The following is a 60,779-nucleotide window of genomic DNA, read 5'->3' on the forward strand; positions in this document are numbered from 1 at the left end:
TGGTTTACAGCCTGGTCATAAGGATTTCGTTTTTCTTTTGTCCGTTTTGTGGTGTTGTATTTCATTTCCATCTGCCCGGCTTCACGCGGCGAGGTTGTTTCTATTTGACAGGAGCAGAAAGTTACTCGTCCACACAAAAGCAATTTCACAATCAAAATTCCAGAGTGACGAATAGGGAGAAGCTTTTGTCTTGTTGCGTTTCTTTGTGCCTTGAACTAAAACAGGGCCATGGGTGCACATTTTCTCACAACACGTCAGGTTTGCGACTGATTTATATTCCAGTTGATGGAAAGCCTGCTGTCGACTTTGCGCATGACTTATCAGATGTAAAAACGAATTAACACAACACAACTATTGCGCCTTGGGAACCGTCAAAGCATTTAGAGGCCAAGTCCTAAGACGATAACATATGTCTGACAGCGTTGTTACACCTTCACTGCTACATGTTACTCGTAAAATCGCCAGGCTATACCACCTTACTTGGTCGTCACGGCGCGTTTGAGTAGCAGTGTATTATCTCGTAAGTAATGCAAACAGTTGACCCGTGTAGCAGCAGCCCGAGAATGTAGTAAAAACTTGCTGTTGTGTTATGAATCGCTGGCTGTGTGAATTCTACGAGAGGCTGTAACATGTCCGTGCTTGCTCGTGTTGAATTACGCCTTTCGTGTTTACGTAAGTGTACTTTCCGCGATAGCTAACCGCGTCATACTTAAACGCACATACTCTTGTATTAAGATTTACGATCGTGTAGTAAAATCGAAGTAAGGCCATCCTAATGCATTATTCCTGTACAACGTTTGGCCATGTAATTATGTTTCGAATACACCTCACAAAAATGTTATCTGAAAATGAACGGTTTTACGCAGGTAAATTTCTTATGGGCATCGCTTGAATACATTGCTGGTTGATTGCGCGTGAAGTATGTGGCGTTCCTTTTTTGTCAACAGCAGATGTAGATCGGCAGCAACAGACTAAAGATTTTTTTTCGCTTCCTGGTATAACGTGTTTGACATTAGTGTTACATATGTGACGTTATTTGATATCTACGCTCAAACGCCAGTTGTTAATAACTTAAACGTTCTCTCAAGCTAATGTCGCGGCTATATCGGTGTCGAATTATAAAACCCTGGGCGTTGGCTGGTCTATAAAATGTGTTTGTATTAGGCTTCTCACTATCGACACCGTCAACCAGGCTTTGTGCGTCCAGTTATTAGTTCCTGGTGGTTCGATCGAGTTACTTTCCAAAGAAAAGACGCCAGTTGAAAGCCTGGTTGGCCCGAAACTTTCTTTTGACAAATTTACACTAACTTTAAAGAGCCGTCATCTTATAATGACCCCAATCGCCGCAACTTCAATTGGCCAGATCTTTTTTGTCCGCTTATCAATCCAGAATCGTAAACTTCTTGGGTTTGTTTATTTTTTTAAAAGAAAGCTCCATAATACCGCGCCTCATATCTATCCGCATAATATTGTTGGCCAATGCAAACGTTTTAAACGTTTATGGCTTTGTGCTGGAGTGTTTGTTTGGCCTGCTTTTCCGTCACTATAAAGCACAAGTAGAGTTACACAAAATCACCAAATCGGTTGACGCCTATATATGAGGCACAATACGCAAACCATCACATCAAAACGGAGATGAAGGATATGTGTGCAAGGTGGCCACAAACATTTCGTTCTAAAAGCGCACCTGCTATGCATCTCTTTCTTAAACCTAGAACATTTGGTTTGAATCATACAGGATTTTCAGTTTCCTGTGCTAAGCATTGATCAAAGATAGAAAATATGCGTGAGACAATTGTTTTTCCTGATATCTTATTACAAAATTTAACGTCTGTTTTACTACGGCTCATGTTTACCTATAAGGCGCAGTTAATAATGATGAAAGCTTATAAGTTGGTTGCGTGTTGATGCCCGTATCATTTGGTTTATCTGCGAAACCGTAAAAGAGCAAACGCCTTAAACTAAAATGGTGTTGAGGAATTTTTGTTCACCACTGGTTTCATGTGACGTAATTTGATTTCATTTCGTGAAGGAAAGAACGCGGAAAACCAGATGATGCAAAAAGAGATTTTATTGTGACCTTTTCGTAGCGCCGTAAACGAGTAGGAGACACTCTGCGATAGTTCACAGCACTTATTTCTTTGGCTAATTTCTTACGCGCATCTCAACCCATTTATCGCAAAGCTGCAAAAGACGTCATGACGACGCTTTATGAGTGGGCGATGGTTTCGCAAACGTTTACGTAGGTATTCTAACACTACTGTAATGTGTGGTATTACGCACGCTACAGTGTTCTTCTGAATGTTAGAAAGTTTCAATTATTTCATGACACGATTTTTGGCGTAACAGGGTATACCCGCGCTTATTCGGTGACGTAATGGCAAGATTCCAGTTACCATCGCACGCAAGCTTAAAAAAAACAAGTTATGTTGTTGTTAGACGGTGTTATGAAAATGTACGTTGTAGCTGTTCAACGTGAATGAAAACCTTAGTAAAAATGACCGCCGTCTGTTGTTTGTATAATATGGAGAACAGTTTGCCCGGTAAATATACTTTTTACTTTAGTAATGGATCAAAACGTTTAGATTTAAACGACGAGATTCTGCGACGCGTTCAATGTTTCCTGTCAATTGTTAAACTATTAATGTTGTTAATATTCGTTAAACTTCAGAATTATTTTGTGGGTTTGATGGCCATGCTAACTTATCATCTAATAGCACAACTCCATTATTGCTATCTTGCATGTTTTAAGCCCTTTGGCTTTGCCACTGTTTCCTGCTCGTTAATTGTCCGTGAGCATGTGTTTTGTTGAGCAGCTATAACTACAACGGTTAGCATCCTCACTTTCGTTCCGTACAGTTAATGGTGAAAAATAAACAATACAATCAAATCAGCCACCCGCGCTGCAATTTTAACCGGGTTCGGTAATATAGTGTCATTGTAGCATAACATTTTCCTGTTACGTGGACTCGCTTGGAGAAGCAGGTTTTACTTGCTTTGAAACCTCTTCTTAGTGGGAAGCTTTCGGCTGTGATAAAATTAAAGACCAAACGGTTGCTCGTTGCGAAGTATGTTATTATAACTGTAACACCGATAAAGAAACCATTCGGGAACAAATACCATCAGCGTGTTTGATATTTTTCTCGTATCGCAACACGATGCAAGTTATTCTTGCAAATTTGTAAATTGAAACTTTGACTTTCAGTCACTGGGGACAGAAACAGACAAATATTGAGTTGTTATGGGTTAAAGCGCGCTTTTGAGCGATTACGAAACAAAAGTCCACGACTTCACGTGCTTTCGTGATAAAGAACCGAACTTCATCAGCAGTCAAATTACGTTGGCACGACTCTGGGGAATTGTGGATGAAAATGATGGCACGTTGATGGAATGGAATTCATTCACTGAACGAAACAGGAACCTCATCGTTTGTTATCAGTAGCCGATGATATGTTTGCTATAAAATTTTCCTTTCTTAGAAGCTGGTAGAACATTGCAGCAATCCCCCAGTAGTTGATCTAAACTTCTGAAGGAACTGGCAGGCGTAGTGACGCTTGCCGGTTTCACTGTAAACAATTCCTGAATATACTTCATGCTTCACTCAAACCACATACTCCACTACAGAACACGCCACACGACACGAATGTGCGTTAATGAGTGGTGCTTTATGACAGCTCTCTTGACCGCCGAGAGCTTGGTAGGTGAAAGTAATAAAATAGCAAGAGATTTTGTCCCTCTTTGTAACGTTTTACGACATTCGCGAATAGGTACGGCGATTGATTAGTTGGTTGAGAGCGCAAGATCAGTTATTCGAAACCTTGGCTCAACTTTTTCGGCCACGTTGGTTACTCTCTCTCTGTGTCAGGGGAGTAATGCAAGATACATCTCAATGAAATCTAACACCCTTGGGGTCACTGGTATTTGAAGAAAATTGATATGTCATTTATCACGGAAGGATATTATTGAATTATTTATAGGAAAGTAGCTGCGGTTAAGCTGCAGGCCGGAGCACTTAAACCGAAATGGTGATAGTTAACCCGCTCGATTTGTGTGTTTGTTCGGAGTTTTTGTAGCCATCAAATCGTGGTTCAACTTTCAAGGAGCGAGACTTCAATTCTCACCCCAGGAAGTCTTTTTGTTTGTAAGTCGATGGCGATTACGATTGCTTAAATGCCGACAGCCTTTAAAGGAAGTGTTCATTAAGCCGAAAATTTTAGTGCGATCTCACCCCGGGCTAGGCATTGTAGTTCGTTCAGCACTGGCCTAAGTAGCACTTAGCAGGATGTGAGATCATTGATTTGTGCCGAAATTCAATAGGCTTGACATTGTCGTCGTCGAAAAGAACTGGGCTCGATCTTAACTCTGCCGTAAATAAACGAGGCCCTCATCTTGTTGTAGTAATCGGCTCTTGTTTCGTTGTAAAATCCCAGTTATTTTGAAATTACCCTTAAATAGGCACTTGTAGAGAAGCAGTAACAAGGCCCTGCTGGGCCCGATCGTATCAGAAGGTCGTTTTAGAGAGCTCTAAATTTTATTTACGATTTTAGAGCGATTTTATTTACTTAAATTGTCAAAACTTTGACACGACAAACTGCTTTGCTGCTTCGTCGTTGTTTATTTACAAGAATTTCAAATGGTCCGGAATTTCTTCACACAGCTTTACAATGACGATATTGTTTATGTTATTGTTATGATATCATCACGGGCCAAATTACTATATAGTAATAATTAAAATTTCCGTTTTGAACGCGGTAACAATAGTAGTAATTTGTTAAGATTTGATTGCGTCTATTTCAGTGTTACAAAAATGCTGTAAACGTCTGCATCACTGGCGCCGATGGTAACCCTGATCCAATTTTCAAATCGGTAAATCACTTTAATATTTTATAAATTATCACATGAGTCTGTACTTTTCACTACACAGCGGGAGGTTCGCTTAATTTCTCGGCAGAAAGATAACGGAGTATGTGCTATAGTGTTTAGCTTTTCCTCTTAAATTGTATTTCCGTCCACCTTGGGTGGTGTCGACTTCCCTTGTCCACACTTGGCTCATTGGCGGGAGATGTGCGGTCGAGCGGAAAACGTTTGCACACTGGCCACCGCTCGCCATATCTGAAGGACGCTACGTGTGGGAAAAGTTGTTTTGTCTTGAAAGCTCGGCTTTGTAGAGGACAATCTTGGTCAACTGTTAAAATGTGAAAACTTTTTTACTACGCCCCAAATTTTTGCTTCTCCTGAGTTTCCTTACGCCACGACTGAGGCAATTGACACAACCCAAAAAGAACTATCATGGTTTTACCTATGCTTACATTTAGCTGGTTAATTGTTTGTAGTTGTGGGTTTACAATGATTTAAGCAGATTGGAAAATAGTACTGGAAATACGCTACGTTAATAATGCCAGATTTCGATTGCAATACCTTGAACTTATTTTGTTGAAGTGACTGAACATTTGAAAACAAGCATTTATCTCCTACAAAGATGTTCCCCATCTTAATCTAAAACCTGTTGAGAAGTTCTCAGAAACCAAAAGGAAGCGCTGAACTAACAACAATAAGAAACCGTCGATGGAAGTACTAGAAGAAATCGCTTGCCACTATTGAAAAGGGCTTGGCTTTTTTTATAATGGTCGTCAAGACACTAGAGCCATGTGTGATATTTGTAACAGCCTACTGCGAGTGTTTTATGGTCGCCTATACAATGGTATTTGCTTTAAGGCATTCTATTTTCGCCGGTGCTAAGTGTTTGTTAAATGGACCTTGTTATTTTGGACTGCCCAGGTCCAAGAACCCCTACCAGTATTCCTCAACAATTACCGTCTTCGCCTTAACCAACGCATGTAACGGACATCTGTCCTTAGTCACGTGACCTAATCGTGATTGGTACGTTTCCTGCCCCGGAACCGCGTGCCCGCTTGGGCGATCTTTGGCGAACAAGCAAACATAACTGGCTTGTTAAAATAACAAGATTGGCTATAATTTGTAGCTTAGTTAAACTATCAGAGCGTTTTTTTAAATTAACGATAAATAATTAATCCATCACCCTTGGTGAAAATATACGAACGTGCGGGTCGTACACTTTCTGATACCAACTTGCGCAAGGTATTCAAATTTAGTTAATATTTCTTATCCCGCATCATAAATTTGTTTAATGGTGGTCAAACACATTATCAAGCGTTGGTATTTTAAGCACATCATATTTTTATATTTCCCTATCGAAAGGTACTTTCCGTCGTTTTCCTCACCGTTATTATGTGGATTCGCACGGAAGTTAACTGTAATTGAATGGTGCGAGATGTTCACCAAACATAACCCGAAGAGAGGTTTGGGTGAAGTACCTGAGTGATATAAGCCGTAAAACATTAAAGAAAAATGTTTCATGGTTATATCGCGGCAAAAGTGCTTTTTTAATAATAATTCACAGCTCATATGAAACTGCTTATTCACCCTAACGGTGAAATCTTTTATTATAAAAAGGTGAATTGCTCTAAAGACTAAGTAAAAGGGAACGCAATTTTCAGTTTGTTCACGTGTTTGAGGTGCGAATTTGCGGATATTTGCTTTTTTATTCCCATTCAACTTTGTAAGACGTATCACACATCGGACTTTATTGCTTTCAATGTTGTGTGCTATCACTACAACCATTTCATTCCAAATTACACGATTGGCCTTTTGTTCAATGTTAACTTAATGCCAGCGGGATCTGGCGCAAGATGTCTTTACGATACTATCTTCCATTGACTGCCTTTAACCCCATCTTTTGTTCCTTTTATTTTGCCCGAAATGCTTCGGTGACTCCCACTACGCTTTGTTGTTTTTTTAATCGCTATCGACACACAATACTGCTTATTTTGGCTCAAATGGCTTAAAGCCGGCACTTCTCAACAACGATTGGTTGACAGAACGGTGACGTAAATTTTTGGCGTGTTTATAGTGAGATTTCTGAGCCCATTCCACCCATTACAAAAATATTTAGTCAAACAACAAAACCTCGTAATTGTTCCTTATCTCGTTCCCAACAAGTTAACCGCTTTGCCCAAGCGAACGTTATAAAGCAAAGCCGCATACATTGTATTAGGCACCGTCTCGTGTTTGCTTCTGAAACTTTTTGTTGTCTGATCGGATGATGAAATGAAGATGGTTTGAATTAAAACTCTCGCTAGACAACTGCTTCTCCCGTCGAGCAAATATTAACACTTTTCTTTTGACGGCTTAATCTTTTGTACAACCAAGATAAATTCCGGGCGCCGTGTCACAGGCATGTCGGTTACACATAACTTCCCGATAAAACTATATTTACAATTGTCATAAAAAGAACGTAAGGTTACGATTAATTGGTTAGATTAAGTAAGCATGCAGCCTTGATTTGGCGCATACCCGAGGCCCACTTTGCATGATGAGTTTGATATTAAATCGAGGGGTTAGTGAAATATCAACAGTTTTAATAATGTTTTCCAGGTAAGTGCCCACCGTTATTTCGGCGAAACGAAATGTTATTCTCTAATAGCGCTACTTGGATATGGGCACGTTAAAAATAAAACTTGTTCAGCTAATTGACTTCTAAACTTAAACACATCAATTGAATTTTCCACAGTTTATATTTTAGATGTAACCTTTTTACAGAGCCATTTGCAAGTCATGCCCTAATAAATTCAGCCTAAATAACTTGATTTTAAAGATGAAACCTAAATCCCTTGTTTTTCTGTTTTGGAATTAGTAGCTGTGCTATAATTTTCATCAGCAACTCAATATCATCATCATTTTTATGAACGTTTTAAGCCTTCTAGTCATTTTTTCCCAAGCGTTAGCGCACATTAATAACAACTAGTACCGTTTTGTCTTCTCAGCATGAAAATTTCGCTTCCACCGCGCCAATAACAAAACCAAAAGGAATGAACTAAACATTCATTTGACGTCATATCAACCAATTAATTATTTGATAAACTACTCAAATAACACAGTCACACACTCTGTTTTAGAAGAATGTTCAGTGTTAACAATGCTTTTTTATTGATCATAATTTACTGTAAAATTGGAATTTACAACATGACAGGAGCAAGGACATGCAGAGCAATTATATTATCGATCGATAAATTACGAAGTAAGCACAACGGTAAGTCAGGAATTTAGGTTGTAGGTGATGCACTTATGGCGCCAACCTGCGGTTAAAAAATTTCAAATTGTTTTGCTTCGGAAAACGTACAGCCAATAACTACGAAAGCTTTCCAATCTTGAACTTTCTTTAGAAACTGGTTCGTATATATTGCACCGCGAGCAATTTCATATAGAGTTCCTGGTAAGCTACTGATTTTTTCAATCTCATATGATCCCAAAAAGACAGACTGACCAACTCATGGTGATAATTGTGCAAACTACAAACAGGCATCTGCCTGGCAAAATGATCAGAGCAAAACGAAGTTACAACATTATTGCTTGAGTTTCGTTCAAAGGTGAGCTTACTTGTTGAAGAACGCACAGTAGGGTTACTTCGTTCTTGTAAACCACCTGTAGACAAGTATGCTTTCTCCAACCAGTAAAAATCTTTAACTCTTCGCCGAAAAAATCGCGTTTTACACCGAAAATCTCCACGGCAAAAGTCGTCAAAATAATCTGGATGAATCGACCAGTAATTTCCTCTTCCATTCTCACATCTGCAAAGCTTCACAAAGCACTGATTGAGCGATAAATTATGACGAACGCTATTCTTCCATCGGTCGTTTTTGCCACGAAAATAGGGAAAAGTGTTTTCAAAATAATCATAAATCTGACTCAAGCTTTGACGCTTATCTGGCGCCCGAAGAATAGCTTCCGCAATTAACTGTAAATACGAGCGGCTTGGCTTTGTCAGCTCTTTTTCCGACATTGAAATTTATTGCTTTGAATTATCCGTTATTCCGCCGTTTGAGTGGTAACATAGGGTTCTGGCAGTTTCTTATAACTGGTTCTGACTCTCTCTGTTGGTCTGAGTAGCATATATGCCGTTCTATTCGTTTAGGTAAATTTCCAAACACTCTTGTGTGAAACACTTTCGACGTAACATAATTAATTGCATATTAAAGAGATTGTGTTTGTGCCAACGATAAGGTTCTTGTTTACAGGCTTTAAACATTTTAATTTATCAGGACTTTAACGCACCAAACATACACCTCCAAGTTTGATGTTCAACTAATTTCTCATCAAGTTTGAAGGGTGTGCCTAACTTTGTTACTCCCCTTAGGTCCTAATCAAAAGCGACTCTTCAGCAAACTGGTCCGAAAGCGGAGTAAACCTTTCTACCTATATTAAATTCCAATTAATTTAACCACGAAATTGACAGCTTTCAAACAAACACTATTAGAAACCTGCGCAGCTTGAAAGGCTTATGCAGATACTTGCTCACGGAAGTATGTTTTGGAGTTGATGCATTACTTATAGCTAACGCCAATATAAAATATGTTTTTGCGGTAGATTCATATTTATGTATATTCAATAAAATTGAAGTCGTAAATCTGGTATATACACAAGCTCAGTTTATATTTGATAAAAATAATATGTATTTTATTCACGTTTATCGTGCTAGAAACTTGTTTCCGTATTTTAAAAACGTATACTTGCTCAGGCCGAATAAATTGTGGGTAGTATGGTGAAAACAGGGGTCTCCTCAAATCCCGTTATTTAACTCCTACTAAGTCCCTATACTCTCAAGGTGACCCTACAAACCCCACCAAACATATTTAAACACGTGTAGGTTACCAAAAGCTGCACCAATGCTAAGCCTGTTAACACAGGCAAGTAGCGCGGTTTTCGGGTTTGAAGGAAATCGGGAAAAATGGTTCAATGGCTGCCCATTTTTAATTCGAATTTTATGGTGATGCGTATCGCATGGATAGTCATCATAATGTATGCTGGATAAAGTGGAGGTGATTTGTAGTGGATAACAGAGTGGGTTTCATGTGGCCAAACAAAGTGGCGACCTTGTGCTAGTTCACCGTACACAACAGACCGTGGGAGGCAGGTTAGGCACGGTAGACGATAGCCGAGTGAATAGAAAGCTCGGATTGCAATAATGAAGCCCGTGTTCCATACCCAATGGAGCTATCATTGTAGTGACCTGTCTCACTAGTGCAGGCTAAAAATGTAGGTATGTTTTGCAGAATCGTTCCATCTATCGAATGTGATGACATTACGATGGTGGTGCAGGTGTTGAAATTGGGGTTTCGAAAACAGTCATCAATCCGCGCGCAATAGGTTCCGTGTTCGGTTACTGTGGCCAGGTTTTGCCTTCGGCTTTTCGGTAAAAGTTTATAACTGGTAGATTATAACCGGTGGTTTATAACCGACTTACCTTGTTCATTACCATTCTATTGTGAGTTAGAGTCTTTCCAGACGAGCAACCCGCCAACCTTTGGCTTTAAGTATAATCCAATTTTGCAAATGAGTGATATTGGTATAAATCATCTGTCATGATGTCATCACCAGTGACACAAGTGAGAGTATGGTAGTTTGTACTTCAGACAAATAGGCAACGAATTGACTTTCATTCAAATGCAATAATTGGCCGTCAAACTACCAGACATCCAAGTTTATAATGTAACCTGTTTCAGGTCATTAGCTACGTTCCTAGCTGCTAGAAGGTACAAAAATCCGATCGAAATAATATGGACATGCAACGTTTTTAGCTGTGAAAGGATTGGAAATATAGTTTAGCGGAGGAAATGAAGACTATAAGTCCAATTATCCTAAATGGTATATCATAGTCTTGGAAGGGAGAATAATTGAATGAAATATTAGGTAAAAAACGATGCGTAAGAGAAAGATTGTAAAGAAAGTGTCAAAGAAGGATTGGCAGTTGAGAGAAACCAAGACAATGAAAACCGGAGAACTAGAACAAGCACATTTGCCGAAATTTGTCGTAAAAAAGTAAATTATCCGTAACATTTTTCGATTTTCTTAACAATAATTAGTAGGCTATTATATTGCAAAGGTGACACGAAAAATAAGCGTGCAATACAAATTCAACAATCAACATGCATTTTTACATGGCACAAAATATTAAGTTACTCAATGATTTTGCTACATGTAACTCTCAGTTTGAAATCACGGTTTTCAATTTTCACAAACACTATCCCTACTCTGACCTCGATTTAACAGTAACGCTGCGGTCAGAGGAGGCGGAACGCAAAATCTCTCTTGACCGATTTAGACAAAATAGATTTAAAAAAAGTAAAATCAACCACGCTAAAAATCACTATCATATGGTCATAGTTTTAATGATCTCTACAAAACTTTAGAAGTAGAATGATTTAAACCATAGTATGTACAATTCTACGAATTTACGAAGACAAGATTAGAAGTTTGATATGCAAGGGATGAGGCAGCACAAGTAACACACAGTATCTGCATCACCGCAAACCGTTAGAAGAATGGGTGTACATGCAAAAAACTGATTTAATCTGTTATTGAAAAATGCAGTAGTTTTAAATATACGTATACAATATACGTATATAATAGTACAAAACTTTCTAATTTCAAAAATTAATAGCCAGGTGTTTCTGTATTCTTTTGGTGGTTTTAACTAACCAGCAAACTGATCAAAACACACAAGAATAATATTGCTGTTCAGTACCAAACTTAAATTCATACACCCACAGTTACATTATCATCCATACCAAGACGGTGAGAGAAAATCCCACACTATAACTAATCGAATAGTTCTGATTACGCAATAAGCGCGCATGCAACTAAACTTTGTAATCCGGAGGCGGGTAAAACAAATTTGATCAGCCAAGTTCTTTGGAAAAATATGTTTAAATAGTTAACAAAATATACACCTGGATCCATTAGCGTAAGTAAAAGTATCAAAAAGCTTAAATGTAGGCCTGCTGGGTTTAGTGACGGACTGACGGTATATTTAATAGCAATTTTTTTGACTTAAGTGCATCAAGGACCTAAGTACGTTGAGTTACTGATGTTCATGCGACCACCGAGAACGGTCGCTGAGGCGACACCATGTACCTCGACCAGAGAAGAACTCTGAAATCTTGAATGTGTTTGCTGATAAAAACTATTCCAGAAGTTGGACGACAAAGCAAGGAAAATGTGGGGTGTTTGTCATAAAATTATCGTCTGAAAATCCAGTTAATATGAAAACAAGATATTTTGAAGAGAATGCTGGTTTTACGTTTAGTCGCAACATGAATTATCCATTTTACTTGAAGTACAATAAAACCTTAAACGCCAAAAAATATCAAACGTATGTTTTTGAAACTTACCTTCAATACAAGAGTTGTAAGATGACCTTGACACACAGACGTCAAAGAATGTGCCAGCGCTTTTAAATGCAACTGATGCCAGAAACCATCAGATAGAAAAGACATGGGGTTATCAAGTAACGCGTGACGTCACCTGCGTTCCAGCAGGCAATGTATTTCAAATTAAAGCGCTTTTCGAGCAGTAATCAAACGTTTTCGTCGTGATAACGATTAATCAGCATCTTGAAGTATTTTGTTTCAGGTCAAATGACGTTCTAGGAAAGAAATAGTGTTTTAAAAGGAATATGAACCAAACATTGAACTGCAATGTACTTTGGAGCATGTTATTTTTAAAAATTTCTCATGAAAATGCGCCTTTGCTTCATCTGTGAAATGACCTGAACGCTAAAAGTAACATACAACAGAAAAAATATTTCAGCGCTTTAGAAGCATATAACGTAAAATACTAACTTACTTCACCGTAAGTTCTTGGAAAACTAGAAAATACAGTAATTAGTTATAATCCAGAGATTGAATTTTCGAATATGTTTTTTCAATGCTGTCGTTCTTTATAGTTCTCCGTGAACGTCAAATCAAATAAAAAAGCATAGGTACGTAGCTTTAATTTTATTCTTGATTAAACACGACTAATTAAACGATTCAGTACATAAAAATAGAGTTAAGGTCACACTTAATGCGACGAGGTTTGCAATATTCCAAGAAATTGCACAGCATACACACAGTGAAGTTTTAATTTTAAAATTCTCTATTTTTATCTTCCAAACTCTAATGTTGTGACTCGACTGGTTTGCGTAAAAACGTTACGTTGCACATAAAAACGTTATGTTGTTGGTTTTCAATATCAAGTACTCAAATTGTGGAAAAAATACTCTAGGAGTAAACAAGTGATAAGACAACATGGACGCTAAAAAACGAGAAACGTTTTCGCAAAAACTCGTTACCTTGAGCAAAGCAACCAACACTGCCACAAAAAATAAAAAAAATAGTAACGACATACGCTTCGGCAAAATTCCTTGAAATTGGGCAAATGTTAATGCATTTAAGATTAATTACGGAAAATGACAGCGGACGGTATACGGCAAAAATAAAACTGGACATGTGTGGCAAAACGCAATGCCTATACAGAAAAAGGAACACTGGGTGTCAGTTTTAACTACAATATACTATACGGATATCGACTACCATCTAACAATGCTAAATGGGTTAAAAATGTACGTGCGTCAAGTACGCAGTTATATGGCGAGCTCTGAAGACAGTGATAAGAAAAGTTGAAGATATGAAAGATCACAATTCTGAGTACAAACATCGAAGATTGGAGAATCAAACAAGATCAAAAATATAATACAACACTTATTTTCAAGAATGTCATGATACTAACAAGGCGAACATTAGTACTTCGAGAAAATTTTTTTAACAAAATCAACCAATGAGAATTTGAACTTAGTACGGATAAGCAAAAGTTCTCAACATTTTTTAGAGCTTAATAGAATAGAATAGGTTAATACCGTGACAAAATTTAGACAAAATGAACAAATCTAGTGCATGACAAACATGTGTGGCATAAAATCGAAAATGAACTTATGTAACATTGCACTGAAAGTTTATTAATATTAGCTGTAACAAAACAAAAGCTTAAACAAAGGCAGGGTTTGATTTCCAAAGTTTGGGTCGCCAACCGGAAATAAAACGCGAGATCTTCAAGCGATAAAGCTTAGATAACCCCATGTCGTTTTCTAGGATGTCATCAGTGAGGTCAAGCAGCATCGCCCCGTCGATCCTCTCGTTGTAGAAACTGGTCACGACATCTTCGCTTAGACCGATGTACCTGTGTTGAAACGTACATGAGAATGGGCACTCGATGGACAAGAGCATTTGAAAATCTTTCCGTGGTTTCACGAATAGAGAATCTTACTGGTATAACGGAGAAGCTTTGATTCCTTAATCTACTGAGCAAGTTTACTTCCAAGCAAATATAGTTAAAGTATACTATAAGTTACGAATGAGGGCAAAAAAAATTGAGAAACCTGAAAGAGTTGGCAACTTCTTCAACAGTGAAGGTGGAAACGTCATCAGCAGGTGTCCACTCTATCGGCGGCTGCAAAGTAAGTTATGCACTCGCATGTCAATTACTAGAAATATGGTACTCAATATTCCATTTTCACAAATCGCACTTACTGTCACGTACTGCTTCTGTTCCAAAGTAGTACTGAACTGAGTTGTGTGCACAATTGCTTCTTCATCACCAGAGCAAATTTGATTTGCCATTTCCTCAGGTAGACCTTGAATCATTACATATTACAGTAAACGTCATACTATTATATACAGTCAAATCAAATCTGAATTCATCACAAATAAATGCCACTAAAAAGTTTAAGGTGTAAATGAGGTCATATTGAACATTCCTACCATTATCTTGGGCTTCGTGTGCAACAGAATTGTTCGAGCTGGTAACACGGTCATTGACTTCATCTGCTTCAGAAGCTTCATCTACAGGCGATACTGCACTTTCTACTGTCTCTAGAGCAATAGCATCACTCTCTATTGCACTTTGCACATGGTTAGTTAGGTTATTGACTATTTCTTGCTGCTCATCGCATTCTTCTTCTGCAGAGAAAGTTGGATTCGGTGTCAAATTTTCATAGGTTAGTTCTGTTTCCGTGGCGAGAGTATAAATGTCCTCTGTACGTTCTTCTGTATTTTGTGACTCTTCTGATGCTGAAATAAGGCTGAAACAAGGTGAATCGTTGGAAGTATCACCCTGTTCCACATTACACGACAGAGACACGTTTTCATATGCTGAAGTTGGTGCTTCTGAGAAATCTGTTAAGGCAAAATAAAAAGTGACAACTTTAAGTCAATTATATGCAGGTAATTATAAAAAGCATTCAGTGTAGTTTGTAATATTTTACAATTGGTTAAAACAGTAAGGAAAAACCCAAAACAGTAGAAATTTTTGTAATACCCCCTGCTTTTGTTGGATTCACCACAAAACTTTATAAGTTTAGAGTAAACATTCATATCAACAAATGTCACACAAAAGCAGTTTAGTATACTATGTAAGCTCATTTGATCATAATAACTCCCATGACATGAAAGACATGCCAATGGGAAGATCACAAGCATGATAACAAGGTTGCATGAAACATTTGTAATGGTAAGTGCTCATAATATTGCCTAATAATATTTGTACAGGATGTGAAAGTTTTTAACTTCATAAACTAGGTCAAGTTCTCTACCCATTGTTAAAATTTTATTCTACTGCGCAAATTTTTAATTTTCTTGGAAATTGTGTAACACACAGGCATCCAAATATATTCTAAAACTGCTTTGTGTTTCTTAACGAAAAGCATTGAAAGGTAATGCAGCAAAAAATTAGCTGTCCATCAATCTACATGTATTGTAATGATGTTCACTGTCACAAGCATTGCTTTTTAAGAAGTCAAAGAAGACAAAGTTTTCTACTTACTGAGCAAGAAAATTTTCATGCAAAAAATTTAGTCAGCTCTGTTTATACGACATTGTCAATACGCCGATTCCTGGGATATTTCTGCATCAAAGGGCTTTTATCGAGTTGCAAAATTTTGATTTTTTTGTGCATTTATTAAGTGAGGGGCAAGTGCTAAACAACTCAATCTTCAAAGAAATCGAAGGATTGTTCGCAAAAAAAATACTTCCACAGCTTCACGCATGTGGTGTTTATACTGTGCCCACATAATTGCCGCTAGAATGTCATAATTAGAGCCAAAACTCTCATTTTTGCAACACGTTTTCAGTAAAAAATTGCACAACCACTAAATAGTATTAGAAATTTCTTTGTTTGATATAATTATTGCAACTGCAATGACATCTATCTCCCATAATTGTATGTGTTTATCTTTATGGTTCCTAAAAATGCAACAGCTTTCAAACAAGCGTACTTTCATGTGTATGCGGGTTGTCCAACATAATGTATCACTATGTACGACGCAAGGCCTAATTTCATATGCTACAGCCATTTATGAGAACGTGAATGTGGAACTAAAGTAGAGTATATCAGTACAATCGTACACAATAACCTGGTCATCATGCAAGGGTACCGCTACCATATACAAAGCTAAGTTCAACCTATGCGGCAACATCCAATGAACTCAAGACAGATCATACACATATCATTTCTGTATACCTGCAAATGCGCCAGGAAAATCACTTGATTCAACTTGATGATTGCTATCTGGTTGGTCGGTCACAGAATTATTCTCAGATGGTGGATTAAACTCAGCCCAAATATTCTCCTCCTCACAGGCGGATATATTTGAGGGTGAAAAATCATCAAGACTGAACAAGAGCAAGAGTACTTTTAGATAACACTACACAGGCTTAAATACCTGGTCAACATTTCAAGATGAAATCGACAAAATAACTCATAGTCAGATATTCTCTGCAATTACCTTGTGGCAGGGTAGTAGCTAGAATGAGGACGGCCTCTGGGGAGAGATGGGGGATTTCGCAGAGGCGGGGGTGGTGTCATGTTTTCCAATGCAGTCCGAGCAGCCCCAGGTGACAATCGAGCTTTAGGAGGAATCGGTGGAGCCCCTGCATTGCTTGGGTCATTCATTCCATTATTGGAACCCGGCAACGGTTCCAACATATTCAAAGACATCTGCACATTCCTTGGGGGCAGTGGAGGGGTATCGGGGTTACCTGGGACCAAAGATTCACCTGGAGTTGGAAGTCGCCGCCGTAATGATTTGGAGTGAGCACTTTTCACCCGCGTAGAACGTTCACCACCATTTTCACTGTCAGCAGGCTGTGGGGTAAGGAGATGAATTGCAGAAACACCACTTGAAAAATTTGCAGGGTATTTCCTTCTTATGGCGGGTGATGGCACCCTGAGGGATCTTAAATTCGCATTTGCATTGAGGTGGGTGGGTTTTGTTGGATACTTGTTTAGTGATTGATGAAAGCGTACCGACCTGTAATTAGGTAAAACCGATAAACATGTACATTGGATATTTTTTACAATAAACCACTGTGGGTTTTACTTTTAATAACGTTAACCGCAAAACAAAACAACTCAAATGACAAGTGAAACAATTGTTGAAGTTGCAACAGGTGCCCACGCTAATTTCATGAAAGAAATAACATCAACATGGCAACAAAATCAAAAATATTTGGGAAAGACCATCACCACATAAAACAAGACCCAGACTGTATTTAGGTAAGTATGGAAAAGATATGACAACTAATAACTTTCATAAAACTATCTAGGCCGTCTAAAACTTGTCTATTTATGATATTATTCTGTTATTGATATGAAAACATCTATCCATTGTGACACAATAACTGGTTTAAGTAACTTTGGGCGAGAATCTTTTGACATAAGCTAGGTTGCAGGAGGAAATGGTTTTTAACAGCTGATAATAATTGGAAGTAATGGAATTGTCACCATCTTCTAAATCAGGGGTGTCAAACTCAATCGCTACAGGGGCCAAAACTCAAAACTTATTTAACGCCGCGGGCCGTAAGGATAAAAGTTGATTGAACGTTTCGTGACAAGAGTGCATGAATTGGAAACAGGCAGCGATACAACACCAAATTTTTGATGTTTTTGACGATTTTTGACAGGGCTATTTTTGATTATTCTTGTCTTACATCATTATGTTTCATTCATCTCCTAGCAAAAGCATTAACGAATTAAGAAACAATAAAGAAAAAAACAGCCTAAATTACGAGCGTTGGAATAGATCGATTTATTCTATTGTATGATGGGGGCAACTGCTGTATTGCTGTATTGTGCGATTTGTTATAATCTTGTTCTTGCTTGAAAAAAGTAAATTATACTGTACAATGATCTCGTGGGCCGGAAATAGTTCATTGTATAAAATAACATTGCGGGCCAAGTTTTATTGTAAAGCGGGCCGGATGTGGCCCGCGGGCCGGGAGTTTGACACGTATGTTCTAAATGAAACTACTCAATTCATGGAAACAGATGTTTCATATACAACGTTTGCTGTGCATATTTAGTCAACTGTTTCATACAACTGTTCAAATTCACCTACACCTAAAATTACTCCAAAGTAGATGAACGTTTTTTGTAGACAAACTGAATGTCACAATTCTATTCCACGTCACAATTCTATTCCACGTCAAAATGTCGAACAAATTTAATTAAAATATAAGACCTTAGAGCTCATAACCATAACTCACTGATAATAGTCTTCAACATTTGAGGGATTATTCTGCAATTTGGTTGTCATTGCTGCGCTTTTTACATATGCATAGTATTGATTCTTCAGCTTGTCTTTCACCTACAGAGACAATTTAAGAAGGAAATCATTTCTTTGCACATTGTGGTGTAAAATAGAAAACGTACAGAGCATTTAGGAAAATAGTTCATTTAATATTTGTGCCTAAACATAACATATGGAGTGGTTAATATTTATGGCATATTGGCATGCATTAAATTATCAACAAAATATACAACAAGGGATTGTCATAGAATTACAAAATGCTCATTATATGACAAATGTTGCACATAATTATGACAAAAGCAGTTACTCCAAACATATCTAAAGTCATGCAAATCTCAACAACATGGCCAATTGCACGATACCTGCGTATTCATTAGGGCACAAGGAAGAAAATATGTATCACTTTCTGCAGATACTTCAATAATCTTTTGGTGTGGTAAAATTCCCGCCACAAAGATATGTTCTTCCAGCTGAAAACACAACCTCAGATATTAGCTGGCATAAAAAAGTCAAGAACTAATTTAATATACTGAGAAGCATATCTAAATGAAAACAAATTTAGACCCTGGACAAATCAGTCAGGGCTTTTGATTATTTGGTTGAGTTTGCTATGAATAAAATGCAATAAATTACTACTGTAACCACCATTGTATACCTATGTTAATGAAATATTTAACACAATCAAAATACTAGAAGCTAAAGCTGGGCAATTTCAATAAAAACTTACGAACATGTGCTAAACGGTACTATGCCACTTTATCGAACGACAGTTAATCGAACCGACAGTTGATCGAACGACACTTTATCGAACCGACAGTTGATCGAACGACACTTTATCGAACGACACTTTATCGAACGACAGTTAATCGAACGACACTTTATCGAACCGACAGTTGATCAAACCGACAGTTGATCGAACGACAAACTTTGACAATAGCTTCAAGCAAGATTTTTGCGTGTTTCTCAAACATTGAGACAATAAGCCATTGTGATGTGCGGTCTTTGTAATGGTGTACATTAATGAATTGTGATGTATATATCATAAAGTTGACGATTTATATTTTACATCTATATTTTAGATCTGTATCATAAAGTTGCCGATTTATATTTTATATCTATATTTTATATTTGTATCATAAAGTTGACGATTTATATTTTATATCTATATTTTATATTTGTATCGTAATGCGATTTATATTTTACATCTATATTTTATATTTGTATCATAAAGTTGACGATTTCGCATGGCGGCCGGCCCGCCATGCGAAATCGTCCGGCCCGAAACATATTAATAAGTTGTCACAAGAATACGTACGAGAATAACTAAGTACGAGATTGTCTGTACAGTAGACTAGACTAGTCGTTATAGATACAAAGAGTAAGGAATTGAAGGCAAAATTTCATAGCAAGGGGCATATCGCTGCCTGACTTTTACACAAAGTAGCTTCTTGAAAGTGGTCTTTATCCCAGCTTGACCGACAGCGCAAAAGAACGAACGAATAATAGCATTGAAGGATGGCACAATGCGTTCAGCAAGCATGTCTCAATATCCCATCCGTCGCTTCGCAGACTCGTCTAAAAAATTAAGCGGGAACAAGGTTCCAACGAAATGTTTATTGAGCAATTTGAGTGCTGGAATTGCTGGCCCACCTCGGAAGAAGCGCTACGACGCTGTCAACCAACGGCTGAAGAGCATAGTCGAAAATTATGACTCAACGAATATTGACATAAAAAGTTATCTTCGAGCAATTGCACACAACTTGTAATTAAATGAATGCGATTGAAATGTGCACTTCGTCAGTTGTCGTGCTTTTAACAGTGCATATCGTCAGTTGTTTCGATAAATTGTGGTTCTTTTAACAGTGCATATCGTCAGTTGTTTCGATAAATTGTGGTTCTTTTAACCCAGGCATGTGCAACCTTTTTCACTGGAGGGCCAAATACAAAATTTTGAATGACAACGCGGGCCACATGATTTTTTCAGAAAAAATTAGTATCGTAAAACGACTTTCCTATGCAGTTTATGTAGTTAAGAAATAGATTTAATGCAGTCCACGACACACTTGTGCGACAATTTATTGAAAAACTGTGAATAATTGTCGATGGAAGATGAGGAAACTAAATTCAGTCAATGTAGTCACATCTATGTAGCACCAACAACTCCATCAAGTATGAACTGCGGTACTGTACAATGCCACACAGCTTTTTCAAAGTGCTAATCTCGCATTGCGAAATTATGCAACGCAGCATTGTTGCATCACAAAGGGCAATATTTCTATACACAGCGTGCGAAAATGTCCATTGCTTTGATGTAAACTGCATGAAATAGTGATGGCTAGTATGAAGTTCTAACATTTTGCTGAGCACCACGCGGGCCGCACGGAACAACCTGGCGGGCCGCAGTGCGGCCCGCGGGCCACTGGTTGCACATGTCTGTTTTAACCCTATCCTAGCCAGGCTCGCGAGTTTACTAAAAAACTAGGTGTGGCCGACCCCGCACACACATTTGCAATCGTTAATTACTAGAAAACTATACGTCGTAGACTGATGAAATTTTTACAGGTTAATAGAAACATCATCTGGCTTCCTGTATACATCATAATTGTAAAACTAAAGAAAGTGAATTTAGTGTAAATTAGGTATTTCTAAAAGTGACACATTTCTAGAATTTCTTCTTGTTACGCCGCGCCCCCGCTGTGAGAAGAGAACGAAAGAGAATAGTTAGTCAAGTTATTGGTGCGTAAATGAGTAATACAGCTTCAATGCGGAGAGAGAGCAAAATTATATAAATATCACAATATCTCAAAAATTACAAAATCCAACTTTATCAAACAAACATGGACAGATAGCTGAACATTTTTTATGAAAAGTCACCAAATTTCAATTTTCTACAGCAAACAATGCAACTGTACGCCACGTTTTGCTATGACTGTGTGCGGGAGAAGCAACAGTCGATTCGATCAACTGTCGGTTTGATCAACTGTCGGTTCGATAAAGTGTCGTTCGATCATCTGTCGTTCGATTAAGTGTCGTTCGATAAACTGTCGTTCGATAAACTGTCGTTCGATAAACTGTCTTTCGATTAAGTGTCGCGTCACAGTGCTAAACTATCAGTAAAAAGAAGACTACTCACTGAAACAAGCTTTAAGTGCATTCCAACACGCAAAACAAATTCATCTTTCACAGATCGAGTAGAGTTTGCTGCAACAGTAACAGTTATAGGCAAATTAACTTTTTCCATAATCTGCTGCAGCGTTAAAACTCCCCTACTCTCCATGACAGTCACCATCAGTGGGGGCTGAGTGGCAAAACGGCCCTGTATGAAAACTGGGAGGCTGCGAAACAACACAAGCACAATATGTTAGAGAGGCTGGCTTTAGGTTTAGTTGTAAAACCAACAAAATGTAAGGGCACAGCCATGCAATAATACCAGCTAATATGTTGAAAAAAATTGATTTAGTATGGAACATGAAGACCTTTCAAGTGACATTTTGGTTGCAAAACATGAAAAATTAACTTGATTTGACATTATAAAACACTAAGTAAATAATTACATTTAGAAACCGTGAAGTAACATATAAAATTTAGCATAGCACATTTTAAGAATAGGTCATTATACACACCTTAAACTTTCATTTAGTCGTGTGCTGTGAACAACCAAAAATGACTGATGTGACTTCATTCTAACTTTGCTGATTAAACGACTAGCAGGCTGTGAAACAGGAAATGTTGTAAGCATATAACAGCAATTTCTAACACCAACACAATGACTTACGGTTACAATACAGTGTCTTAGTTACAACATTGTTTTTTTTGAGAATGGTAAAACGTTGTAAAAATTGAGCATGACAAAGACTGCACAATAAGTCTATGAACATCTCAAGACCATAGTAACCACCATATGGCGGTGGAAAATCCCCACCCTATTTGTCAACTGACAAAAATGCACCATTACAACAAAAAACGTTAACAGTACAAGTATTAGAGTAAGGCAGATGTTTCAAAAATGCTGGAACTAGTTTTCTAAGATATGCATCACTTAGTTCCAACAATTCTTTACATGGTAAGAATCTGGATCATTATTATGAATCACTAAAATGATTTAATAATTTGATTACAGTATGTTGGAGTTAAGTAAGAAACCTTCTTGCGTACAACTTGCAATAGTTACCTCAACAATTGTCTTTTATGCAACCACTTATGATGTGTAACATCTAGGCAAAATTAAATAAACTATTTTTATCGCTATACATTTTACAAAAACTCTATTAACTACTACTAGTGAGTAGTGAGTACCAGCATTTGTATGGCATTAACTTTAGAAGTACATAAATATGAAGGTGTTTCATGAATATTACAAATGCATCAAAATAGTTTCAAACAAATAAAGTCTATACGTTGATCTCTTTTGTAAAAGATACAATAATGTTGCTTTAGCTTATTCAGAAAAAGCAAGACTATCGCATACAAGGAAACTGCAATGGACCAGTAGATCCAACCAATACAATGCACTCATTCCAAGCTAGGCAAGTATCATGGCATACATCATTTCAGTGAATGGGTGATTAAAATTTTTGTATTAAGCTTTTGTCCAAACAAAGAATATAAAATATTGTTTGTTTTATAAGTAATATAATGTTGAACTTGGTTGTGTCACTTCAATTTGCTGTTATCTCACACAGTTCGATTAAAGTTTGTAATGAATATTATTTCAAAAATTAAGCACTGGTATCTAGTTAATCCAAACCACTTTGTATCACAAATAGTAAGTAAATTGAAAATAAATACACTGCATTAAGATATGACATAGACATTGGAAAATCCGTTTTTTTCATAATTTGTTTTGGAAGCAATAACAACAGAAGAGATTCATGGAACTGCCAACTGGCTTATTTAAATTTGATCTTAAGTATATAGCCCCTATATACAGCTTTATCCTGTCCCTATACACCGTATCTATAAGAAGTATATATATCTATATTTTTTTGGATTTTGGAAGGTAAGACTTTCAAATTAATGAACTTTTAAATAGCAAAGTCTGAATGCATACATACAAAATTAACTAAATGAGCGGAGTGCATAAAAACAAAACTCAGATAGAGTAGAAGCCACTAGAATCCATCCGCCAGTTAAATCAAATTGGCCTGGGATGGAAATTTCCCATGTAGGAAACATTATAAAATCCCCAATTAATAAGTCATTGCATTTCAAATTACAGGCTTATTCTGACGTAACTGACATAACAAAACAAATCACCATTCCTACAATATGATATAGACAAGGCTATGAATTTGACTAATGTTGTGAAGACTGAGAGATTTTCATCTTGGAAGGACATTTCCACTTAAACAAACAACGTGCTACATATTTGTGTTGAATAAATTATTGTTGGCGATAATAAATCATAGTGATTGAGGCATTGATACTGCTAATTGCAAGATGTGTGAAAACAAAAAACTGCAAACTATAATATTTTTTATGAACACATTTGCATACATTTTCCCTGATCAATTACAAAGTGCAGAGCTATAAAATTGGTCACATATTCACAGTCAGATTGCTTTAATAGATCTAAATTTGCATGCCCCACCAAAATATTGCCAAGTTCTGGAAACACACTGAAATAGAAGCTACCGGTAATTGTACATACATAGCAATTAGTAAGTTACTTAAAAGATCATGGAAATAAAAGGCAAAAAATCTTACAAAATGCTTAAAATCTTTAAAGAAACACTGCAGAAAAACGATAAACACCCAAGTAAAAGTAACACTACGCAATAGTCTACAGCTTTTCAGGCTGCTGACTTTGTAGTAAACCTTGATAAGAAATAAGTAGAAAACATACCTTAGTGGGAGGAACGGTATTAGCTTGCAATTCCATTCTATTGACAAGTGTTAGCTCATCTCCCTTTCTAAGATCAACCGTTTTTAATTTACCCGATGTTTCATCAGTTGTGTTAGAAAGCACAGTAACAGTGATTGGTTCTTGAACATATACTTTTGGTGGAAAGGCATCAGCCACTTCTTGCATAGATCGAAATTTCTACAAAAAGGGGGCAACAGCATAATCAAGGAGTTTTTTTTATAATAGCCATGTTTTAGGAGCAAACTTCTGCTTCACTTTCGGACTACATTTTGACCTGGTCCATAACTAATTTAGCAAAAATGATGATTTGTTGTACAAAAATGTTTTAGACCAGACATAGGCGTCACTGCCAAAAATATCCAGTAAGTGCGAAGCTGAAAATTTTCCAGACTGTCTGAGGCTAAAGATTGTGATACTGTACCAGTGCGTACAGTGATTTAGACTGAATTCCAAAACAGTGCAAGGTTTGTCTAGGCCAGTGCTTCTCAAACCGGGCCACTTGGCTCACTAAAGGGGGAATTTTTAATTCCAGGGAGGAAATTTTCTCTAGGGAGGAATTGGGGAGGAAAAACTGTATATGAAAAAAACTTTAAATTTTTAATTTTATGTGTAACAGAAAAATCCTCTCGAAGAGGTTGTTTAGATGTCTACAATAGTGCGCGAGGAAAAGCTCCTTAACTGCAGTGACTGACGTTATAAACGTGTCTGTTTGGTTCATAATGGCTATTGTTTTCTCTTTATTGTTAGTAAGGTACTTATAGAACTAGCTAGTAAGCTAGTGATGAAAAAAAGAGGAACACACGATATTTGCGGAGACCTTCGAGCAAAACTCACACGCTTTTCTCCTCGATTTTCTTTATTAACTTCTCAACATGAGGCTCACGGTTCTCACTAACAATGAGCAACGATTTGTTTGTAAATTTGTTTGGTTATTTTGTGAGAGCGTGCTTTTGCAATTTTGAATTTTATTCCTGAGATAAATCTTCAAAAGACATCATCCAGGGACAATATTCACGTAGTGTAAAATTTTGGAAATTATTTTTTTTGATTTTTTTGGGGGGAGGAATTGACGGTGTTTTGGTTGGTAAGGGAGGAATCGGAAAAAAACTTTGAGAACCACTGGTCTAGGCAGTGCGTTCACTGCCTGCACTACGGGCAATGACGCATATGAGACCAGATATATCTAAGCTACTTTTTGTAAAAATATCACCTTTAAAGTTGTCTCATCGCGCTCATAGTCATTATTAATCCTAAAATAGCCTGAATACTCATGTGGAATTCCAACTTGTTTTCCTATGACATAATGACCTTCTTCCACAGACTGTGCCACTAGCCTTTAAAATTTTAATATTAAAATTAGATTCGTCAGCTTGAACAGGAAACATCTACTTGTATAATATATAAAATGTACAGACCATTTTTTACTCTTCATTTACATTTTAAAATAAGTAATATAGTGTTATTTACATTGTACCAGCTTTTTAGTCAAGGAAACCCTATTTATAAGTTCAAAATTGTTACTGGTATTATGTAAGTCTAAATGGGCAAGACAAATAAATAATCAACTGGAGTCTTCATTAATGAAATTTCATCGGTAGCATACCTAATCAACCTTTTTGTTTCTAAAAGCAACACTGGGTCCCCTGCTTGGGCATTGTAAGCTTTTGCGGCATTCGGAGAGAATTTTACAATCTAAAAATTCAAACAAAATAATTCACTGGCTCATAGTGCAGATTCTATATAAGCCTATACAAGGTATAAAAACAATAAAAATAAGTTATAATGATATGACAAACAACTAATGAAAAAGATTTGTAAAACCATACCTGAGGAAGTCCAAATTGTTTTTGAATTTCATCAATTGTTATTTCCTCATCACTCCAGTTCAGTTTCGTTCCGGCTGAGAGAACATCATCCATAACAGCGGAAAATTTGTTGAATTAACAACCAATATTCCTATGTATTTTCATGTCAGCTTATATATCCACATTACAGTACCGTGATCTGAATGATTTACCTTACAGTTTTAGCAATATTGAGATGATAACCGATGGCTCACTTCAAATAAATAGCTATAAAAACCTTATATTATTTTTTTCTATAATTTGGGTTTGAGGCCAGGCCGACGTACGGTACAAAAAGCGGGTTTAGTATACAAGTGCATAACCAGATGAAGTCACAATTTGCGTAGCACGGGTTTAGTATACAAACACATCGTGTAGTTGTGAACTTGTATACTAGGCCCATTTATTCTACTTTGGCTACTTTTACTTGAGTATTTTTTACTTAAGTAGTTTTTACTTTACTTTAACGTAATACTTGAGTAGGTTTACCAAATGCTGACGTTGAAAGTAGTCAGTGTTTTAGTTCGAAGATAATTTTTAGTAATTTTCATTTACAATCATATCTGCACAAAGCGTTTATATACACTTATACAGCCTACAACTTGATTTTCACATAATAATGTTTTGACGAAGGGCAAAGTTCATCGTTAACTGGAGTAGGTCTATAGCTGCTGCTACTTATACTAGTATTAGACAGATTAATCAGGTAACTTGCTGGTTGCTGACATCAGTGACATTTTATTCGATAACTGATGAACTGCACATGAACAAATTGGTACTTACAGATTTAATAGATCTAGAGTTCTAGACTAATCGCAGCCTTTTGTGACATGGCAAACAGCCTAGTGAGAAGTGAACAGCAACCGGCAGACAGGATGCATTTGTGTAACTGACTGGATATTGCCTAGCTTAGTCTATTTCACAGTAACAACCTCCATACCTTGCTCATTTACCAACCAGAAAACAAAGTCAAACAGAAACTTGGATTAACGGAATAACCTATGAGTGTTAGCCTGCCATGTATACACCACCATCATTCTGGCAGAATCCTAGCAGAATCATAGCTTCCAAATTGACAGCAGGGTTTCCGTTTATTTTTTATAAGCTTAGTACAGTAGACTAATTAATTATTGTTAAGCGCTAATGGTAAACTGCCTAATGGTTTTAATGTGGTATGCCTAGTCGTGACTTGTCTGTTTTTAACATCGCCTGTAAATATTTTTGGTTACGGTATTTCGATGTCAGCAGTCAAACGTTATTATTAACATTAATGAGAAAATTCTTTGATTTAGCATTATGAATTGCATGGCCTAGGTAAAAGGTAAAATTGTTGAATGCTGATGGGCTAAAATGTCAGGTTCTTCTGACATTTTAGGCCTATTAGGTTGATGCAATGCAGAAGTCTGGAAGTGAAGCTTCTTTGTAGACCATAGCCCATTAGCTATAGCTTAATAACAGGTTGCATGTAGTTGAAAAAACAAAATCACAATAGGTTGCACTTACACTGTCTCAATAATCAAGTCAGCAACTGTATGGATAACAGTCTACAAACCTAAGTAAAAGCATAGATGTAGTAATTTGACTGATTTCCAAAACAAATGTGCATGTAGTTGTATTGTATGTACTCAGTAAATGCATTTACCTGCCCAAGATGTTGAAATAGCCTAGTTATCAAGTGTTTTTGGCTCTGAATTCTTAACATGTTATATAGCAGGGGTGGGCAAACTACGGCCCGCGGGCCGCATGCGGCCCGCGGGTCCATTTTCTGCGGCCCGCCGGCACTTGCAGAAACTCCTACTCATCACTTATTGTTTTAATTAAACAGGTTACATGACAAAATATTATTCCCTTTACGAGTGTGTTTTTCTCTTCACTTTCAGTGCGTAAACACACACACGTCAGTCGCGCATGTATTGCAACATACACTTCTCACACATTGCTTGATTCAATTGTTTGATCATAAAATACATTTACGGTAGCGGCTACCGTAATACCGTAAGGCGTCAGTCGCGCATGTATTGCAACACACACTTCTCACGCATTGCTTGATTCAATTGTTTGATCATAAAATACAATTACGGTAGCGGCTACCGTAGGCCTACCGTAACCGTAAAACTGTGAACAGTTGCACAAGTCTCATTAAATTTTGTGATGATGATTGCATAGATTTAAACGTAACTGAGTGTGGAATACAAAAATTGTGTTTAATATGAATATGCGTTTATTTACACACCGGGTAAATTTTCCTACTTTGTAATGAGAATGTGCGGCCCGCCGGCTGCAACATTTTTTCAAATGTGGCCCTCAGTACAAAAAGTTTGCCCACCCCTGTTATATAGGCCTATTTAGTGTAAATAGAAAGCATTTGTCAAACTGCAAATATGTTTTAAGGTTGACAAAATACTGAGTTTATGACAGAAATATGGGAAGTTTTGTTTAAGTAGCCTACTTAATTCTTGGTGTAAACATCCTTTTCTCTAGATAAGTTAAAATTGTTTGAAAGTTGATCAATAAGTATTGCAATTACTGTTTTAAAAGTCAACTCAGCCCTTTAAAACATACACAAAGAGGATTTATCATTTTAATGTGGTTAAGCTCCTTTAAGAATCTGCAATAAAAAATTCACACATTTTCCGGGATCACCCAGCAGAATGACGCGAAACATTTGATAAATACGGCTTTTTTAAGTGTTGGCGGTATTATCGTGTTTTTAATACCTGTCGCGTTTTTATAAATTTCGAAACTTTCCGGCCTATAAGGAACGATTTCAAGGTCACCATCATGAAGAGGAGTAAATGTTCTTTAAGAATCTGCAATAAAAAATTCACACATGTTCCGGGATCACTCAGCAGAATGACGCGAAACATTTGATAAATACGGCTTTTTGTAAGTGTTGGCGGTAATATCGTGTTTTTAGTAGGGGAAGGTGGGGTAAAGCGGACCAACGGAGTAAAGTGGCACACCCCTCTTATTTTCTTAATAAAGTTTTTTAACCGCGCGGATACCACTAAGTTTAGTGAAGCATGACATAACGTGGTTGCACACGCCATTATTCGAGGTTACGTGGAAAAAAAGGCAAGAAAAGGCACGGAATTCGTTTTTTGTACTCTCTGATCTATTGAAAGGTATGTCTTGTAACTTAGATTTTATTTTACATGCATAAGGTAGAAGTTTGGTTGAATGGTAGAAAGGAGTTTTACTGTATCACGTACACATGACATAGGTTCATTCCGCTTACTGACTAGCCAAAATTTGGCCAACAGTCAAAATAATAGTAACCAAGGGGTGAGGGTAAAGTGGACCAGTGGGGGTCCACTTTACCCCGTCGTTAACTTTTTCTTGTTTATAGTTTCATGACCGAATTAGGTGATGTTTATCTTGTAATCCTGTTTTGTAGAATGCCTCGTAACCGCCAAAGGACATCAACTCAACAATCTTGGACCGAAGAGGCTATGACTATCGCCATTCGGGCAGTAAATGAAAAGAGAATGGGCTACCATAAAGCAAGCAAAGCGTATGGAGTTCCCAAAACGACACTCATAAGAAGGGTCCAAGGAAATAATATTAATGCTACTGGGAGCAAAAAGGGACTTGGAAGGTCTCATTCCACATTTTCCGAAGCCCAAGAAAAAGAGTTAGTGGTTTCATCAGCGGTTTCGAGAAATGTGGAATCGTACCTTACAATCCTGACGTTTTTGGAGAGGCTGACTTTGCTCCATCGGATGTTACTGATATTCCTATTGATCCTGTTCCAACCAACACCGAATCTTACTCCGTTAATGTTAGTTCAACTAGCATTGACTTGTGTGGTGGCAGAAATATTGGCTTAGATGCGGCTGGTCTTCTCGAGATACCTGAATCGTTACTTGCACAGCCAATAGATGTAGCCCAACCGTCCTCTCCTGAAGATGCAAATTCCAGTTTCACAATTATAAGTCCTGTTGAACTGCTTCCTATGCCGAAAGCAGCTCACACTCGCCAAAAGAGGAAGTCTAAGAGAGGTGCAACTGCTATTTTAACCAGTTCACCATACAAGAAGCAGTTGGCTGCAACGAATCGTAGCCAATTCGCGGTATCTGGCAACAGCAGTAAAACAAGTTCATCGAAAAAGCGTTCTATGAAGAAAGCTAAGGTTTCCAGGTCATCAATGCAGCAGAAGGACACAGTCGATGAAAGTGATAACAACGTAGATGCAGAATGCTTTTACTGCAACGAAATGTATTCCAAATCATCCGAGAATGATGGGTGGATCCAGTGCTCCAAATGCATGCGATGGGCGCATGAAGCCTGCTCTGGGTGTAATGAAGAGGATGACAACTTTATTTGTGAATTATGTTTTTAAAAATTGATGGTGAACTGCGATTACTTTCATAACTACTTCGCTTATGATGACAATTTGTAAATAAATTGATTGTGATGTGGAACAGATTGCCTTGTTTACTCAAAACTTACGGTGGTCCACTTTACCCCACACATGTGCATGGGGTAAAGTGGACTATTGGAGGTGCTTTTAAATCAAAAAAATTTTATGTAAGAAAGCAAGCAATCAATAAAAGGACACTTCAAAAATTAGCGAAATACCTTAGAGTTAACTCTCAAAACAAACAAGTCAAATGTTTTGGTGAAATCAGTGAATTGTAACGATTAAGCCTTAGGTGGTCCACTTTACCCCACCCTCCCCTACCTGTCGCGTTTTTATAACTTTCGAAACTTTCCGGCCTATAAGGAACGATTTCAAGGTCACCATCGTGAATAGGAGTAAATGTTCTTTAAGAATCTGCAATAAAAAATTCACACATGTTCCGGGATCACTCAGCAGAATGACGCGAAACATTTGATAAATACGGCTTTTTGTAAGTGTTGGCGGTAATAACGCGTCACATACCCAAATTGTGTTTTATTGTGACGAAGGTGTACAACATTCATATATCTTGAAACTCATTCTTTAAGTATGTTTTGTTGTTTTTCTGTTGTCCTGTTGTTTTGTTACTTTCATTTTTTAAGTAAAAATATGCATTTAAATAATTTTTTTTAATTGGTTGACTGACGGCGTTGAACTTTTTTTTCCTTTTTTATTTTATGCTCCTTTATGTTGTTTTTTTTTTAAATGGGAGTCGGAAACACTTTTGTTCGTTTGGAAACTATGATTCTGCTAGGAGTCTGCCAGAATGACAATGGTCATGTATTCTCAGTGGACAAAATGTTCTTCCTAATCCTATATCACGTTAACGATTTCCAGTCTCCATAAGATAATGGGCTACAGTGCTGCATTAATGGCCACTACCACCATAGACATTACATGTTAACATAGTATCTACTATCTATGCTGCCTATAATCATATAAACCAGGTTAAAAAACAGCAATTATTCAAGTATAACTATATTGATTAGGAGAAAAAACGCTACGCAAAACTATTTTCTAATAACCTGATTAGTTTGAACGCTGGCCTTAAAATAAATGCGGCTCATGTTTTGTACTTTTTTCCGTGTTCTATACTAAGTGGCGCTGTAGTACCGTTGTAATGCTCCTTGGCAAGGCGTAAACGACACTTGCTGTTTGCTGCAGAGGACCTGGTGGGCAGTTCTAAATTCGGGCAACACTATATAAAAAAAAACTGAAAAAACAAAATAAAAATTATCTAATATAATCGGAAGTTGCACAAAAGCTAGCTCAATCACTGGGACTCGAGCGATTAGGAATCGCCGGGTTGTTAACAATTGCAGTTGTTATTATGTAATCCTGTAAAATTTATTATTGAAGAGAACAAGAGATCCTTGACGAGTGCTCGCTCATACAAAAAAGGAACCATAGCCGGGTTTAAGTCGTGCAAATACTTTCCTCAGTCCGAACATAAAGATTATTTATCATAGCATAGTAAAGTTAGGTTATGAAATATTGTCAAAAGTATTAATCACTCGAACAAAACGCAAAAGATTTAACTTGTATCTAATTTACCCCGACCAAAACGGTTTCAGCTTTGGTCGTTGGTTGATGACCTACCGGTAGACCTAAATCGGTGATCATATTAAACGCCTATCTACTGTAATGCCCAGTAATTGACTATGGAAACCGAAAACCTATCATGTACTGTTATTTCCTTGGATGTAGCCTATATGAAGCGTTCGATAACAAATTACACGTGTATGACAGGTAAGTTAATCTGGCTTGTACGTAACAACTGGCTCGATCCTTTCGTATCCACCGCGCTTTTGACGAAAAATAAAATGATTGAATCGCTAAAAATTGTATAATGCGACCAATCAAATCAACTTTGCTGATTATAGCTTATTAAGCTGGCAGCAGCCTTTCCCGATATATGGGATACTAGTATAGGTCACTGTACGTCATCATCAAAATAAAAATGTCTGTTCAAATATCCAAGCTAATGTAAGAATGTGGTTTTCGGAGTTAGGGTCTAAATGTAGAAAAATATGACTCCAATAAATACTAAGAATGAAGCGAATGCGCGTTTTACTTAATAATCACCTGTTGTAATTTGATACCTTAGCCTCCAATCAAACAACATAACACAACCTTTAACTACATATACGGTTAAAAACTACAAACAGGAGCAATGCAAGCAGTGGAACAAATTTTGGTAGCTCTATACACAGATTGATGATTACACTGGTTTGTCATCTTGGGCAGTTAAGCTCGACTGTGACTGTGCCATTTGTTGTTTTATATTTTCTTTGCAATTGACTGATAAATATAATACCCTCAGCTTTTTAACTTTTTACATGATGACCACATTAGTTCTGCTCCATGCACTCAGTGGTCAGGTGTGGTTTCACTTTGAGTTGCATGAAACTGTCTATAATAGTAGCCTATCACGTCCGTCAGCTGTATTCTTACGTTTATTCACGTTTGTTGTGAATATTTACCGAGAAGTTCGCCCATCAAATGTACAATAACTAAATTTCTCGCATAAGCAAATACAAATAACGGCACCCGAGAGTGCACAAGAATTAAAACAAGTATAAAAATAATATCTGATAAATGAGTAATTAAACAGAAATTAAAATAATTTTTAACGTATTTGATATTTAAACGCTATCTACATCGCCATATTTACAAACAAAATATGAACTATAAAATTCGAAAAAAATACGACCTCATTCATGAGGTTAGTAGTACGTGCACATTCTCCGAATATTTTACAAGTATTTTAAAACAAACAACAAGTTTCAATACCACAAAATCTAAATTATATTACAGTGGACGACACAGGGAAATAAAGTATCTTTACAAACATTGTGAGTATGTCTTTGAAGAAATAAATATATTTCTACGTACAATGTACGCCTATATCACATTTTAATGAATATCAATGAAAACGATTGCGAAAAAGAATAGTTTGCGTGAACTTGCTGTTTTATGGGTAAGCTATCCTGGAATAAATCTTTATGTAGCAGACGTACAGTTGTGTAAACCAATTTCAAAAGTAAACTTTTTGAAATGCTTTATGTTTTTTCTTGCTACGTTATAGTCTACTGATAATCACAGTGGGGTGAAATTGCCTTGTAAGTATTAATTTGCCTACAATTCTACGTATGCTACGTTTACCGCATCTATGAAGCATACCGGGTTTTGGTGTTCGGCAAATTTATAACTGCTGAGCTACTACATGTGGGACGAAACAAAATAGTAAATCGTCAAAAAATTGAACGTAAGACGGCGGCAAAGCCTTTGCCATTAACCAGTTATCAAGCAATGGAGGTAGGAGCTATAAAGTTTATCCAACCAACTTATAAAGACACGAGCATAAACATCCAGACAATCGCAAAATAGCAAAGATAGAATAATATCTACTCGACACGAGACAAAACAAATGCAAAAAGCAAAGAAACGGGCGTCGTGGATATTTGCCTTCGAGCAAATAGAAGCGGTTTGCAGTCACAAAAATAAAAAGAAGCAACTTTTGCTCCTGACCGCTGAGTTAAAAATATGACGTTGCATATCTCAGTTTTTTTCTGATTTTACTCCCATGCCATTATCACTTTGCTAAAAGGCGTGAAGATTCCTTTGTTGGTAGGGCTATAAGAAAAAAAAAAATAATTTCAAATAAAAAGTTTTCTTGTAAATGAAACTTTCATCTAACTCAGCGTTATGATCAAAAGGTTATTAGGACAAGCATTTGTGATCCATGCTGCTACTGCTAGTGAGGAAGTAACTTACCAAGTGAAATATTTCTTTCCTTGGAATGTTCCAGAATGTTTTCCATCTGCAAAAGAAATTTAAATATTGAAAACATGGAACAAAGATTAATGTCACTTGGGATGAAATTCACACTATTTCATAGCATCAAATTCGATGTCATCACAGACCCTAACTTACCATAACCATCTAATTCGACCCCAACAAATATTTCGTCTCTTGTGGGCAGATGACCGATGTATCGGACAGTTCCTCTACTCAACTTTCCACCAGGCCTCGTAAATTTGATGCAATAACCGAGCATCAGATCTGCGGGTGATCGTGGAGCAAATGCTCTTCGTGGGAGGGATTTCTTTATGGTAGTTGGGTATCGACTACACAATTAATGGTAAGAGCCTTTAGAACTACTGCAGTGACGCAGTTAAAATTATTTCACAGTGCTTAAAAGTCCAGTGGCATTGTCTTAATATTATACCTATTCAACAACAATTACTATTACATACTCCCGTGCGGTGTCGCGTGGGCCGTTTTGAGTTGATGTCATGCAAGGACTCAGGGATCTAAAGCCGCCGGGATTGGTTGGACTACATGATCTCCTCCCGTTGTTGGAGCAAGCCATGCGTTCATTGCTGCAGTGTCGTAAACCCGTATGGTTAGACCCCACGGTATCTGCAATCAAGCGTTACGGTTATTGGTTTTGTGGTGCCAGATATTATGATGTGGTGAAGTTAATAACAATAATAATTAATCAGTAAATGCGCTCAATATTTTTGTAGATATACATTTGGTAGAGATAATTATAACGCAGCATTTTAAAATGATAAAAACGATTTACGGACCGGACAGTTTCCTATTTTGCATATGAGGAAGATTAAGTTCAACATCGTCATCATCGTCGTCACTGTCGTTATGAGATTGAAGGATTGTGCTGGGCAGCCCTGCGTGCCCGTTTGTCTCATGCTGGGGTTTTAGCAGAAATTCAGTACAATCGCTATCCACTGAGCGAGGCGATTCGGGACCTAAATGAAGCAGTAAATAGAGTCAAGTTCCAGCAAACACGTGTGTCTTAAATACTCTTAGGGTGCGGACATACGCTAACAGGACAAAGCAAGGACAGTGAGATAAACTAGATTCTATGAGATACATGTTGCTTTATATAACACATATTTGTAGTAACAGTTATTATAAATTTAGTGTAAAGTCTATCGCCGAGACTTTAATCTCAACTAATTTTATTCGCATTGTCGCCTCATTTTGTACATTAACGACACAAGCCTGTCTTCTGTACGTAACGTTACCAACACTATACTGTCTGGTTCTTGTAGATTAAGCCATATATGAAATCATGAGATGCTTACCTTCCATATGTTGATGGTATCGCTCCATTGTGAGATCTCGGAGGTTAAGTGCAGCAGTAGGGGATAAACTCCTCTCCTTAACAATACGCACCGCTCCCAAAGACGACGCGGTGCCTGCTGCCATGGCGTCGGAAACAGGAGACCTCCCGCGTTCCAAGGAGTGCGAAAATCTGACATTTTGCTGGGGGAAAATAATTAACAAAAACCATCAATTCTAATTCTTGTTCTAAAGGAAGACTGTTTTCATCTTATTGATTTAAAACGTGTCACTGCCATATAGCATCTTCTTTCATTTCCTTACTTTAGTGGGGCTGTAGTTAGAAGAGGGTCCAGGGTAAGTTGACCTAGCCTGCGATCGGGGTGAATACGAAGCCCTGGGGCTGATTTCGCCTAAACGGTGCTTTAGCCTTCTGACCTCATCCATCAGTCGATCGTGTTCCATTTGATAATATTCGATTTTATTTAAAAGATCTTGTCTTGAGTCTGTTACAAAGAAGGGTCTTAAAGAAAGTAGGTTGCTCTTTATAAGGGAGTGTATTTTCCTTGATGAAAGCAATAGGAGATAAAACAAGCAAATAAAAATGAACTTGGAGTTTTAAACTTAATTGCAAAAACAGACAAACTTTACCGCCAGTTTTGTTGGCTTTTAGGAGTTCGATGAATCGTCTCAGGTCGTAAACCTCAGATTGAAGCTGTCGCTTCTCTTCTTCAAGTTCATAGACTTTTCCTCTCAGGTCTTTTGATTCGAGACGCAAGTTGTTCAACTCTGCCTGATAATCTGCAGCGTCGGATTGTAGAAGGAGATTCTCAGTCGAAAGTTCATGCATCCGATCAAGCTGAAAAGTTAAGCACAATTGAGTGACAAAAAGAATTTGCAGAAGGAAAATTGAAGTTTTTAATAACAGCAGTTTCAAGCGTTTTTATGAGCTATAAATGTCACTCTTATAAATATCTTGAACTCATTTTCCAGCCATCCATTGTAGCAGCAGAAAGCAAAAAAGAACATAAAAGTATAACTGATTTAGTTTCGGAAAGAACACAGAGTACACATATAACAACAACGTTGTAACGGCTCATAAAAATGGGCTACCTTTTCTCGCATGATGGTGTTATCAGTCTTTAAGTCCAGCAACACTTGATCACCATTCATCCGCATTGAGCGGTTTTCACGCTTCAGCGACGCCAGCTCGACTTCCGTTTTTTCCAGCTCACTCGTAGAGGATTTGTTTAGCAATTCCAGCTCATCAACTTTTTCCCGAAGTTCTTCTAAAAATGTTGCAAACGTTAATACGAAAGAAAATATGTTAATTCTTTCTTGCAACGTGGTGGAAAAAAGGATTTACTTTATACCTTCCATTCTTTTAATTGTTTTCTAACGACAATCTTTGTAAAATGATGCGGGATAATACCCGACACGGAAAACTGTCATAAAACTATCGTGTTTATTTGTTGCTTATGTGTGCTTTTCGTTACTCAGCGAATCAATCAGGGCCACATCTATTTACACAGTTCAGGGATGCGCCTTCAAAACGGCAGTATTACGGATGTACAAACTATATGAGCAATCACAGTCACAATTTCTTTTGAAACCGATGACGTTTCGCGTTAATTAAACAAAAAGTAAAGACAAATTTTATGTCTCGACGTTTCGTTTCTTGGCGACGATGTTCCAAGTTTTACTCATGGAGTCATGGTATAGATGTAATTTCACTAAAGCTTCAAAGTCATAAGACCATTTCTTTATGCATTTAACTGCTAGAATGAGAATAATTATGGATAAGTTAAAACATTAAATGAATAACCTACAGATAAAAGAATATTTCATTGTTCTGGGTTTCGCATATACAAGCTAATTGGGAAAGTAGTTGTTGTTAAAAGTTTTAGGCAGCTACATATACCTATATGCAAAATACTTACCCAACTCACTACAGTTGCTAACGTTTAACGAGTCCATCATTTTCTATCTGACTCTGAGGATTTATTGTAATTTACGCAATAATAATTAACTGACGCTTTTTACTAAAAATGGGCAGAATTAATGTCTGTTGTTTTATGTGACAAAAATATAAACCTCCATTAAATGATTTTATGAAGTATTTTCAACAGCTTCTGACAAACAATACATTGACCTAAGATTCTTTTGCTAAATACAAACACTAATGCTGTTTACAATTAAACTCCTAGCTTAACTTTGTATTTACTATAACTTTGCCAACTGTTATTTTCGTTGATCTTTCTCTAAAGGAGGTTTCTTTTGTTTTAACTCTGCCTAGTAACGTGTAAACTTGCTAAAACGCATCGCATGTTACTGCTGAAAGCTTGTAATATCGTAGAGAAAGCAGTTCGAATTTTCCGCCAGCAACCGCTTTATCGTAGTAGAGCGAATGCCGATAATCGCCTAAGACCAAGAGGGTTAATCATTGATGCGCCGCAGCGACGCACAACAATAAAACCCAGCAGGATTCCTGAGCTTTCTACTTGATGACCTACTGGAATGCAATTAATTGCTCCTTCTAAGACACGCATTTTCCGAAGCGGGAGTAAACATTCACATAACACTATATTTCATCGCTTGTGCGCCTGCTTTAAGCGATTATCTTGGGTAGACGTCAAGACAAAACCTGTACAGTTTCTATACTTTTCACAATACAAACTCCTGCCTTACCAAAGGCTTTTAAATTGTTCCGCTTTCCGGTAATGATAAAATAGGAGAAAAGCCAACAAAAGAGTTTGTGTTCTTTTCGAAACAATGTGTCTACTTAAAAACTGTTTTATTCCGAATTCCATTACTGATGGCCCCGGAAAATTACAGTGACTTGTTGAAAAAGATGAAACATAAGCGGATTAGAGACATTGTTTTTACAGAGAGTAGTTGAAGGGTTTACAGAAAGCGTACAGTTTAAATAACAATGTATTAAACTGTCTCATCAAAGGCATATATGAAACATAGACAAAGGATAGCAAAACGTGCAAGAAACAGTAGCTTGCACAGATTTCAAATACAACAAAGTACAGTAGTATAGTTTGAAATACATTAAATTGCATTTCCAGAAAGGTACAAATATTCTCATAGAGAGTTTGTCGAAATCATCAAATATCGGCGTTGAAATAACACCGGTTAAGACAAGCACTGACAGGTTAAGTGAAAACCTGACATTCACACCGAGAATACACAGCAACCAAATAGTTATCTCTGGATTAAAACCAAAATTAGATTGTCATTCATAACCATAGGAGTTTTGCGAACATGTCTGAGCACGAGTCATCAAGACACGCTATGAACCAACGGTCGAAGCATAAGTCAACAAACCGAAGATAGACATAGCGATATTACAACTTCTTCGAATTTACATTATACTTTTCGTTCACCGCGTTTCGTTCGCTTGAATTGACTGTATAAACGCCGTTCGTAAGTTACGTGTCGAGTCCGTGTGAATTAAACTCGTGGCGGCGAATTTGAAATTTGCCGACTTGCGGAATCCCAGAAAAACTTCAAAAACACAAAGAAATTTTGAATTTATTAGCATACTCGGCTGTTGTATCATCATGACAACCAGAAGAAGTTCTGACAGCTTTCCATACTGTAGGAGTGTAGGTAATGTGTAAAGCATAATCTTTTCATTCTCATATTTCATTTCTAAACATGCAGCCTTGGGCTATTATATTTCTATTACAAAACCAGATTAGTCGCAAAACCCACGATACCGCTTTTGATGTATGTAAACAAAAGATGATTAGGAAAATTGCTCAAAAGAGTAAAGACAATACACAGCATTGTACCAATCAAGTTTTACTATTTGGTTTTCAAGATATTTCACAAGATATTTCTTATGATCCATCATGTATGCATCATACCAGTCATTGGTTACCAACGATACTGTGATATATTAATTTAATTTAAAATGCGTTCAATATCCTGTACAAAGCCTAGAATTTTAATCAATTCGATGAAACAAATCTCCGCCTACTTTGTAAGTATCGACGTTAAAGAAAAGAGCTTGTTAACGTTACAACAAAAGGCCAATAAAGAGAACGCCAAGGCATCTTTTGTTTGGACCACAAGATAACATTACCAACAGTTGTACAGGTACCAGTACAAGCATGTTATTAGACAACTAATTGTTTGTTGTTAAGTAATTTTGACTAAAAGTTATTCCTGCGACTAACTAATAACATGACGTTTGCATTATGAAAACTGTTGTTGGTATTTGCCGATATACTGTTTGCTATCTGAAAATGCTTACAATGCCGTTACAAGTTTCCAATATGATGCGACAAATAATAATTAACAAAAGCATAGAAATATACTGAATCACAATAAACTTTTAATTGTCGGTTTTCTTTACCTTACTTTGAGTTCCTTTTATTAGAAATAATATAAAGTATAGTAGTATTTCTTAAGCAGATATCTACAAAAGAAAAACACTAAGTATTTTTAGCCATTATTATCATGTTAACAATTCGAGGAATGTGAGCTAAATGATCAATCCTTTATCTTACCTTCACAATAAAGCAAATGAGCAAAATCAGATTGCCTTCAAATATATACCTTAACTTCTGCAAAAATCAAATTGTTGTTGTCTTCAATTCAAATACTCAAAACATTTATCGTAAAACCATAGAAATCTTTCCCCTCTACAGAATAAAGTCGAAACTCGAAACACAAACGTTTAGACAAAGCAAAGTTACTTTTTGAAATAAAAACTTTCCAGCAAAAGTCGATTCGTACATTGATCCAGAATTTTAAACCAGCGCTACCAGTGGCACGCAAAGGCGAAAAAGTTTTGCCAAACTAAAGAACTAATTCACAAGCTCCCTATTGTTTACCTCCATTGTGCTTTATTCTGATTTTCGTATCGCTTTATCTCCTACAATGGACTCTCGGCCAATCGCTTTGTCTGTTGTTGACGGTAACCCGGCTAACTATTGTTACCTCAGAACTAGGGTATAGTTTTATGTATACCATCGCGGCGCACGCAAAAAATGTCTCAGGTCATATGTTGTTTTAGAAATAGGTAGACGGAAGCACAGCTTTTTACATATTCACCTTGCCCCACCGTTGGTGGTGTACAAAACAAAGTACAAGGACGAGCCACGACACAATATCTTAAACACCTGCCTCCTTAACAATGAAAATGTGTAAACCCTGTTTTTTATTGCGTCATGTACTAAAATAAAACATAACTCCTGTGTCCAATTTCTTGACTTGCCACGACACAACTACAGAAATTCTGAACCTTCATCAAAAATTTCTCTCCAGCGACTCTATCTGGCCACTTAGAGCAACTTGAGTGTCGATTGTTTACTGCACTTCACAAGATCCTTTCACTGATAACCTGTCTCTTACCGATATGCTGGTACCTACTCTACAAAGTTAGCTGAACATCCCTCGAAATTTGGTTTACATTTCCTTTGATAGTTGGTTAGGTGTTTCTTCATTTATTCAACTGCTTCTTTATAGGAGGGGAATAGGAATATGAACAAAAAACCTGACAGCGCGAAGTCAGCCAGCACACTAAATTGAAACAAGACATTGTTCAACGCATTCTGACCAAAGCGATGGCTATGATTCTGAAAACAAATCGTCTTAGCAGTAATGGCTTTCATCTGTCGTAAAAATCGTAAAACATAGCCTATACTTTTCTCCTGGTGTTTCTTTGTTTGGGGATGTGATGTTAGTCCATTGCTTCTCATCATATCTTGCTTCTTTCTTTCAAAATGAAGATCTTCTCTTGCCTTCCTTGATGCTTTTAAAGCGTCCTCTTTTTCAATCTTTGTCAAATCAATTTTTCTCTGCACAAATAGGGTAGTTTATGGCCTTTCTCTCACTTTTAACATTTCAAAACTTATTGCAAAAAAATGAAACTTTAATTAAACCAAGACCCACCTTTAGTTCTTCTCTTTCGTTTTGTATTGACTTTAATTTCTTATGAATGTTTTCCTTATCGTGCCGTAAGCTTTTTACTCTTGATTCCTCCTGCAAGCCAACGTTCCACATTAAATCAACATTCAAGCTCCTCTTTACAAGTTTGCTTTAGGTTTCAGTAATATTTTACTTTTTACAAGACGCACCGTGTTCTTCTGATCCAGTTTCTTTTCAAGATTTCTAATTTTGTCATTGGACTGCCGAAGTTGGCTTCCGAGATCATTAATTTCCAGCTCTCTGTGCTGAACATGCTTCTTAAGCAATCCGACCACCTCCTCTAAAGCTCTCACTTTGTTCGAACGTTCCTGCTTTGTCCGTGTTCCGTTAGACATGTTCTGCAACGAGTGGCGGTAAGACAGTTAGTCAAGTTTATGCAAAGGAAATAGTCGACGACTATATACTTTTCTGAAAACGCTTTCTGAAGTTTGCAAAGGTTGGTAATAATCTTTACATTATATCATAACCAGTGATGATTAATCTGGTTACAGCATGAGACTCCAGTTTTCAGATATTTGTAACGTAACTTGTAGCCAATGGAGGTTATGTTCTACGCATCTTACCATAGCCTTATCACATTATTGCAACTGAACTGTAGATGACTTGTAAATGACAATCAGTTTTCGATTTTCGATCAGCTGTGTGCTAACGTTAAACTATATATCAACCTCAATTAGCTATTGCAAGATTTACGAATGACGAAACAGTAAAAATACAACTTCAACGTACAGCGAAAATGCTTCGACAACACAACCAGCACTTTAACTAACGTGTTCTACAAGTGGAAAACTTAAGAGGCAGGGAGATCAACTTTTAAGCGGGTGGTTTGAAATCAACCAGCGCCAGTCGCACTGGCAACTGGCGAGTAATTTCAAACAATTGTAAAAATAACCGTCGCCTTTCTCAATTTTTCTCAAACTAACCCCTTATAGTGGTTAGAAATAAACGTAAAAGAATTATTTCGAAAAGTAATACAACCCAAACAATCGCCTGCCCTTAATTAATCAATTAGCAACAAAGACCGGAGTAACGCATAACTTTACAAAACTAGTTGTTATCGCCCACGGCACTCTTTACCCAATTATGTAGTTCTTCTTCAACACTCAAATCCATACAGTGACCCACAAACCTTACCAAAATTATAAGTTGCTCATCACCACTGTTAGTATAACACCGGCAGTAATACACACCTTATTTATGGTATTAATCCCTTTCTGTCAATTCAGCTTTACACATTTTAATAACTTTCGTTAATATGTTAAAGAAATGTCTGCACTTAAACGTCCAAACAGTGATGAATGCGTTGAGGCAAAAAAGAAACCACTTGAACGAAAAGGAAGTTGTAATAACAATAACAAACTCTTATTGTATAGCTGACATAACTCTTAACGGTTAACGTTCAAACAAGCGCAGGTAAAACGGAAAAATCTTAGGTTGACTCTCTACTTATTGGCATACAACAACGGCGTATGCTTATAATGGGTTGAAAAAAGATCTGATGGAATAACGAATTCAATTTCTGAGAGTATTTCGCAATGGACCACAAACAGTCATAACTTGTTTTTTAGAGTCTTGTGCTTGGTTTCAGCTGTTCGAAGCAACACAAAGAAGCACTACATTAACCTACATTTGGATGCAAAAGGTAATATACTACCATTTTAATTATACGAACGTTGTGCTCTGACAGATACTTATTTAGCCAGCGATTCAACCTACCAATTTAAACTCATGGTCATCATCTTCCAAAGTAGATTGTGCAGATTCTATTGTTTTAACTCGTTGCCAACTATCCTTCATCTGACGTTCTAGATTTTTAATCAAATAATCGTCGCGATTCAAGTTTTGTCGGATGAATTGCAACGCTTCTTCTATTATGTCCAGATCTTCCCGATCATAGCTTATCTGCACAATACAGAATATTCTCATACTTCATAGATCACTTCAAAGAAATCACAAAGTGGAAAGGTATATGTTTCAGGGGTTATTTTATAATAGAAAAATTGGGAGAAAATTGATAACATTATAAAGAGTTGAAATTGGATAAAATGCAGTGGAACCATGGCATACCGTAGTCTCAGTAATGTTAGAAGGATGTGAAGTGAAATGTGATTGATGGCCTGTATGCGGGCTTACTATCTCCACCTGACGGATATCACAAGTGGTCGAGATTTCTTCACCTGTTGGTGTTCAAGAACAATAAGCTAATGTGGTAAATTGTTATCATAAAAGAAATTTGATCTGTACCTGCTGAAGTTTCAACTGAGTCTTTAGTTACGAACATTTCCCATTTTAACAGAAAAAATACAATGAAAAATGTACCATTTGAAGAATGTTGATGCTGGTGTTTCTTTGCATCAGGAAAAATGTTTCTTCTAGTCGAGGTTCGTGGTTTGCGGTCCGATTCTACAATCGATTGGGCAAAATTCTTGATACGTGCATTGCGAAGGCTGTTTGACGCATAGCGGTGAGATTCTTTTTTATATTCTGACAAGGCTTGACAAGACATTTCGACATGAGCACAGTCTTCAAACAGCACTTTCCTTTTAACTTTGTTGACTTGATCAAGCGGATATTTTTTGTACTGACTATTAAAAGAATTATCTTGGTCTTCTTTACTCCTATCGCAACAGAGCGGAGGTGAGGGAGTGGGATTCAAAATTCGGTTGATCTGATCATCTAAATTCTTGTATTTGCTCTTCAGTTGCGAGCTGAACTCATCTCGCATAATAACGCCTTGTTTGTTTGAAGATTTGTGGTTGGAATCGGTGGACGTCTTTTGCTTTTCAGATATAGTCGAATAAGCTGGAAGGATATACTTTTCACGGTTTGTCTTGACATAAGACGAAGTATGCTGGGGTAGCCAACAGTTTTTCCTTACTTCAGTGCTTTCTTCTGCATCAATTTGTTCTTTGTTAGTTTTTGTGATTAAGCCGCCTTTTGAATTAGAGGTCTGCTGATAACGGTTTTGTGATTCATGCATTTCATCTGATGTTGTAAACTGACAAGTTTTCCTGCTATTACGCTCCTGAAAATCAGCTTCATTGCTTTGTAGGTAAGTATCGAAGATTTCTTTGCTATATTCAAACGTGGTCAAATCTTTTTTGACAGAACATTCTGAAATATTTGGTTTACAATTTGGATCATCATTCGGGATGGGAACCGGAAAGTGGAATTGGGATTCCTCTGGTTTTGTTTCCAAATCATCCACCGGACTGCTAATGACTATAGAAGGTATCGATGAACTACTAAGGTCAGTTTTTTGATTCCGTAGCTTCTTCTTTTCTGATGTGGCTTTCTGGGAAGTTGGGTTGGATGGGCAATCGCTCCCATAAAAATCGGATATTTTTTCAGCAAGCCATTCTTCTGTATTCGTCGTAAGTCGGGGCGTTCTATAAGACTCAACTATCGGATCACCATACTCGTCAAACTCGATCTGTGAGGAAGCGTTAGTGATCCTTGTTTGAGGGGTATACTTTAGTGTCATTGCTGTATTTACGTCTTTTTCTGACTCACGACTTTTGCAAGGATCTTTTGTCAATACCTGAAAATGGGGTTTAAGATCTTTTAGATCATCAGTATCTTTACCATGCATGTTTGTGATGATTTCTTTGTCATTTTCTGAGGCTGCAAAACATGGTACATCCGAAAGCTTATGCTGTTCATCAGGAGGCTCGGAATAAGACGTTGGCGCGACATATTCTAGAACACTGTCGTTTACAGAAGCGTGATTGGATGTTTTAGCATTTTCTAGGGGGCTTGGAGTTGAATTAATTTTTGTGCCACTGTCTTTACATTCAGACTCGGGCAGGTTGTGTTTGCCGACCTTCTCTGCCATTTTATCGTAAGATTCGATGCAGCGTTCCAAAGCAGAAGCCTTGACTTCAAATACGGCCCCGATTGGAGAATTGTTAGAGATTGTATCTTTTGGGGTCAAGCAAGTCTCGCAATGAACAAACGGAAACCCAAAGCTATAACTTGAACTGGATACCGGTTTAACTGAATAATTTTTGTCATCTTCATTTGAAGACTCAGAAGATAGTTGATCAACATCTTTAATGGTAACAGGACACTCAGAAGCTTTTACATTTGACGTTGATGCAGGTGTATTTAATTCGCCCTCCATTACCTCAGACGGACGATGAGGTTTACAATCTGTTGTAGTACCATACCCACTTTCAGTCCCACTATCGCAGCAATAGCTAGGTTCAGAATATTTCACAAAGGTTGTTAGAGACAATGGAAGCCTAAAACCAGTAGGAAGAGTCTGTCGTACATTTTCTTCCAATCTAACTTCCCATGATTCTGAACTTTGTATGGCGTCGTGTTCAGATTGTTCAATTAAACAGTCTTTAGTTTGTGTTTCCTCGCTGAGTGTATCGTAGTAAGCAACATCGACAGGAACTACCACATCTTTTGGCTTATTTTCAAATACACAGTTTGAGTCGCCGTCATCCACTATACTTATCCCCTCAGCGTTCTTATCAAAACGATTGTATTCTTCAACGTTTATGACAGGCGTAGTCGTCTGACTTTCCAGCTCTGAATCCGTTTTTAATCTTGCAGTTAAAACATCGCTGCCGCGGTCGTTATCCCGTTCAAAGTAAATTGGCGATTGGTGACCAGAAAAGCTGGTAGTAACCATTTCCTCGCAATCATCTTTAAATTTCTGTGATTGCAGACCGAGGTTTTTTTTATGTGATTCTTCTTCGTTAAGATCATTCTCTTCACTGCACGTTCTGTTTTCAAAACTAGGATCCATAAGGACTTGTTGAACCTGTTCGAGGACACCACGAACGGCATCTTCCAGTTGTTGCTTCTCCACGTTTAGGCTTTTGATGTCAATAATATTCTTGTCATAAAATCCCACATCATCATCTTTATCACTTAATCCTTCAATAGAGTTGGAGCAGGTGTTGTCAGAAGATGAAAAACAAGGAATGATATCGATATCACTTGAGGATTGTAACATTTGTGGCACACTGCACTTCTGATGCTGAGAAATATTTTTATCTTCGGTATTGCTTTCTACAGGAGACGTTTCCTCATTGTTCAAGTTATCAGAAATAGTGGACTCAACCTCATCAACGACCTCCTTATTTTTCAGCAAGTGTTCGTCTGCCTGCTGTGAATCTAGCAGACGATACTCTTCCTTGAACTCTTTTAAACGCTCTTGGAATGAATCGAACTCACTAAACGTATCACTAGTGTGTTTTTCTCGCTTAGAGGGTGAATTGGTGAGATTTTGGAGGATGGAATCACTTGTGACATCATCGATAACAGAGGCAGAAGCGGTTTTAAGCATGTTCAGTAGCATGTTCTCTCCTTTGACTGTGGTCTTAACCGCCTTCTTGTCTTTTTTTGCATGTTTTTTGCTTTTTCTCGTCAAGGCGCTGTCCGAATTTCTTCTGTGTTTTTTTACTTCAAGGTCTTTGGTTGTTTTGTCTTCGTTGTATTGTTGAGCATCGTACCGTGGAGTTTCATCTTCGCCGGTAAATGATTCCATGTCGTCAACCAAAAATTCAGCAAAGAGATTAAACTTTTCTGCAAGAGGACTGTATCTTTTTGCTTTTATCTGATTTTCATTTTCCTCAAACCTCGGCATATCTTGCTCGACCAGCAGTAGGGGAGCTTTTGTTGTTACGGAAACATCTTCGGAAACAAAAATATCTAAAAAAAATGTTTGTCAAAGTTGAATGTACCTGCATAAACATATTTTTTAAAAAATAATTTTTCTCTTGTACAATATAGCCTACGGTCGAATAAACACACCTTCTTCGGCCAGAGAAATAACTTGTTCGCCCATGCTCTGTTCAATTCTTGCCATTGTTTCCAAGCTGGTTTCTGCTTTATTTATTTGTTCATAAGGCATATCTGGTGTTTCTGACAAAGCTGGGGTGCTATTGAAGTACATGTTCAGCTCTTGCTCAGACGCGTAGCTACTAGGGGTGCCATATCCACCATGAGCTACCCTTCTTTCATTGAGGTGTCCCGTCAAAATATCCATTGTCTGCCTATGCTCGCTAAAAGCATAGTCCAACTCAGGTTCTGACTGAAAGGAATCTACAAAAAATATTTCCAGTAAATGATAAAAAAGATTTTGGTGTTACAAAGGAATATCGCGCAAATGGTTTTGCTTATGAGAACAAAGCACAGAATGATAATTACCGTCATGCGGCAACAATTGCAGACTCTCCATCGTGGTCATGGTTTCCTTTAAATCAAGGCTTCCGTTTTGATTGAATCTTCCTGATTTCTTCCGCTTTCTTGGCGTTGATGACTTATGTGAAATTGGAGTGTTACAGGAGAACGGAGTGATGCTCGCTGAAGAGAAGAAGATCTTACAACTTTGCATAACCAGCAAAGATAAAATTGTAGGCGGTTTTCACTTTTAGTTTTGTTCGTTTATAGAGTTTGCTTTTCGTGACTAGGCATACGGTTTTGCGAGTCAAGGTTTACTTTTTACGGCAACATGTTACAAGTAACTGCAGTAGATTTAAGCTATACACTTTCAGCGATGGATGCTGTTTTCTTAGCAGCATCACTATTCTGTAAGAGCAACCCACCTGAACGTGCAGAAGAATTTGACGAATGTCCGCTGTATAAGCGATTTGGGGAAGGGCTCACTGAACAAGCAGCTGACCTCATGTCTGACGTCATTGACGAGTAAATAATACCAGCCAATGACTGCGCGGGAGACTCGGAGCGACCTGAAATAAACATAAGATACTTTGCGGTTAGGTAGTAGGGTAATAGGCATTTTAAATGGCCACGTCATTCAAGATACTTTTATTTTACTACTCCGAGACCGGGGTACCTGGCACACTAATCAAAGATACACTTTGTTGGGCCAAAATAAGGAAATAGATTTTTCCACTATAGTGTTTTGTGCTAGAATTACAAAGATACAGTTATAATTATCTTAATGTGGATGATTTTTTCTGTTTCGCATCAGGATAAAAATTTTGCTTGATGCTATTGATATATAGTTGACAATAAAACGTCTGTTCTTTACACCTAGTCAATGGAATGTTGGTGTAACTTTAAAGTGCCAAAAAGGCGCTGCGAAACGTTAACGAAATTTTTCTTGACCGTGAACAATTGTCTGGGAAAACATTCACATAATAAACGCTAACCTTTCTGTGATAAATGATAAATTACAACCTTAGCCTAATCATTTGCCACGTCCAGAAGTTTGATTGCACTGAAATCAGTCACATATACTTAAAAAAATAAGCAAATTCTAGTGTACATGCTGGCTATACTAAAATGTATTAGTGCTGAACATCTATTAAGGTAAACACATGGCAAATACCTTCAAATTAGAAAAGTAAAACAACTTACTGTATCTTAATATCTGCCTTCCCTTGTGCATCTTTCGGCGTGGGAAAAGATCATTCACGCTTTCCAGTTTAAGAGCTTTTGCGGCTCTCATGTCAACTGAGTCCTCCAAATAATTATCCCATGACGATTCCAGCTCGCTCTCTTCCTTGATAAACTCGGACGCAAGGTTTAGACCATCCGCTTCAGCCCTTCCCAACTCATCAACACTGCTGCCCTTGGCCATGTTTAAACGTCTTGCGGACAGCGGTGGGAATCCAATCGTATCCTCGGTGTTATGTAGTTGATTGATTGACCAACGACAACTAGTACCAATTCAAATAGAAAATCGACACTTAATTCATTATCATATAACTTTGTCTAACGCCGCTGCAAGAAAATTGTACATTAGTAGGTCTATTATGGTCTTAACATTCCACTTCACAGACGCCACTACATGAAATATACAGTCAAGGGTGAAGGATATGCAACACGTGTTTACGCAACTCAACACGGTTTCCGAGAAATACGGGTACTAATGAGCTTAGCCAAGTCTTTTAAAGAGCAACTCGTCGTTGATGATAATGCTGTTTTCCCTGTAAAATATCTCGACTCGTGTTAAAATCGAATATTCCTTTTCAGTAATGACATTTGTGTTGACATCCGCGTGATATTTATGTTCAATGATAATTAGTGTAATTCAGCATCACCAACAATCCTCCTAACCTCATAAACTTATGGAAATGTAATCTCTCATGGCACCAAATACCGCGTATAACTACATACTGTAGTACGCCTTGGCTTAAACAAATCACAGACGAGGCTGAAAAGCCTGCTTTGGTACGGCTCGGTAAACAAATATTAAATCGCCTTAACTATAACTCGGTTTGTTTTTGTTTCTGAACACTATGACTTCAATGGCGATAACCACGACAATAAGTGCGCAAACCCACTTTGTGCTATGTGAGGTGTATTCATAATGATCTGATCTTATTGTAACCCGGTTTAGTTCAATCACGAACCGATTTTTTATTAAGTTTAATGTGATTCGATTTGTATCCTAGCACAGGATACGATCGATATTAGCTTGCTCGTATTGGTTTTACCTTGACAAGTTTAAGTAACATTAAAACCCGGTCGATGTAATGTCATTCTGAAGCCAAAATAGCAAATGATAAGCACAATTTAGTTATAGGCGAAAACTTGCAAATCAACACTTTTGCTACACGGAATGTTTTGTAAGACAAGACCACGAAGATGTTACTGCTAAACACTAAAATGTTATTGCTAAAACACAGTGAATACTTCGTGCCACACCAACGCACATAGTCATAATGCAACCAGGACAGAACTATGTACTTGGTGTAGTGAGTTATGTAATGCTAACTATTTATAATAAAACATACACACGGTGGCAATTAAAAGCTTTTTAACATGTTAAACCAATAGTCCTATAGGTAAAGGCTTACTATTGCTCAACGAAAAAAGCTAATGTTACCAAGATTCAGAAGTGGGCAGTCGGTGCTTTAAAAGTACCGTCGGTAACAATAACGGTACTTGGCAAAAAAATGTACCGACGGTTCCGGTATTCGGCACTATTTTAAAAACGTAGTTTGCTTCTTTGCCGTTACTCGGTAGTGGTACTTTTTGTGTAAAGGATGCTGCTGCAAAAGCAATCTTTGCCGTTATTATGCCCCCGGTAAAGGTTACTCCAGGTAAAAACATATGTGACGTTAATCGCTTGCAATTTTACTTGACATTTCTAAATTAAAAAAAGATCAACAGATACTAAAATTGGTATTAAAGAATAATTAACATGTTGTTTTGAAAACATACTTGTTAAAATTTTGAAATTATAACGTGAAAAGTACCGAGTACCGGGACCGACTGAAATTTGTTGAAAAAAGTCATCCGGTACAGAGATTTGGTACTTTTTTACCAGTACCGGCGGTACCGGTATCGGTACTGAAAAAGTGCCGCGGTACAATAATTCGGTATTATAGTACCGCGGTACTGCCCACCTATGCCAAGATTCTTCAAAATCATGTTCCGGTTTGGTGCTGTAAAATTTTCTCATGGTTCTATCTCTCTCGCCAACGTTTGTGTTGTTTATTAGGAATCTCGAACAAGATGTCAACGCATCTTTTCATAGACATATACTGAAGCCCGGTTCATAATGTTACAGCAAATGAAAATGATCTCTGACCACCTCTGCCCTCATCGTCAACAATTATCAGTAACTTGCCACAACATACATTTCTGAATCGTCACCTCAATGTAGAAGGTAATGGTGGAGCTGAGTAGTACGACAACTGCACATCTGTGTAACCTTCGCATATGGTTTCGGGCTTTCTTGCTTCTTACAATTATTTATTTGCAGCTGGAGGTAAACTGGTACACAGGCCTTGTCTCATTAACTGGCATCACCCACGCAGAAGCCGATATAAGAAGTATTTTAATCAAAGCCGTAATAATAATCTTGTGTCAAGCATATAATAGCAAATAAATCAATTCTAGGACAATAGGTGTTCTGTTTCAAACGGTTGGTTGTTCGCTTACGGTCATCAGATAGCGAAGTATCAAAAAGCAAAAGATTGTAAGACAATGGCGTGGTTACTTGATAACTGACTTACTTTTAAATAAACTACTATAAGCCCGACGCGCACAAAAACAAGAGTCACCATAATAGGGCAGGTCCCGTCGTGTATGAAATTTAATACCATTTGCGAGACTTCACGTACTCGTCGCAGTATTTTTAAGTCAGCAAGTGCTGTAACTTTTGCTGCAGAAGAGACTACGTCAAACAGAGGTAATCATGTACGATCGACGTTTTCTCAACTCCAGATACTTCATCTTTGACTTGATTGGATTCAACCAAAGGGCACGTGTCTTCGGATTCCGGACACAGAACAGAAAGAAAATTGCCACACCCTAAACAGGTCAGAACTTTAATCTTTCTGTATTTTTATTATCAATCAACGAAGTTTTGTAGCGAAAAAATGTTAAGAGGATGGATCAACCCTATTCTATTATAGCAGGACAGATTGCATGCATTACTTATCGCTCGAGTCACTTTCAGGTTTTTATTTATGAGATATTTATAATCAGAGAGTGTTACGATTATGGTAATATTGTTTTCATAATATACTGGTAACACGTGTTCCGAACATAGCAGCGTATTTTTTCTATTACCAGATGGACTAAAACATTTTATTTGCAAATATTTCGAAGATTGATTGAAATCTATAAAGTACCTGAAAGCTATTGAAGAATGAGAATATATGACTGAAAACAATGATTGTTGTTTCGTCCCTGGTTTGGAACAAAGGGATAGAAAATATCCACGTGACTCCCAGCAAGGCTGCCACAGAAGTTACTTTAATCACATGATCTTTTGTTGACGACGGCGCATGTGAAGATTGTATCTGAGAAAATAAAACAGTTTATAGGTAAAAAACCACACAGCGAAAATTTAGGAAAATATTAATCGTTGTACTGATTGGAGTTTATCATAAAACTCTTACTTTTTTACGACCCCAGGTAATGGAGCGAATCACTGCACCATAAATGATGACATTTACAGCAAAAATGAAACCAAGTTCGGCAAGAAAGCCTAGGATTAGAGCAGAGCCGTGAAGCCAGCAAAAGTTATCGTGTACATAGTTAGACTCCACTATAGCTGTGTTATCTGCAATGATAACGACAAAAAACAAAATCATAATAGATTTAGCCTTTGTAAGTAACTGAAAATCTGAGTATAGTTGCGTTAAGGGTTTTATTTGAAAACATAACAATTTTAGAGTAAATATAAGCTTTAACTAAAACGTGATAGATTTCACTAAAGAATGCACAAAATCTGGCTTTTCAATGTTTGATTTTTTTTGTTGTCCAAAATTACTTCATGAATTACTGGCGGATTAAAACAAGTTAAAAATAAAGATTTACATATACCTGGATCCAAGTACCATTCCCTTTCTTTGTCTAATACACCAATCGTTATGCCCATGGTGACGGCTACGGTACACGCTGGTAATACATAAGCTACAATCGACCACTTTAAGAGAAAATCATTTCCCAAAAAACGTGATTTTTTGACAAGAGTTCTAAATAAATATCAATCGTTGAATATGATAATGATAAAAAATAAAAAGGTGGTAGAATGATTTTCCATTTGCTTACTTAAACATTGCCAGGCCCTCGACAAACATCCAAACCCAAGCAGGTAGCAAGAAATAGTGCATACTTGCTGCCATTCCAATGCACAGCAAACTATTGTGTATCATGCCTGAACCACTCAAAAATATAAGATAAGCTATTCCTAAACAAAGGCACAATTGAATGTGAATTGGGCCTGGTTTAGAGGTGCGCAGTTCTCTGAAATTCAAAAGAATTTATGTAGCTGTTTTATTTTATATCGTTTTGTTTTTGTATAATAGGCTAATGAACGAGTTAATTATATAATGTGAGTGAAGCAAGGTCGACATTCGCAAATAACTTACTTGAGAATAAGATATAAAAAGGCCGTTAAAAAGAACCCTAGCACTGATAGCGAACAGCCGATTTTGCCGAGTAGATCCAGTCCCAGGTCACTCGGAATGTAATGGATTCGCTGTTAAAATGCGAAACGAAAGTGCAACATGGATATACTCAACAGCCAAAAGACAAAAACTTATATCTCTAACTTTTATTGAAATTTCCAGTTACACTAAACACTGACTTATTACTTAATTACCACGACGAGCGCAAAATTACTGAGATGGTTGCATTCGCAAAGAGGATTGGCCGAATCAGATTCTCTAAGTACACAACCTCGGTTCGACCATTCAAGATTATCTTCATCCCAATATGAACAGCTAAGGAACCTGTAGTGCTACAAAATAATTCAGATCTTTCTTTAGAACAAATAATCCAAGAAGTATAAAACAAGAAATTATAATAATCGGATAATCCGGATAATCCAACAGGATAGAACTAAACTACAAGCACGTCAATGTCGCTAAGATCTGAGATCAGCCAGTGCCATTCGAAAATGTAGCATATCTTATTTTTTTACTGAATACATTAAAACTTAAACTGCTCCACCTGCAATTTCACAAACTTATATTTCCGTTTATTAGCAAAGAAATGGCTACAATGTATACATTGCACTTACAATAGGTTAAACCCACAATAGATTACAGTATAACGTTTTACCTGTGAAGAGTTAGCAGCCAACAGTGGCGTACTGTACTGAAAAGGTTCAATCTGAAGAAAATGACTAGCATTTGGGTCTGGCAGAAGAACGCTGATCACCTATAAGGCAGAATTATGACTCAGGTTCGACGGCTAAATTGCAAAACCATATTTCTGCTTTGGCCCCGTCCTTACTTTTTCGGCGTGAAATGGCGACGAAAAGTAAACGTCATCTTCGTACAGAATATAAGAAACTCGAATCGATGAATTTGCGTTTCTAGTGCTCAATGGCAGCTTGAACGAAGCTGAACCTCGGTTAGTCCGATTTGCCAAATGCGAGGCATCAAAAACTACAACGTCATCACTTGGCGATACCTTCTGAATCTGTTGAAATAATAACAGTGTTGGCATTGTTGGTAAATGTTTAGTAATTTTAGTGGTTAAAAAGGCATATGTTATATGTCTGGTACCCCCACGGCTAGAGCCTGTGTAACAATTTCAAGACTAGATTCATTGTCAGGTAACTCTACACCGTTCGTGAACATTTCAATCGCTCGAGTCAGTCGAGATTTGCTCTTTTGCGACACCAAGCGGATGCTTTCCTCAGCGTCATGGATGTTATTTGTTATTACCAAAATGTTAGTAAATGCGGAGACAGTGACCTAAAATGAAAAGAAATTGATATTTATTGGAAAAAATAGTACGTTTTTACTTTAAGTGTGCTAACCATGTTTTAGTTTCTTATAGGTCTATACTTACACAACAGTAGGCTACTTACATTAGTAGTTACAGATGATAAATTTTGTAATAGATCTACTACCATATTCACATTATTGACATCACATAAGTTTGATGAATTTCCGGTAACTTTCTTGATCACTTCAGTTAGTTCTTCAACATCACTTTGAGATATGTTTTGCTGGTTCAATACCTGGTGGTTTGAAACAAGATCTTTCGTATTAGAACATTTTAAACCTATGCTTTGTAAAATATGTATAAGTTATAGCCTTACTTTCAAACTTTGTTTTTTAAAGCAGCCTATAATGAATACTGCGGTATATCCGGTATAGTTTAACTGAGATTTAACAAAAAGAAACACACTATTTCCGAATGGATATTTTACATTACAATCTGATTATTAAAACCATCAAAGAATTCCAATATCTCAAATCCAACTCTTTGTAGTTCTGATAACTCAACCTCGCTTATATCAGCTACTGTTGTTGTTATGAATGGGGTAGAGGGGGTTGTAGTAGAAATCTTAATCGATTTGCTGGCGTCTTGCGTTGTCGAGGTTTGGGCAGTAGATGGAAGTTCGGTTGTTGTGATAATGCTTTTTGTTTTCGAACTTCTCGTCGTACCAGTTGTTCCGGCCGACAAGGTTGGTGATAATGATGCGGAGTGGGAAGTGGTAAGATGTCTTACGGAAAAAACGTCTGTTGTTTTCGCTGCCGTAGTCGCAATCACTGTTGAGGAGGAAAATGTAATTTAAAAATTAACCAAGCAGAAGTTAAAATCATAATATATGTTATTCTTCATTTTTGTTGCTGTAACTAGTTATCATCTATATTGTCATATTTTATTTTAAATGATACTGTATTATAAGCTTTATTTATTGTGTCAATTGTAACCTACCGGTTGGATTTGAGCTAATAAAAGCAGCGGTAGTTGAAGTTGTCACATTCTGCAGTGGTGTAGCTGAATGAATTTTGGATACGCAGAGATCAATAAGTTTAGAAATGGACTTTAGATTAGCTATGCCCGATGCGCATCGACACTGACGTTTGAACACAATGAAACCATGCAGAAATATAAACGCTAACGTTGCCAGCATTATCCATTTGACAAAAGTTGGTACTTACCGTAAATAATTTGTAATGTATTTTTAGATTCGCATATCGTCATTCTATTGCATTCGCAAGGTGTAGTCATCAAGCCCCGCAAACAGAAGTCATCGCTGCTGTCAATGTCGTCAACGGCAAGGCATCCGCCATCCTCATCGGCTTCTTCATCTCTAATTAGCCAAAAGCTAGTTTGGGCTTTGTAGGTTGTGTTTAGGAAAAAGTGGATCGCCGATTGTACCAGTGTGCATTTGGAGGGAGACTGTATTGATAATACTTTTGCGTTTATGCGAGAGCAAAAGTCTTTTGCGTCGGATATTTTCAAGTTGTAGAAATTGAAAAAGAACCAATTTTGTCTATTGGATACATCTGCATAAAACGTGAAGTTTCAATTAAATTCACAAAAGGCTTGACATTTAAAGATCTCTGCCTATACGAGGAACCAATAAATTTTTCACGTAGCCTGCTTATTTCAATTTCATGGGAAATATTCAGTTCTACAATTATTATTAGCCTACTTATTTCAGTTCCACACAATTTTAAAAATCACTTCTAGCTGTATAATACTGTATTGCGTGCGTTCAATATTAATGTTACAGCGAGCCGGCTCCGCTCCCTAGTTAGAGCTTAATCGGCATTCTTACTGAAGATAGGAAAAACCGAATGCACCATCCTAACATCAGCAATCAGTGAAGAATTTCTATTCCATTGTCCATCGCTTTGATTAAGAATGAGGAAGTAAAACAGAACGAATGCAAGCAGCTTCATCGCTGTAGTTGACAACAATGCTTCGACGTAAAAGTAAACCTGTGTTGTCACTGACAAATGCAGTATTATTTATAACGGTATAGTGTTGGTATTTTGCCGAACGTCATTGACCATTCTTTTCGGAAATCCGTTGCGTTGGTATGACGGCTCGCGATTATTGTTCTTGCATAAATGGCTTACAAATGCGAGCTACTGTAATGCAATGATAGCGGTATAAGCTTATATCGTTATCGTACGTTTCACGAGACATTCTCGAAGACTTGACTTTGGTTGACGACAATGCCCATATGACTATCCTTCGGCGCTGTCTTATTGTTACAAAATATTGCACACGAATGTATCACAGCGTTAAATTGAAAAACTTCTAAAACGGCTTCAAATGGATTGAATTCTAAGAGTTACAAAAGCTACAGATGTTTTGAGTTAACTGTTAATAACGTATTTAACAATAAACGACAATCCTATTAGTGGAGATAAATGGATACAGAAAATAAAAGCCCATCAGACCTTAGTATTTTATTGTTTATTCCAACTTTGGTCGTATCTGTTTCAAACCCACTCGGAAAACAATGAGCGCATATAATTACATGTAGGCTATTGTTCAACGCGTTTCTACGCATATTGAATTATCTCCACCTACTATAGAAAAGGGTACGGTTAGCAAGTAAATATTATTTTGAGTTTAAACTACAGGGCGGATAAAATGTGTTGATGGAAATACATACAAACTATACCAAGTGGATTTCAAATTACAGAAAAACACAAGAAGCCATTTTTCCTTTAATTTATTTTCTAGCAAAAATAACCATTAATATAACAACGTATAGCAAATCTATCGCATACATATAGAAAACGTTACGATACCAAAAAAAACTGATGACAACAACGATCCATGCACGCCAAAGAAAAACCACCTGCAAGACGTTCCGGAAGAAAAACATTAACAATAATTCTACGTCATAGATTTAGAATGCAAATTAATTTACGTACTACAGCGATACGCGATATAGGTGTCTGTGACGTTCACTGTCTGTTGCTAAAAGTGACCGAACTCCGTGCTCACACAGTGCATAATTGTAGCTGTTGGTTTTAACAAAAAATGAGGTCAAAATGCTCACAACGCAAGTTGCCTTCACTGCCCTAAACACAAGCAATAGAAACGTGGTAGATTTCGACAACAAGTAGTTACAGTAAAATACACAAAATATTGAACGAATTAAGGAATGGGGAGCTCTGCTCAGTTGAGCATACATGATTCGTATGTTGGGACCATGTATTTGATGTTGATAAAGGCATCTTCCCCTCCATGCCTCTCAAAGGCTTCCAGTGTCTCCTGGATCAGGTCGCCAATGTTTTCTCGCTTTTGCTGGCTGTAGTCGATTCCGTCTCCAGAATTACCTTTGTATTCAAAAGCTGCACGTTAGTTTTATGCTTTACTGAAAAAAAAATTTAATTTTTTGCGGGACGAAATCGCGGTTTGTAGTAAAAAAGCAAACTTTTGTTACTTGTTGTAGTGGAAAAACAGCAAAACAAGAAACTTTTACAACAAACGACCAACAGCTGCGTATCTCATTTATTACAAAAAAGACTAAAAAGGGATTTGAATCGTATTGAATACTATGTGTCTGCTGACATAAATGTCAATGTCAGAGTTTCTTTGAATTTATTGATCAGCTTAAAATAACATCAGGTCTCTAGCCAAAACACACACAAACACCATCTAGCTTACGGTTTTTGTTTTTGAAGATATTTAGAATGGGTAAGATTTGTCTGTAGTATGGAACAAGTGCTTCTCCAACCATTTCTCCTGATATGACCAGGTGTTGCAAAACTTTTAAAGTCGTGCAAATGACTGTCTTGTTTCGCATGTTCAAGGCATCTGTTCAAGTACAAAAACACACGACAAAAATTAAATCACTTCCTTTGCATAGATACAAATTTTATCCAACCATGTTATTCCTGGAATGTGAGCAAATGCGCATTAGGGTGCCACTTTATATTAATTAACTAGTTGCCTAGTTGGTGTATGTAAAATTCTTTCAACCAGATCAAAATCTTTGCTATCTCATTAGAATTGGGTAATTTGTACGGTAACAATCTCTTCAACAAACACTTAACCACTTAAACAGCCATTGAGAGTTCCCATAAAAATTTTAAGTCATTGAGCACATGTGGCGGTTAATTAACATGGAAAGTTTTTCTATAATATATAATAACCATTTACTGCTATGAATACAGCACTAAGTAAAACTGAATTGACTCAGAAAACCAAACAGGATAGGTTGTACAACATTTCTGTGAACACTAGCTAGTTTCTTTAATGAAAAATGTTCAAAAACAACAATTCAATACTGTTGTTTTAAGCACTTATAAGTGCTAATGTGTGTCCAAGGTAACTTTTTGCAACCTTTCATAGTTTTAAGCAAGCAGTCATCTAACCCTTATATTACAGATATGAGAAAAAGGAAAAAAAACAATCATACTTTTTATTGGAATAATGAGTTGGGGAATGACGGGAAGGATTTTTGACCCTCCGTGTTCTAACATATCATGAACTCCTTGTCTTGCAAAGAACTCATATGGATGGACGACTTCACACAAACCATCAAAAAATAAGGGAAGGTAGTGGTGATAATCTAATTTTTCAATTTCAACCTAAAATAAAATTTTATAATGTTTGTGTTAATATTTTAAATTGATTGGTTCAACCACAAATGCAACACCTGACCAAATCACAATGCAATTGCTTTCACTATGCAATAGGATCACTTGTCAGTTGAGTAGGACACATACGAAACTTACCTTCCAAGCAATTCTGTTTCCTTTTGTGTCATGTTCAAGTGCAATGGGGAAGTCACCTCTTTCATAAAACTTTCGAAATGCGGTTGGTTTAGCCGGTCTTTCTAAAAATGCTCCTGCAGTTGGCGGGCCAATAACCTGTTAAATAAAATGTATTCTACTTAGTTACTAACATGTACTCTGCTGTATACCGGTGAGTACTAACTCAATTCTTTTTTACATGAAAATGTTGTTATTAAGCGTTTATCACTTCAACAGTTCATAAATTTTTCATCCATTTTACCAGATGATAATTCCTATAATATGCCATAACTATCACAAATTTATATGTGATGTAGCTGATTTTATATTATTGAATAATTCATTTTATTGCAGATGACTTCTGCATCTTCATAATTTACAATACACATTATATCAGAAAATACTCAAGAAAAAAAGAAAATTTGACCTATCAGTTACAAACCAATACGCAATTTATCATATAACACTAATACAGTAAACCATTAGGCACCAATAAATGTAAACTTATTTACCTTTGAATTCTTCATGTTTGCTTTTAAAGTGAAGCCTTGTGCTTTATGGCTCTGACAAGCAGCTGTAGACATTTTGCCAGTTTTTGATTGTCTTAACTTAAACCTACCAAAGGGGCAATACGCCTATAATTGACAATGTTTTACAATTAAGTAAGCCTTACATATAACAGATGCGTATTTACTGGTAGACCGCTTATATCGGATAAAGATTCAAGTCCAGAAGGTTTCTTATTCTTTTTAAAGCTTTCATCTTTGCCTATAACGGATTCGTTGTGAAATATAATGGAAAATTCTCCAGCCCTTTTAAGATACAATAATGTTACAAACCTGGTATATACTGGATCAATGAATTGTTTACAAAATCTGTGACTGTTGACAGTAGTACAGTTGCTATTTGACATAGTGCTTCTAGAAGCATAATTCACTAAATGCAAGTGTTCATGTCCTCCAGTGATTTTCAATGTTGTAGCTTGTAGTTTCTTTTATGTAGTGTAAGTGCCTGGCGCAGAACGCGTTATTGTTGTGATACCCTCTTGCACAGTGTGAGCCTACGTATACAGCAATATGCCTATGCGATGTCACACAAGAAATCAAAGTCTGCAGTTTTCTTCATACTTGATTTAATTTTTTACTTGTGTTATATTTTCAACGACAGTGTAGTGTTAATCAGCGTGGCAAAAAAAAGCAGAACGTACAAAGTGATTGTAGACCTGTCTGATTTT

The 60,779-nt window shown here is 37.1% G+C and overlaps 4 protein-coding genes across 4 annotated transcripts; all 4 read right to left on the reverse strand.

Moving 5' to 3' along the window:
- Positions 1–12,839: 12,839 nt before the first annotated feature.
- On the reverse strand, positions 12,840–26,404 carry LOC143464991 (GRB2-associated and regulator of MAPK protein 1-like). The gene is made up of 14 exons (XM_076963085.1): positions 26,171–26,404; positions 25,948–26,036; positions 25,555–25,678; positions 24,324–24,521; positions 22,102–22,190; positions 21,612–21,813; positions 18,841–18,948; positions 18,435–18,535; positions 16,676–17,200; positions 16,411–16,562; positions 14,655–15,068; positions 14,424–14,527; positions 14,273–14,343; positions 12,840–14,073 (listed from the first exon to the last, which is right to left on the reverse strand). The coding sequence occupies exons 1-14, from the start codon at positions 26,261–26,263 to the stop codon at positions 13,881–13,883; spliced, it is 2,463 nt and encodes an 820-aa protein (XP_076819200.1). The 5' UTR covers positions 26,264–26,404; the 3' UTR covers positions 12,840–13,880.
- Positions 26,405–33,028: 6,624 nt separating this feature from the next.
- On the reverse strand, positions 33,029–49,329 carry LOC143465338 (uncharacterized). Its single transcript, XM_076963569.1, has 19 exons — positions 48,969–49,329; positions 48,191–48,334; positions 47,793–47,948; positions 47,397–47,687; positions 43,947–47,294; positions 43,695–43,804; positions 43,344–43,529; positions 41,777–41,965; positions 41,592–41,681; positions 41,344–41,497; positions 36,795–36,970; positions 36,333–36,540; positions 36,006–36,187; positions 35,705–35,885; positions 35,186–35,365; positions 34,850–35,015; positions 34,527–34,720; positions 34,368–34,413; positions 33,029–34,226 (listed from the first exon to the last, which is right to left on the reverse strand). The coding sequence occupies exons 1-19, from the start codon at positions 49,189–49,191 to the stop codon at positions 34,169–34,171; spliced, it is 6,282 nt and encodes a 2,093-aa protein (XP_076819684.1). The 5' UTR covers positions 49,192–49,329; the 3' UTR covers positions 33,029–34,168.
- Positions 49,330–51,382: 2,053 nt separating this feature from the next.
- Positions 51,383–55,950, reverse strand: LOC143466189 (adhesion G-protein coupled receptor G2-like). The gene is made up of 13 exons (XM_076964826.1): positions 55,752–55,950; positions 55,281–55,582; positions 54,895–55,047; positions 54,587–54,778; positions 54,312–54,500; positions 54,138–54,236; positions 53,677–53,814; positions 53,444–53,553; positions 53,124–53,318; positions 52,896–53,047; positions 52,469–52,632; positions 52,199–52,369; positions 51,383–51,875 (listed from the first exon to the last, which is right to left on the reverse strand). Exons 1-13 carry the CDS (start codon positions 55,948–55,950, stop codon positions 51,744–51,746), a joined length of 2,196 nt encoding a protein of 731 aa, XP_076820941.1. The 3' UTR covers positions 51,383–51,743.
- A 1,544-nt stretch (positions 55,951–57,494) lies between these two features.
- LOC143465918 (parkin coregulated gene protein) lies at positions 57,495–60,216 on the reverse strand. Its single transcript, XM_076964442.1, has 5 exons — positions 60,058–60,216; positions 59,528–59,662; positions 59,209–59,380; positions 58,455–58,604; positions 57,495–58,123 (listed from the first exon to the last, which is right to left on the reverse strand). The coding sequence occupies exons 1-5, from the start codon at positions 60,127–60,129 to the stop codon at positions 57,963–57,965; spliced, it is 690 nt and encodes a 229-aa protein (XP_076820557.1). The 5' UTR covers positions 60,130–60,216; the 3' UTR covers positions 57,495–57,962.
- Positions 60,217–60,779: the final 563 nt, after the last annotated feature.

Source organism: Clavelina lepadiformis, chromosome 7 (genome assembly GCF_947623445.1).
Source record: "Clavelina lepadiformis chromosome 7, kaClaLepa1.1, whole genome shotgun sequence".
NCBI classification, from domain to species: domain Eukaryota; kingdom Metazoa; phylum Chordata; class Ascidiacea; order Aplousobranchia; family Clavelinidae; genus Clavelina; species Clavelina lepadiformis.

Coding starts and splice junctions, on each gene's coding strand:
- LOC143465918 (XM_076964442.1), bottom strand. CDS start 60,129: ATGTCTACAGCTGCTTGTCAGAGCCATAAAGCACAAGGCTTCACTTTA. Junction 59,663..60,057: donor CAAACATGAAGAATTCAAAG/GTAAATAAGTTT, acceptor TTTATTTAACAG/GTTATTGGCCCGCCAACTGC. Junction 58,124..58,454: donor TATCTTCAAAAACAAAAACC/GTAAGCTAGATG, acceptor TTGAATACAAAG/GTAATTCTGGAGACGGAATC.
- LOC143466189 (XM_076964826.1), bottom strand. CDS start 55,950: ATGCTGGCAACGTTAGCGTTTATATTTCTGCATGGTTTCATTGTGTTC. Junction 55,583..55,751: donor TATTAGCTCAAATCCAACCG/GTAGGTTACAAT, acceptor CCTCCTCAACAG/TGATTGCGACTACGGCAGCG. Junction 54,501..54,586: donor CACAGGCTCTAGCCGTGGGG/GTACCAGACATA, acceptor TTATTTCAACAG/ATTCAGAAGGTATCGCCAAG.
- LOC143465338 (XM_076963569.1), bottom strand. CDS start 49,191: ATGGCCAAGGGCAGCAGTGTTGATGAGTTGGGAAGGGCTGAAGCGGAT. Junction 47,295..47,396: donor TATTTCTCTGGCCGAAGAAG/GTGTGTTTATTC, acceptor CATTTTTTTTAG/ATATTTTTGTTTCCGAAGAT. Junction 34,227..34,367: donor GGAAAGAAATATTTCACTTG/GTAAGTTACTTC, acceptor TTTTTCTTATAG/CCCTACCAACAAAGGAATCT.
- LOC143464991 (XM_076963085.1), bottom strand. CDS start 26,263: ATGGATGATGTTCTCTCAGCCGGAACGAAACTGAACTGGAGTGATGAG. Junction 18,536..18,840: donor GTGCCCTAATGAATACGCAG/GTATCGTGCAAT, acceptor TTGTCTCTGTAG/GTGAAAGACAAGCTGAAGAA. Junction 15,069..16,410: donor TTTTCCTGGCGCATTTGCAG/GTATACAGAAAT, acceptor TTGCCTTAACAG/ATTTCTCAGAAGCACCAACT.